This window comes from Nymphalis io, chromosome 11 (genome assembly GCF_905147045.1).
Source record: "Nymphalis io chromosome 11, ilAglIoxx1.1, whole genome shotgun sequence".
Taxonomy (NCBI): domain Eukaryota; kingdom Metazoa; phylum Arthropoda; class Insecta; order Lepidoptera; family Nymphalidae; genus Nymphalis; species Nymphalis io.
Window position 1 is genome coordinate 162832 of NC_065898.1, and position 72089 is coordinate 234920.

The 72089-nt window shown below is 35.8% G+C and overlaps 4 protein-coding genes across 7 annotated transcripts; 2 read left to right on the forward strand and 2 right to left on the reverse strand.

The window, feature by feature from the left end:
- The first annotated feature begins 3329 nt into the window (after positions 1–3329).
- Positions 3330–4792, forward strand: LOC126771683 (uncharacterized). 2 transcript variants are annotated; one of them, XM_050491699.1, is made up of 3 exons: positions 3330–3392; positions 3817–4159; positions 4483–4792. In XM_050491699.1, exons 1-3 carry the CDS (start codon positions 3371–3373, stop codon positions 4664–4666), a joined length of 549 nt encoding a protein of 182 aa, XP_050347656.1. In that variant the 5' UTR covers positions 3330–3370; the 3' UTR covers positions 4667–4792. The 2 variants fall into 2 exon arrangements, 1 of the variants encoding a protein (XP_050347656.1); XR_007669555.1 differs by lacking the exon at positions 3330–3392 and adding an exon at positions 3393–3438.
- Positions 4793–14713: 9921 nt separating this feature from the next.
- LOC126771681 (uncharacterized) lies at positions 14714–17386 on the reverse strand. 3 transcript variants are annotated; one of them, XM_050491695.1, is made up of 3 exons: positions 16939–17386; positions 15694–15853; positions 14714–15368 (listed from the first exon to the last, which is right to left on the reverse strand). In XM_050491695.1, exons 1-3 carry the CDS (start codon positions 17081–17083, stop codon positions 15083–15085), a joined length of 591 nt encoding a protein of 196 aa, XP_050347652.1. In that variant the 5' UTR covers positions 17084–17386; the 3' UTR covers positions 14714–15082. The 3 variants fall into 3 exon arrangements, with proteins under 3 accessions (XP_050347652.1, XP_050347653.1, XP_050347654.1); XM_050491696.1 differs by having other exon boundaries at positions 14714–15356; positions 16939–17383; XM_050491697.1 differs by lacking the exon at positions 16939–17386 and adding an exon at positions 16588–16789.
- Positions 17387–18534: 1148 nt separating this feature from the next.
- On the reverse strand, positions 18535–25358 carry LOC126771685 (uncharacterized). The gene is made up of 3 exons (XM_050491703.1): positions 25314–25358; positions 25030–25074; positions 18535–20527 (listed from the first exon to the last, which is right to left on the reverse strand). The coding sequence occupies exons 1-3, from the start codon at positions 25328–25330 to the stop codon at positions 20074–20076; spliced, it is 516 nt and encodes a 171-aa protein (XP_050347660.1). The 5' UTR covers positions 25331–25358; the 3' UTR covers positions 18535–20073.
- Positions 25359–25922: 564 nt separating this feature from the next.
- Positions 25923–44249, forward strand: LOC126772025 (uncharacterized). The gene is made up of 3 exons (XM_050492204.1): positions 25923–25976; positions 42487–42683; positions 43127–44249. Exons 1-3 carry the CDS (start codon positions 25923–25925, stop codon positions 43638–43640), a joined length of 765 nt encoding a protein of 254 aa, XP_050348161.1. The 3' UTR covers positions 43641–44249.
- Positions 44250–72089: the final 27840 nt, after the last annotated feature.

Genomic DNA, 72089 nt, shown 5'->3' on the forward strand with positions numbered 1-72089 from the left:
GTACATTTTTTTTAAAACAATGTTTTACAAGCTGCTATAATAATCATCTAGTAGTTCGTAAAATAATTACTAAAAATGAATCCCCTTGCTTTTATCATTTGTATAATTATCGAGACAAGATTTCGATTTTCGACCTGCCTTCTCCATGACGATGAGAACCCTCGACTTCCCGAACACGCCGAGCATTCCCAGCTAGATGACGTAAGTGATACCGATGTAGGTAATAATAGTATTTGACATAGAAAACGGTTTCAAGGTTTGTGTATAACATGCATGACTTCAGACGCAGTGTTGTCGAGGTCAGTTCACAACTCGAATCGATCTCAGTGAGTCGGCTTAGAGAAATAATAGTTTCGTTAATGCGGAAACTGTAAACATTGTTCATTATTTAATCAGCTCATAAATAACCCAAACGAATACAATTAACTACAACTACTACTTTATGAATACAGTACGAGTTTCATTGTTGTATTTCACTATTAATTTAATGCGAAATCCTGTTCGCATATCATTAAGTTAGTATACATATTACATAACTAGCTAAAGCGACGTGCCTTGCAATTACTATTTGGAAAAAATCGAACATCTTACTCTTTGCTTGCTGCTTTGAACTCTTGCATTACCTTTTTCAATGAATGGTGCACATACGATACAAAAAATGAGTTATTTGTTCAAGAATAAAATCATCTGCGCAGGAAATATTATAGTGTATTAGTGTGTGCGCAAACACCGTGCACTTTCCTTCCCTCTCGCTCATAGTCCGAGGGGACGGCCATCTGACACGACCGGACAGAGCGCAGGACTTGGTACACTAGATAATAGAATATATCTAAAGACTCATCAGTTTAGTCATACTAAAAGATTCGATTTCGGGATGAGACCGGTAACCCGGCGCAGGGGGATTTCTATCGCACCTTGTGCTCGTGCCCAAACTCGATATAATTAAAGTAAAAATTTTGCAACAAAAATAGTTCATAGCTTGTATGTATTATTTAAATGATCGTTTACATATGACAAAGCGAGTTTAAAATATTATGATTATTATTACAAAACAGAGTATTAAATATTCTTTTTTTTATTGAATAGGAAGGCGGACGAGCATATGGGCCACCTGATCGTAAGTGGCCACCAACGCCAATAGACATTGGCATTGTAAGAAATGTTAACCATCGCTTACATCGACAATGCGCCACTAACCTTGGGAGCTACGATGTTATGTCCCTTGTGCCTGTTATTACACTGGCTCACTCACCCTTCAAACCGGAACACAACAATACCAAGTACTGCTGTTTTGTGGTAGAATATCAGATGAGTGGGTTATACTTACCCAGACGAGCTTTCACAAAGTCTTATCACTAATAAGCTCTGAGCATTCCCCATCGGTAAATATTAAAAAATGCGGAACTCGGTAGTTACGAAATGTAATTCGGAATAGTTGAATAAATATTACCTCGCCCTTGAACGCGGGAAGATGTCAAAATCGCTTTAATTATTCCAGGATAGACCTCATTAACCGACCTGTTAGTCACGAGAACTGTTTAAAACTTTGAATTTCAATGTACACTCGATGTAAACAGGTTTATTTAAGTTTCTTATTTAATTTACTTAACTGAAAGGAAACTACAATTATATCGCTGATAAATATATAGTTGTTATAAATTTATCTAATAAATAAAATTATTGGATTTAAAGTGTAATGTAGTGAGTTTGTGTCTATTTGGATTTAATTGTCTTAACTTAACTGATAAGAAATCTGTTAGGCCGTAAAAATGATTTAATGTCTGTACTAAAATTTCGTATGAAAACAAATTTCTGAATCACGCTAACTGTTTACACTAATACGTATAGGATTGCCACTTGATTTTTTACATTACCAATATAAAGTTTGCATTTTTAGAACGTTTTGTTCTATGCAGACACCACGTAGTGGTAACAAGTGCCACCCGGAACTACGGAAGTGGTTTTTTGGATCTTACACCACCATGCTACTCCAAAGTCATGTGGTGGTGGTGGTGATGTCTTGTTTAACTACCGAGCGAAATGAATTATTAACACAAATTAAGAAAATAAAAACTCAGAGTAAATGGTCATGTATGGTCTAAAGATAACTTAATTATGTCTGACGCCATCAAGATGCCTATTTTGGTAAAACCACACGTTATTGAAATTGCAACGTTTATACGTCTCTACAATATATTGCGCAATTGAATATGACTCGATTAGAACGATGATTTTGTAAGGATGTACGAAATTATCTAAAATTGCGGACAGCCTTAATAGGTAGGTAGTAACATTACCGTAACAGCCTGTGAATGTCCCATTGCTGGGCTAAAGGGCTCCTCTCCCTTTTTTAAGGAGAAGGTTCATTCCAGTGCGGGTTGGTGGAATATAGAATTTCAGTGAGATTAAGCACATGCAGGTTTCCTCACGATGTTTTCCTTCACCGTAAAGCACGAGATGAATTATAATCACAAATTAAGCACATGAAAGTTCAGTGGTGCTTGCCAGAGTTTGAACCCACGATCATCGGTTAAGATTCACTCGTTCTTACCACTGGGCCACCTCGGCTCAACATAATAAATATAATAAAGATATATTAATGATATTGAAATATATAATGATTTCGAATGTGATTATTTAATGATGTACTGTTATTGTATTAATAGAACATATTTCCGGGATAAAATTGAAATCGTGGAACTTGAAAGGGCGGGCTATTCTACGGGCGAGGGTTCGTAATTTCATCCCTCAAAGGAAAAGGAAAAAAGGGCCTTACACTGAAGTACCGGAAATTTAGTTTTGGCCTCTCTCGAATTGCGAAAAATCGAATTGAGGCCGATATGCCTCGCGGCTGCTGACGGAATACATCAACATCGAGAGATTCTTCGTTTACATTTAGAAATGAAAATTGAATTGAAAAATATTTAATACGTCTTAGAAGTAACTTACAGGAGATGGAAAGAATAATATAATATTTTTGAGACGATAAAGCTCAGTGGTTAGAACATGTAAATCCAATCGACTATTGCAGATTCAAACCCGGGCAAGAAAAATATAGTAAGGACACCTGCATTTGTCAGATGAAATTCTGCTCCAAGTATCCACCGAAGGGTTGGAGAAGCGATAGACCATTGTGGACATCATTGACCAACAGTTGGACATTAGCACGCTGATACATTTATCTATAATCATTTTCTATTTGTTCATCTAATCTTGTATATATTTAAGATAAAACATTCAAAACAAATAAATGATGTAAGAATTCAATAAAAACTGCTATGCAAGATGCAAGCAAGCGGTTAATTATATAGCTCCATAAAACACGTAATTAAGCAAAGCTATAAATTTCGCAGCTGGAGAGCATTACAAAATGATATTTGCTGTCATAGCATGTGAGTGTTAACATTAAAACATTCGTACAACTAATTGACTACATCAGTATGAAAACTTTATTAAATTATGTTTGTTTAAAGTTATAAGATTTTTTTAAATATGTAATTGAGATTGATAAATTAAAAACTAAAAGTTAGGCATTCAAAAACCCTTTATCTAAGGTTTCAAATTAATGTGTTCTATCTACTCGTATCTACTGCGTCATAGAGGCCAATTTGTGTTTATACTTGTAATTCATCTGGTGCTTGAAGTTTCGCCCACAAGTGGCGGATGAAACTCTGCCCTTGTACACCCATAATAACTGTAACTCCAAACTGTCTCCGTATCTGACTGTGGCCTTTACCCACTCCCACTATTGGAATGGGAGCTTTTACGAGCTCAAACTTACTAAAGTTGTTAAGCCAAAGTATTATTCGTTTTCAGATTTACAACTTCACAATTTAGTGTCTGCATATTACAATTCCAATTCAGTTAAATCTTTGGAAAATAAAACAAGGCAGGAGAAAAACATATCTGACGATGAACTCGTTGTGAACCTACATACCTTCATCAATGATTACGGCTTAAGAAGGCGTGGACAAGTGAAACAGAGTCTCAGGAACCCCGATAGGTTTTATCCACCCTCTGAAAGGAAATTAAAACTCAAAATCATAGATTTGATGAAACAGTCGTTATACGATACGCAGAATGGTTTCAGCACTTTGGACCCAGTTCTGGAAAAGTACAAAAACGATCCCGCGTTAAGGATTGCGTTTATATTTGACAGGTTCGCTTTATTTAACAAACGTATTTATTAACCGTCTCTCTGCTGCGCAATGATGTCCACTCCTTATGATTGGAAGCTTCGGAGCCTCCCTTCACACTTATAATTTGGCAGAACTTCATCAGAAATATGCTTGTTTCCTCATGATGTCTTTTTCACCGCCGACCATAATATATGTTATATTATATGTATACGTATATAAACGTATTATTATAAACAATGACTGATGCAAAGCAAATGAAAACTCAGTGGTGGGCCCGAGCCATTGGGCCATTTTGGCGACATCATCGAGATAAACTTCTAATATAAATGTTGTGTTTAAATAGGTTGGACCAGCTCATTATTGATAACAGACGCGTGTACACGCTCGCTCTCAAGTGGCGCTGGAAGAAGCGAGTGTACGAACAAATTATATGGTACACACACTGCGTGCGTAAGTTCGTCGATGTGTTGTACGTAGTGGAGCTTTTAATTGATACTCATGCTAAATATTTAGAGTTGATATCATAAAGGAAAGGCACCTATTGTGCTAACAACACTATTCTAGAATTAGAAGAAGCATTCATAGTTATATAAAAGAGTTCTCTGTTTAAGAGCTCATAAAGCGCTGCTTAACGATATTAAACAATTTGAACCTATCCAAGTTTCAATTATTAATAAACTTCCTGACCGCCATTTTACGATGGCGCCCGCATAATTTGAAAAAAGGTTAGTCAACTACACATTCGTTATCGTACGAGCGAACAGATTCAAAGATTGGGTAATCTCGACTTGTTTTCCGAAGTATCTCTTAACTCCTGGCTGATGTTGAGTTTATCTGTACAGCACAACACAATAACATTTATTTATACTGGACTTAGGATCGAATCCGGTAATCCGGCATATTACCTAAGAAATTGAAATAGAAAAGTGTACCTACTGGGTACTGAGTTACTTCTCGACAGTTCTTCTGGATAGAATTTACATACGAACCTACTTGAATGAGGTATAATATTTTGTTTTTGAAGTATAGTTTGATTTTGTTACTAATGAACTTGTGAATGTTTGAAATGACGCAGATATTTGCTCTTAGGAGACTCACAAAAGATATTGCTTATTTTATGTAAGGTGCAAAGGACAGTAATTAAAATAAAAAAGAAATGTCCAATTAATTTTTATACATTGTAAAATAGTAAAAATAGTAAAATGTATATGTATATATACATTTTTAGCAAATACAGTAACTCTGAAGTACATCTTAATATAATTGAATCCATTAAACAAAGGTCAATAAGACAGATTGAAAAATTGCTATCCTCGGCTCTTTTTAGAATACGAAAGGTTAAACATGATTTGGGTTTCAAATACATAACCTTAATAGAAAACAATGCCACAATTACAGTTACTGTAATTGTGTACAGTAAACAATGCATTGGAGGAGGCAGAGTAATATGGACTTGAAGCCGTAACCATTTGGTTTAAAATTGAACATGTGATGTTAATATTTATTTTCTTCGCGAAAACTTGATTTACTATTAATAAATGTGTACTTCATTGTAATTAAATGAAAGTCACAGTGCTGTACATACCTATCCACTATTCATCGGTGTTAATATATCTAAGCAAACAATTGATTTTTTTAAAAAACTATTTAGTCAGTCAGAAAATTATACTTTTAAATCGTATTTATGTAGGTTAGGTGTAAGTAATACATTATATAGTGTAACTGAATGAGTTTTATATTTAAATGAAGCACATACTGTGCGTAACATTATACAACTCGACGAAATCTGGGTCTGATCTGCTAATGTCACGTGCCCGCAGCTGATATGAGAGAAGTTGCTAATATAGTAAATAGAAACCGGTTATGAAGACAAATACTTAGATGTAAATTAATGTCCTTTACAGAAACACAACTCTATGACAAAATGAAGACAAAACAAAAATTGCAATCCAAACGTTTGAACGTCGATTGTGATGCTACCTGGTAATAAAAATACACAGGCACACCAAACTACCAAACTAGAAGTAATAGAAAGATACAGCAAAGTCTGTCGTGTCAAAAGTTTCGCATTTGCTCGTCCGTCTGCGTATAACATAAAAAAAAAGTATTATGTGCCTTGTAGAAAACACAGCATCGTATTATGAAGTAGCAGTGTCGACTCACCTTTATTGTTGTACTTACTCTCGTGTGTCTTAACTCGAATCCATAGATGTTCATCCTCTACCTTATTTGAAATATCTATGGTCTATCACCGCAAGGCGGGAACCGGCCTGTCAAAGTCATTGCGTGTGTTACTCGCCGCCAAGTTGTGTACGATTTGAAATTTTTAATAAGTTTTAAGTTATAAAATGAACGAAAACGAACCGAACGTAGTGATTATAACGAAGACGGGTCGGACTCAGATTCGTCTGCAAGTTCTTCTCTGACGGAGAGTGAAAGGCCCTCTTTTAAAAGAAGAGATTCTAAAGAGGGACCCTCGCTTGGAAGCGCTTATTAATCAGGTAGGATTTTTATCTAACATCTATATGCAGAGTCTCGGCGGCTCTCATAATAACCAATCACAACAATCACAAGTGTCAAATAATCAGTGTTCAAACTTATTTTGGCTTACCAACCTGGTGTAATGTTAGATACTCTAAGTCATTACAATCTTTTGCTGCCACACCTGGCTTTACTAGCTTAGCAATAAATGATGAATTGTGCCACCTCAGTAAAACAAAGGATTATTTAGTAGGCACTGAGAATGTTATGGTTGCCCTATCAAATGCAATGTTTGAGAGTAAAGATTTACTTCGTAGTGGTTTGCAGTCAGTAGTTGGCTGGGCTTTTAAATCCCCGGAAGAATTAAAAGCATCAACCCTTTTACAGAAGATTGTCTCTGCAGTTGGTAAAGGAACAACATTTTTTAAAAAACTCTGAGGACATATTACAAATTGTATGTGGTAAGCGGGCTGAGTGTATAGAAACTAGAAGGGAGAGGCTAATTAAAGAGGTACCTAACAAGTGCACACAGAGAATTCCTTAGAATGAAGATGAAGGAGGAATATTTCTACTACTACTACTGTGTGCAACTTAGAAATATTCCTCCTTCAGAAACTTGTTTATTTGATCAAGTTAGATTAAATATTTTAATTCAGAATTATGGTGGCCCGTAGCAATGGTTAAATTCTCTTGTGTTAACAGAAAAAAATTCAACAACATCATTTTAGAGAAAAAATCCTTCTCACTCAGCCCCAAACTCATTTCCTAGCTCTGTCCCAAAGAAACCTAGATATGAGGCTCCTCGGAGGAATTTTTAAGGTAATGAGTATAAGACCAGAGGCAAAGGTAAAGGTAGAGGTAAAAAATCCTCCTTTCGTACCTTTGATCAATCGAGACAGTGACGCCAAGCAGGGGTTCCGAAAGGGGCAATTAAGAGATTTCAGGAAAAATTGGGAGGAGCTCGGAGCAACACCTTTTATTCTGAAATAATATCGGGGTCTCCGATACCCTTTGTTCAGAGACCTCCCTTAGTATACCCTACAACAGTAGTAGCACAAAGTTATGCTACAAAACCGTCTGTACAAATGACTACAAATCGAGGAGTTAAAGAGTCTTGGAATTCTAGAAAGACCAGTTTCTTTGACTTCCGGTTTCTTCTCCCGGGTATTTCTAGTAAAGAAAAGCGATGGTGGCTTCAGACCCATCTTCGACCTACGCCAGCTAAACAGATTTGTGAAAACAAAATATTTTCAACTTATCAGCCATGCCACCATACCAGAATTCCTTCAACCAGGCGATTGGTTGGTAAAAGCCGACATATCACGGGCTTACTTCCATCTACCTATTACATCCTCCCACAGACCATTTCTGCGCCTGTTTTACAAACAGGAAATGCTTCAAATGACCTCACTGCCATTCGGCCTAGCATCAGCACCCCGGTTTTTCTCAGCAGTCACTTGCTGGGAGACTCTACGCAAGAGAGGGATGCCAGTTGTGGTGTACTTAGACGATTTTCTCTTGGTACACCAGGACCCTTCCAAGTTGGCATCACAGACCGCGGAGGTTGTGGAGCTTTTGGAGTCCCTAGGATGGAAAAACAATTACACGAAGTCAACGTTGACTCCAGTGAGGTCCCTGGACTTTCTAGGCATAAATTGGGATACAGAGCGGAATATCATGTCTCTTCCGACCAAGAAGTAGACATCAATTTCTACTGCCTTAACAAACCTGTTAACCAAGAAAGCTTGCAATCTACGGCAACTGCAATGCCTGCTAGGGCAGTTGAACTTTGCATGCTTCGTGATACCGAGGGGAAGACTTCACTGTCGGCACCTACAGATCTTTTTAAGACAGTTCCCTCGCAATCTGCCAAAAACAAAGTTATTCTTCCCGCGGATGGCGATGACGGATTTACAGTGGTGGCTCGGAGCCGTTTATCTAACAACCCCCATTCACTCGATACCCGTATCCCATTTTTTGACTACCGACACTTCAGACATCGGTCGGGGTGCGGTCCTGGACAGGACAGGACAGGAGCCCATGACAGTGCCCAACTTACACAAGGTTTTGGTGGACCTGACAACAGGGCGTCCACCTCCACAGATAGACCAGCTAGTTCTGAAGGTTTGGAAAATTGGTGGTGGGCGGACACAATAGCCACATGGTCTCAGGCCGAAAAAGACCTCATTAAAAAGTGTTGGCGTCGATCTACTCTTGACACATATGAACCAGCTATTAAGAGATGGTTAGCTTGGTGTAATGCTAATAGATTAGACCCCAGATCACCCAGACCAGAAGACGTAGCTTAATTTCTTGCAGATACTTTTTTAAAGGAAGGTTTAGCATATGGTACTGTGTTGGTTCATAAATCAGCAGTGGCAACATTTTGTGGGCAAAGTAGTACTATATCTTCTGACTTTATGGTGAAACAAGTTTTGAAGGCCATCAATAATTCTTAACCACCATCATTTAAACCACCAATTTGGAATGCTAGACAAGTGATAGAATGGCTTAAAAATGACCCCAAGGCTGACTCATTATTCGATATTGCAAGAAAAACTGCAACAATTTTACTTTTAACATCAGGGCGCAGATTTCATGATTTGACATTATTAAGATTATCTAAACATCACTTCATTGACAAGGGGCAAGAGATTTGTTTTTGGCCTGTATTCGGAGCTAAAACTGATAATGGATCCAGACGCCAGTCTGGTTTGAGACTTCTACCTAATCAGGAAATTAATTTATGTCCAGTTCGATGGATACGTCTCTTAATTCAAGCAACTGAAAGTAGACGGACAGAAGATATAGATAATCTGTTTATCACAATAAGAGGTATTCCAAAACCAGCTTCTAGGACTGTGATAGGAGGATGGGTACGTTCTGTTCTAAAGGATGCAGGAATTGATGCCTCACCTGGTTCATGTCGATCAGCAGTAGCTTCTCTAGCTTGGCTAGAAAATAGACCTGTAGAAGAAATTTTAGAAAGAGGTAACTGGAAAGCTATTGATACCCTAAGAAAGCATTATTGCCGAGAGATTGATACACAGGAACGCGAATTTGACTATAATTTATTTGATAACTTTAAAATAATTTAATGTGATGACTTCATTGTGATTATATTGATCTCATAAATACTATATATTAAGAGAATAGGATTAGTTTGTTAATAATTAATATTTATAATTATTTTCAATTATTTAAGAGTTTATTAAGTTTTTTGTTATTTTGTTTATATTGTGCCTCGGAGGCGTATTATGTTATAATTTATACTTCTGTTTTTTATTTCTAATTGCAGTATAATACTCATTTATTTTATTACTTTCTGTTGCATTTTATTAAACCCATTCTGGTTTAAATATAGTGTATAAAATATTTTCTTTTATTTATATCAAATTGCAGAAGAATAGGTATATAAATAAGAACTTTTCTGCTTGGTCAATTTAATTTCAATTGCAGGAGAATGGCACTTAATTATTCATTTTTATAATAGAAGTTATGTTTACAGAATAAAGAATTTTAGACTAATCTTAAATTTTTTAAATTTTTTATTCCTAGGTCTATGGCTTAAACATATTAGTAATTTAATGTTTAAAGTCTAATTCAACATTGCGTGTGTTTATTTGTCACAAGCAGATATCAAACACGTCGTCTTCATAATGCGATGCTGTGTTTTCTACAAGGCACATAATATAAACGTTTTACATAAAAATAAAACGGTTATTATGTGCCGAAAGAAAACACAGCATCGCAGGAATGCTCTTCCTGGTGAATACTCCAATGACTATGACAGTGACAGACCATAGATATTTCAAATAAGGTAGAGGATGAACATCTATGGATTTGGGTTAAGACACACGAGAGTAAGTACAACAATAAAGGTGAGTCGACACTGCTTCTTCATAATGCGATGCTGTGTTTTCTTTCGGCACATAATAACCGTTTTATTGTTATGTAAAACGTTTATATTATGACCATACCAAGGGGTCAGGATTGAACCTACGACTTTCTTATCGCTAGCCAGCCTGTGTACCGTTTTTATTATCGTGGCTTATTTGAGAACAAGCTCATTTTTACTGGTGGTAGGGCTTTGTGCAAGCTCGTCTGGGTAAGTACCACCCACTCATCAGATATTCTACCGCAAAACAGCAGTACTTGATATAATTGTGTTCCAGTTTGAAGGGTGAATGAGCCAGTGTAATTACAGGCACAAGGGACGTAAAATCTTTGTTCCCGAGGTTGGTGGCGCATTGGATATGTAAGCGATGGTTGACATTTCTTACAATGCCAATGTCTAAGGGCGTTGGTGACCACTTACCATCAGGTGGCCCATATGCTCGTCCGCCTTACTATTCTATAAAAAAAAGTAAAATTCAATACACCAATTTCAAATAACCGCGGACAGTCCCGTGAAACGGCCTTTGTTTGTCAGTAATTACACGTCTATCTCTGTAACAGACGCTTAAATGATAGCAATTTCAATTGATTTACAACTCGCAAATTGTCCCATGAAACGAGATATTCCGTTAATTGCCTATAAATGTTATGACGTGGGTATGACAGGTCGGTGCCCGCGTGTATTCCCTGCGTAGTGGCGATAATGCTTCGGATTCGAACCGCAATTCCTGTTTTGCAGATCGAAACTAGCTGAACGAACTAAAACTATTTCAGGAATAAGTTTATGAGGTAATACGATTTTATTACACGTTTACGTGCACGCTGTGATGGATAAATGGAAACGCACTCGCAATTTATTACTCAGGTTTGTATAATTAAATTGAATAATTACACCATAAGCCAATATAAAGCTATGACATAATTTAATATAAACGCGACAACGGCATTTTTTAGAAAGTTAAAATATATGAAATTAATTGTTATTTTGCCTTTCAGTCATTTATTTTAAAAAACATTAGTCAATTAAAAAATATATAATAGGACAATTGTAAATGGGCGGTACTTATTTAAAAAAAAGATTCAATAGCGTGTAGGTTCACGAGCAATAACGAAACGCAATAGTTTAAATGCCATTAAACAAAAAGTAAGAGTGCTTCTTGTAAAGCGTTTATCGATATAATTTATGGGGTGTGTGCGTCCGCCCTTCAGGAAACTCAGTAGTGTGGCCACGCGATAAAGCGGGACAGAGGGCGCGGACGTCGCCGGAAACTGCCGATGATTCACGAGCGAGCAATAATGACGACATCGCGGCCCGATTATTTATCGTGCAATTGTTGTCTCCCTACGATATCGATATATAAGTAATAAACTGGCGATTGATAATATTTATATCTTTGTTTTTGCCGCTCGTTACGCGCGGAACGTGTCTGACTAGATGTTTATTTACTACACGGCATTATACTCGCTGCGAACGAGATATAGGGGCGAGAATGGTGTGTAGGTTCGTTGGGTATCGTAAGGTTTCGCGCGGCTGGGTACAAGGAGGCTATAACCACATAGTGACAGTTGCAATTTGTTAGCTCGGGGTCCGCCCGCTTTGTGTTACAGAAATCAATACAAATGAAACCCATTTCAGAGAACTCTGGCTTTGGGAAACGGCAAACCGGGCGGAAATCGAGTATTATGTAACTTGAAATCCCTCGCCTTCGCAAATAGCAGTCAATTTGCAAATACGATTTTCAGGGCGTTCAACCCACAGCAGCGTCACACGCTTCCTTGAAATAGCTCACAAAGGTTTCTCCTTTAGCTTCTGTATTTGCCTAACACGGCCACGAATGAGTCTTGGGATTATTTTTACAAAGAAAGTAATATAAGAAGTGTAGAAATGGCGTGCGAAGTAAAAAATTTGCATAAAATAAACACATTACTGAATACGACCATCGGCAGAACCGTGATGAGTGATGATTGAGATAGAATACATATAAGTTCCGTGTTACTTAACAGATGTAAGACGAATTAGATATAATCAATATAGGATATTAGATTTGAATATTCTATTTCCAATAATGAGATTCACTTCGACAGTCTTATTGCGTTTTGTTAAAAGTTTGTAATTTCTTTATCCGTGTCTTGTCGTGCAGGTTCGTCCGCATTCAATTTCAATTATGCATAACTTGGGACTGCTTGAAGTTTGCCAGATTGGTTGCCTGACGTTTATGGTTACTACGTCGCTCGTTAGGGTCGTAGCGTGTGGTTATATAGCCTATAAAGTTCCTCAACGAATGGGCTATCTAAAGCAAAAATCAAAAAGTCAAATCTAAATGGCAGTCTCTGACATTTACACGTTCATACATATAATCTCTCCGGGTTTATGATATTCACTGGTGGTAGAGCTTTGTGCAAGCTCGTCTGGGTCGGTACCGCCCACTCATCAGATATTCTACCGCAAAACAGCAGTACTTGGTATTGTTGTGTTCCGGTTTGAAGGGTGAGTGAGCCAGTGTAATTACAGGCACAAGGGACGTAACATCTTAGTTCCCAAGGTTGCTAACAATGTCAATGTCTATGGGCGTTGGTGACCACTTACCATCAGTTGGTCCATAAATTTTTTTATAAAAAAACGTTTTCTGTTAGTTTACCTATTTACTAATTTGCAGTAGAAGCTTTACTTGAGATCATTTATTTATAAACTAGTTAGTTTTATTTACTTCACCAAATTATCTTTCTATAATGAAAAACAAGAAGGCTATTAACTTTAAGAATATTATAAATATTTATTAAAATATAAACTTAAAGTATTCTTTCTACTTTATACAGCTTCATCTTAGGTTCAATCATCAATGCGTTTCGAGTAAAGAAGAAATTCAAATCTAATTTAAGGAGAGCTTAAAAAAATCTTATGAAACAAAGCAAGCAATAATGACTGTAAAACACATGTAATACAGCAAAAATCTATAAAAGACCAACAAAATCTAAAAAGGGACGGAAAAATGAACAAATTACCGGGATCATGTTTTAGTTGATCGGCGTCGAGCGCGCGCGTGACACCGCATAATGTTCGACGGCCTGATGCTGGCGGTACACACCCTCAGACTATTGGGTATCTGTTATGTGCATGTTTAACATAAGATTTTCACTGGTGGTAGGGCTTTGTGCAAGCTCGTCTGGGTAGGTACCACCCACTCATCAGATATTCTACTGCAAAACAGGAATACTTGATATTGTTGTGTTCCGGTTTGAAGGGTGAGTGAGCCAGTGTAATTACAGGCACAAGGGACATAAAATCTTAGTTCCCAAGGTTGGTGGCGCATTGGATATGTAAGCGATGGTTGACATTTCTTACAATGCCAATGTCTAAGAGCGTTGGTGACCACTTACCATCAGGTGGCCCATATGCTCGTCCGCCTTCCTATTCTATAAAAAAAAAAAAAGATCTCGACTTCAGGGGAACTCAATGAAGGCACAGTTTTTATTAGAATAACAGGTTTATTAGAATAACATATATGAAAATAATGTGTAATACATCTCTTTGAATTAAATTGTAAATTAGGTAGATATAAGTAACAGCTGGTAAAAGACTTACAGTTCTCTCCTCTTTAAGAAAAGGTTTGGAGCATATTCCACTACGCTGTTCCAAAACGGATTCGTTGTTAGTTACGATGTTTTCCTTCACTTTACTTCACATCTTCAAGAAAGTTCAGCGTTGCTTGGACGCACCTGATTTAAGCCTACGATCTTCGATTAGGATCCACACGTCCTATACACTGAGTTTGACTATTTTAAAATTAAGAATTTATGGATTACGTAAACAACAAACTTACATTCAGCAAGGATATTAAGATCATGACGTTAAGCTTAAATTTTTTGCACACATACTTATTACGTTAACCCCGAAATAGCAATTTACTTACCAAAATTCGGTGGAAGTAAAAAAATCTCGGTAAATAATATTAGCGCTGTAAATATTTCAATTTGGTTCGCTCGCTCGATCGAGCGCGAATTGGGTCGCGGAGTCGCGTAGGCTGTGGACGACAATATTGGAATTGATAAGGTTCCAAGGACGGGGATTCTTAGGGCTTATATTTATATCTACAAAGCCTTACTTTCAGAAGTAATAACGCTCACGGATCGCTTTTAATTGATAAGTGAAAATTGATGTTGAATTAATGAGTATTTTATGTAAGAAATTTAGATTATATAACTTTATGGATTGTGTTTGAAGGTGAAACTTTATTTAAATGGAATAACATCACACAAAAGTGTCGTGACCAAGCTGATCCTCCTGTTTTTTTTTTTTCGCTGGAAAAACGCATTTGTGAAAAAGAAAACAAAATAAAAATATGTTTTTATTGGAAATAATATTTTACTAAGTATATTGAAACAAACATTCCATCATTTTCCACAATTTTAAAATGATTACAGACAGAAGTACTTACGTCATACAGTCAAATACTCACGTCACAATTAAAAATTACACTAAACATTTATTACTGGAATAACTTATCTTAGACAAGGCGTCCCATCGGATTTCAATTTGGCGAAGCATTTAAAGATAAGATAAGCTATTATTCAGAGTTTTTGTACACTGTCATTTTGGACTCCCCCGACTCGGCTTCGACTTGCTCCTCAACCCTAAGCAGCACCTCCAGTACTTGCTTTTTGATCAGATTCTGGTATTTCTTTGGTAGCCTCTTCGTGCTTTGGCAAACGCTGGCGAAGTACAAGTCCAGGGAATCCTGGTCGCTGTTGCCCGGGTCCCACACCTCCGACTCCTGGTCTTGGTCCGATTGAGCTTCAGTATCATCTAGTTTGATGTCTCTCCTCAACGAGCGACGGTTCCTGGAAGCATCCCTTTATTAATTGATATAAACCCCGTTCTTACACCCTAATGTCAGGTACATTATTATGACAAAAAACTTTAATATGTAGAAAAAAAAAAAAATACACACTAAAGTGTTAATTGTAAACCATTAAATGATAATTGGTTTTCCATTAAAAACTAATTATCAATCAAGTTTTTACTAGTGGTAGGTAATGAAGTGTACCATGCGCTGAAAATTGTCAACACCAATGTTCAGCGCATGGTGGATACGCGTACAACACAGCGTTAAATATTCTTATAAAAGAAGTATCACATAATATTAATTTGTCTTTTTCGTTAGTAATAAATACTTACGGCCTCATCGTCATGTATGGCAAGACAAAGGACATTCTATTTTGGAAACGCCATTTCTTGCAGGGCAGCCCGGCTTTGGTCGTGACGCCCTTGTCGCTTTTCTTGAGGGATTGTCGAAGGGAGTCACGGAGGATCTTCCATTCGCGTTTTAATACTTCGCCTGTCGATGAGATTTATTCAATAGTCGATATCAAAGATTTAGAATTAAAAACGTAATTATGTACAGAATTGCTATACGTACATATATCTGTTATTCAGATATATGTACGTATATATCAGATATTCAGATTTAATTAAATCTACTAAATAGGAATTCTAGATATAAAGATACTTTTTATTCTTCCTCAGCTAAAAGTAAATATTCAAATTTAATATAAGGAATATATAATGGTTTTGTTGGTTAAGTTTTATACATTTGTTTTCAAAACAAAATATATAATATATATAAATAAATTTAAAAAAAAATCGTCTCTGCGGCAACTGCGAGTAAGCATCAACCGCCCAATTTCAAGGGGGTATTTTGTGTCTTTTGATGGAAACTACCGGTATTATCATTCTCGTATTAATAGAAAAGGTTACTTTGACCATCACGGGATGGTAATTACAGACTAGATCGCAGTGAATAGATAACGTGTGGATTCACAGTTCAATAGAAGTTTGCTGGTTCAGGCCCGGGTAAGCAGCTTGTAATTAATATGTTATACCCTTAATAGGATCTTCAAGAAATACGAAATAACAACTTTATTATAACGTAATTGACGAAAACAAAACAAAATAAAACAATAGGTGGACTTTATTGCAACATATGGTAGATAGCTTATTATTAGCTTATATAAGTTATAATCTTGCCATAAAATATGCACAGCCCTAAAAATGACTTAAAATCACGCGTACAATATTGTTGAATTATCATCCCGTTGCAAACAGAATTTTAATACTCGATAATAAATAAAACGCGACGATTAAAACATTTATTGTGAGCAGCATAATAACACTTTATAAACACGATTGCAAACATAAGCTATTGCCGTCTAATAATAATCAAAATAAAATGAAAACAATCACGAGTTTTATTATCTGTGGTGCGTGAATAGAGGCACTGACACTATATTAGACTTGCTACGCGAACGCAACACTTAACCCCGCGCCTTAAAGTCGCTTATCTCTTATAATGGCCTGGAATATAGCTTAACTTATTACAACATTCGATTATCAACCTTATTGTTAAGTCGATAGAGTACTTACAGTTAGCTCCGAGGCGCTCGGATATTTCCTGCCAACACCGGTCTCTGACATCGATATCGCGATGGTTCTCGTGGTTTGTGTCGTACAGCACGGGGTACTTTTTCACTTCATCAATTAATTTCTCTCTGTACTCTCTCGCGTTCATTATTGCGTGATCTCAACAATACATATAACCTTTTCAGATACACGATGCGTTCGAGCGCGAACGCGTCCTCCCCATGCGAGGCGCTAGCTATACTGCGCTAAGGAAAGCGATGCGCGACGTTGCCGCTTTGAATGGTGATAGATGGTCGTATCGCTCATCGCACTCGGTGTACGGCGTGGTTTACCATTGAGTGAATATAAATAGAAGTGCCATAATAAATACATATATGTAGTTTTATATTAAAAAGAGCTCAAGTTATTCATGCAATAATATAAGTAATCTCGTTTTACATTTTCACCTATATCGATTTTAATAAATAATCCCAAACTATATGTTCTTAAAAAGATAGATTCAAAATCAAGTTTAAAATTATATTCTTTTTTATAATGAGGTACGCGTTATTATCATTAAATTATCATTTTTATTACTGACTCTTTTAAGATAGTTTTAATATAAGAATGTATTTGCGCCATAAGACAATTTGTACGATCAAGAATCATTATTTATTGCTAAATTTCGAACAATCATGTTATTTGCAATTTTATTAAAATACAACGTCGGCCTTCTATATTTTAATTCATTGCCGCAGAACGGGCGGGGCGCGGCGCTGCCAACTCGCTCGCTCGGACCACAGCTCGCTTGCTCGCTAGCAACGTCGCATGTTGCTTGAATGACACTGACGCTCTACAGCGCTGTCTGCGCTTAAACACCTTCCATATCCACTGTCCCTCGCTCGAGTGACAGCAGTGCTTATTTTATAAGAGCGCTTACAGCGCTGTCAGACTAGGTTGTCCGATATGACAAATATTTCGATACCTGACGACTCAAAGCGGTATTTCGTTGTAATAACGTTATTGAACGCGATCCGATGATTGAAACGTTTTCTATTATATACGTATGGTTCTGCAGGCAATTTATTGAGATAAATAACTTATGATTGTTGCTCGGCAGCCTGACGAGTAACGACGTTTTGGTGATTGAAATTTTTTATTGGCTTATAACATTTATTAATACATTGAAATATTGATTATTTATCAATGATGTATATTTATAGAAATACAATACATATATTTCTGTTATTTATATATTAATTGAGCAGAAATGCGTACTTTGTTAAAATAAATTATGAATTATGGCCATAAGTTCATTAGCAAAAATATGAGTTTTTTAAATACCTATCAAGTACAATTATATAAATTAAACTTTACTCCCTATTGTAGTGTAAAAAACCACCTTCTGTTATATTAAATGCACATGCAATTTTAAAACATTGAAAGGTATATTATGAAGTTGTTTTACGGCGAATGCGGCTTAATAAAAGTCATCATAGCGATTGGCACTCTTTCGTTGGGGGAGGTTATAAGGGACAATAAATGACCTAAAACGTAACATAACGATTGTAATAAAACCCATTTACTTATGATATGATAATATTCTGTATTTATTCGCACTCAAAAATCGTTGCAATGTAACTGTAGTTTCTTAAGCATACGATTATAAATTTAACTAAACATAATGACTGTGACTAGTAGTAGTAGTAGTGGTGGTAGTAGTAGTAGTAGTAGTAGTAGTAGTAGTAGTAGTAGTAGTAGTAGTAGTAGTAGTAGTAGTAGTAGTAGTAGTAGGTTAACCATAATTGTATAAGATCTTGTCTAAACGTGACAACAATTTTTAAATTAAGTATCTTAATATTAATCAACTTAAGTACATACAATGAGGTTAAATATTTTAATGATAAAAAAAATAGTTTTTGTAATGTAACTCTATATGTATGTACCTTCTCTTAAACATATACTAATAAACAGGGTGATAGCGGTTTTACAAATGTATATTCAAATTGTGAAACCTGAGTTCATGTCTCTCGTGACTGTTATTACATTGGTCCATACACACTTCCAGCTGGAACACAATCATTGATGAAAACAATGTTGGGAGACGGTCGAATGATTGGAGAGGAGATGTCAAATATCATATCTATTATGCTAGTGAACAAAATGTACGGCTTTAATTACACTTTAGTTTTGGAATTAAGTATCGTTTTGATTAAATACATTTTTTAAATCAAACTGACCAGTAACTATACCACTTATAAATTATATATATATCGGTATATATACATATATATATATTGTTGTTGAGTGTTGCCTTGTGGTTGGGACGAGTTAATCTTAGCCGAAGATCGACAAGCATCACTGAGTTTTCGTGTGATTGATTTGTGTTTATAATTCATCTCGTGATCGTCAAAGTTAAACATCGTGAGGAAATCTGTATGTGTTATATATTCTGCTACATGCGTGTCTCCTCTTGAGAGCCAAATCGCATTGGTTCTCAAGAAGGTCGGTCACAGGACAGTGGGATATAAGTGGTTGTTACTTGTTATTTTGCTCAATAAAAGCACGAGACTAGCACAAAAGTGAACATTAATAACCCAATATGAATCCTTACTTTGGGCTTTGGTTTCGGTACCAACGACGTCAACTATTCTTTTTTTCAAAGTAATATTTCCTCAATTGCTAATTGTTTCTAACATTGAACTATTTTCATGTACGTTTTCGCTTTGATCGTAGTCCTAGCTGCTTTCAGAACCCTCTCCTGGTGACCACGCTCATCGTGTTTCGTTTTACAGGACAACATCTAGCAGGCAGATAATCCACATTCCCTTATAATACTTGCATTATTTTATAGTTATACTAATGGTCACTGTAAAAAATGAATTAATTTATCTATTCAATTAATTATATTATTACTTGATGATATAAGGTGTCGCGTTATTATTCATAGAACATGTCGAGCAAGATATAGAGATAAGTACTTCTTGCCTTATACAAAAAAAAACCCGAAATATACATATACATATACAAAACATACTACATTTAATTATCGCTTCTCATTACTCCCAGGGACTTGCATAACCTTGCTAGTGAATGTTTCACACAAAACTCAATATCCGTCGAATTGTATCAATATTGTATCCCGTATAATATTGGCTATCAGGTATTGGGAAGGATGTAGCCGTCTCCTACAACGGGTTTTATGTCTTTGTCATCTTTACTAACGTGGCCTGAGTTGGACAGATTCAGCACGTCGTCTTGGTGGGAATAATCCGGTATTGGACGGACGTCGTCTTCATCATCTAGCAGTTCGTGTAAGAAATTTAAGCATTCTCTCTTAAATCGTCTTTGCTTCTTCGCGGGAAGTTCTAAGTAATCGCAGTGGATGCCTCGGAAGAATTGGAAGAAAGATGTGTTTCCGTTCAGGGAGCCTGTTGAACTAGAGCTGTCTTCGTTGTGTTCCAAGCCTGGTGACTGTGACGCGGTGTTCAAAGTTAACCATGAGTTGTGTACGATCGGCTTCACGATGACCACCGCCGAACTTGTCGGCTCGTTGTGTTCCGTTTCTGTTGATGTTGGCTCAGACGATGTGGACGCACGAAGCTTAGATTTCCTGCAATTAAAAAAAACACCGTCAAAAATCATCAGAGCTGACCAGCACATGCAGAAACAATATTGCATAATTAATTTTAATAATAAAAAATACATTAAGGGCACAGTCGGACGAGAGTGTTCTGCAGTTATCCTATCGTATTTTATCCTTAACGAACGTAAAGTTGTTCTACACTGTAAATAATTGTTTAATTTGTTTTCTGCTACATCACATAATAATAGGTGTGTTTAACTTCAGTTAAATATCTAATTAATGTATATGCGTAGCTCAAAGATATTCAGATCTCTTGACAACTGAGTTAGTAATGATAATTATGTTGAATGATGAATTATGTTGCTTTACTATTTAAATTTCACATTTATGTACTTGTAAGTGGGGGTCGAAACGTGACATAAAATTGTCTGGACTAACGAAAAGAGAAAACGGCTTTTTAAAAATTATATTTATTTAAATTTAAATATCTTGCTAACACAGTAGCCAAAGTAAGTAATCAAAGACTAATTACAAAGGTAATAACATAACTAAAATAAATAAAAGTCAGCAATGTTGATGGCGGTGGATAATCCTTTCGTTTGTGTTCCGCCACGAAAAACAAGGATACATTCCTTGGACACGGCCTCGAACCGCTGCAGCGCCAAATCATCATACATCACACCTCCTGAACATCATTTTATCTTCATATAACGGTTTCTTAGTTTCCTACAAAATCCTACGAATTAAAACAATTTCGCAATACAAACTCTCAAATTTAAGTTTTCATTTGTTCGTGTAAGTATATTGTTTACTTTAACTATCCATAACAAAATTAAGTAAACTCAATGAATAATAAAGTAGAACAACTTTCGATAGGCATTAGTTCCTGACTAATGTTAGAGGGACAGCAATATTAGAGTGAGAAGGAACGCGCTACATGCCTCCTGCACCACACGTCTCAATGCCCCGACTACTGCAAGGGCACTAAAATTAACCATATATGAATCGCAATAAGTCCCGAATAAAGTTCTCATTATATTCTAGGTAATTTGACATAATTAACATCTTGATAATATAGATTTTACTTTTAATGTCTGTTTAATTAAACACATTAATATTCCATAAATTCTATGAGTTATTATTATACGCCTACTTTGGGTAGTTAAACATATCGTTTTTTGCCATACGTAGATGGTTGGATCACCTTCGTTGTTTTTTGTCCAATGCAAGCGTTTTTTATTGGAAAAATGGACTACAAACTTTTGACACGATTAGTCATGAGCACGAACAATTACAGGGATAGTTATTAAGTTATACCTCATGAGGTACGAAAATTTGAAATACAATAGTATATGTACCATGAGGTACATACGAGCCACATATACACGAGGTACATACGAGGTACATACCATGGTATGGATAATCTTTTCGTTTGTGTTTCGCCACGAAAAACAAGGATACATTCCTTGGACACGGCCTCGAACCGCTGCAGCGCCAAATCATCATACATCACACCTCCTAACCATCATTTTATCTTCATATACACATATACACGTGGTATATACGAGGTACATACCATGGTATGTTCCTCGTATATACCTCACGGCTCGTATGTACCTCATGGTACATATACTCGTATGTATATAACTCATAAGACGTTTGACGCATAAGACTCATAAAAATTCATTAGACGTTTATTCTTATTTATAACAGATATAAAAGTCCCTCTCAGATAGTCAGACCTTAGACCATTTTGTGGTGCATCTCGCCTTATTTAAGAGGCTAGTGCTTTATATCTCATATGTATAAGTATAGTTATCAAATAAGGTGAGATCTATTGCCGGCTCTTAACTTTACTGCATTAACTGTTCATTGAATAGATACACCCGTCGTGGGACGAGCCACAGGTCGCGGCTCCTGTACTGGGTTTTTTGACAATAAAGCAGATGCTAATTAAGATAACCACAAGCCATTTAGGTGTATTGCATTTATTTGTTTTGGGATATATAATAACGTGATTGTAATGACAAGAAAATATTTTTTTTTTTAAGTAATACTAATATGTTTTCTGCGAACTACTTATATTCCTATTTTCTCCTTCAGGTAAGCATAATACTATAATATGTAAGGAATGGGTACCACAATAACCCAGGGGTCAGGAATCGGTATCGAACCTGCTGCTTTCGCTGAAAAGAAGAAATCACATTAGTCCAGTTGTGTAAAATTTATAGGATGTTACTTTACTCATAATATAAATGTATGTATATACATATAAATACTTAGATTTAATACAGTCGAGGTGAGCACGAAGCCAAATGTTTGCCCAAGCTCTCTCTACCCAAGATGTAATACTATTTCTGAGACCCAACTAACAATATTTACACTACCAACATCGTTAGGAGCACCGCTATACAGTGTGGGGCTGGTGTTGACTAATGCGCAGGTCATTTCAGAGGGGCGTTTGTACCAATGTACTCTAATTTAGAAGCTAACGATTTTGTTGACATAAAAATGAATCTTAAATATATAAAAAAATAAAGCCGATTTTATAAATTCATTATTTATAAATAATACACGGTTCTTTATTTCCGTTGTGTCCTAAGTCATCCATCCGATTGAGATCACTTGGTGCTGCTATTGTTGACTCTTGCGTGTTGCGTTTGCGTGCGTGGGCTTTTCCTAACTGCCTGGAATCAGTCGGGTTACGGCGGGCTTACCTCATTACTCCGGAGTTTCCTGACTGTTAACGTCAGCTACCATTTTTTTATCATGGTCATTAGGTTTAAGGTAAATTTAGTCCCTCTAACGTGTTCACACTTGTGAATATTTATGACATTGTACTTTCAATAAAATAGGTATACCATGTGGCGGACATGGCGTAACGAATTGTTGAATTGTTCACCTTTCTTTTTATGTACCTAGCATTACTCTGTTGCTACGCACAGCTCAGTGCTCTGTTGTCGAGCGTGATCTTACGATATTGCGGTTTGATTACTAAGTTTTTGCTATAGGATTAGTTCCTGGAGAGGAAATATATTCAGGTTGGTTAATGTTTATTTATATTCCAATTGTTATCGGCTACGGCAATGGTCCAAATGGCAGGATGGTTTCCGCATTGCAAGCCGACTCATCTGTCAAGCTATTGGATGGCTGCCGAAACAAATTATTAAACTGCCTATTGTGTATTAAATTTAGTTGAAATAAAGTACGATTACGACATGTATTTTATCATTAATGTTAATTGTATATTTATTTCAATGAAATTATATTTTAAGTAGTTGTAAAGAACGCTTAAACTTTTTCATTTTAAATCTAATTTAAATAATGTTTTTTGACAGTTACAACATGACTTCATCGTTCGTGTTACGGCGTTAGTGGTCGACGGTGGCGACGTCTAAAACCTGTTCTTGTCATTTGATAGTTTTTGTTCGATGTATTACTTCCGTCGTCGGGTTTTTGTTCAGTTACATATTAAAAATATATTTATTTTGTGAGTATTTATATGGTTATATAATGAAAGTCGATCAGCTTTGACTATAATCAAGCATGTCGTACATTGAATTCGGATATCAGATGCAACATGGCAATTTTCTCATTGTATTTTACAAATAAATATTATATTAAATTATTAGAATGCTTAGCTTACTTGTCACTAGACATATCATTGAACAGACAGACACAATGTGTTAATATTATTTCGCATTAGTTTTCATCCGTTGCTTCGCTCGCGTGATTTCAGGGGGAGCAGGTTTTAGGTGCAAAAAGTAACGTATGTTCTTCCTTAAATTTTCAAGCCTGCTTCATACATATTGTATGATTACAATAAAAATTGGTTCAGCGGTTTGGCCGTGAAAGCGTAACAAACAGACAGTTACCTTCGCGTTATAAGTGTGAATTGAATTGAATCTTTTTTTTGTTACTTGTATCGAGATTTCAGTCTCATGCTTCAGTAAATAAGAAGGCAAATATTTGTCATCAAACATTCAATAATTTGTATAACGAGATAGCGCTAACATCTGTTCAAACAAACACGTTGGTTGACAAACGTTGGCCACCAACTCATTATAATAGACTGTTGCTAACGAAAAGTTATCTATAGGAAAATCTTCATCTTCATCATTGCAATATGTTATGTCCATATATGTGGTTACCTCCCAAACCTAGGTCGTATCATTTTTCCAGCTGTCCATATTATATTTAAAGTAAAATAAATGACACGGCCTACCAGACTACGCATATTGACATTTTTTAAATATCATTCAGTGTTTTAACACTCATATTTTTTTACGTAATCATCATTGTCATCAGCCAATCCGTCAAAACTTAAAAGCCGACATATGTCTGCACCAGAAGATGCACCAAAGCTCCAAATCCTTCGTCTGCCACATCCAGTGGGGCATCCCATCTTCCTCAGGTCATCGGTACATCTGGCTGGACGGTTACGTGCGCATCGTTTGAGAATTTAGCAAGCTGGTACTTTATCGCGACTAAAGCTAGGCTTAGACAAAAAGTCACTACTATGTACTAACCCGTTTTCATTCTTAGTCCCACGCGAAGATTCAATCGGACAGGACCTTGAAAATGATCATACAATTAAGATTTTGAATATTTGTAAAGCACAGACACTGCCACTGCCACTAATTACATAATTATTAATATTTTTAAAATACTAATTTATATATTCTGCATGCAAATCAACAAATAGTAACTTATCAGCTATAATATAATCTTGTATTGAATATTATTCCGTATTTATTGATGATTTTTAATGTCAGATATTAATGTAACAGCAGATATAGTTAAAAGAACTTACGAAATTTTACTAAACATAACATTTACAGCCCCAGGAATGATTTTAATGACTTTACGGAATTGCTTCAGTTCAAGTACACCGCCCGCGCATAGCAACACCGTATAAAATCCGGTGTTGTTCGCTAACGTGCATTGTACAACACGTGCACCGTTTCGCGACCACTCACCTTTGACCTAAAAAAACAAGCGTCAGCGCATCTTCACTCTCTCTCATCCACATCTCGCTCTAACAAACGAATATACTTTTAGTCACGTTTGCACATTAGTCCTTAATCTCCCTGATTGATGTTAAGAATCTTTATATTTGAATAGCGTGTTAGCTAAATGATAAGTCGATACGGTATGCGACAAAGGGAATTGATAATATAATTGGATGTTTGATAAAAATTAAGCGTTCAACCAAATAATTGACGTCGAGATTGATAAAAACCGTACAAATACATAATTAACACTTCGACTAAAGGGGCCAATTTCAATAATCCTTAATATTAGTAATTAAAATAGAAATAATGAACAGATGTTGGTTATTTTACATAACATGCGCCGTTTTGCGTAAAATTGTTGGTATTAGTAAATTATGTATTGAATAATTTGGTTGGAGGCTCATCCGATGGAAAGTGACAACTACCGCCCATGGACATCTGCGACACCGGAAGCCGTACAGGTGAGTTGCCAGCCTTTAAGGAATGTGAGCATTTTACTCAAAAATATACTAAGGCCCATTTAGGAGCAGGCCACTTGTATACCTATGTGATACTACATAGGGCATTGATACTGCTGATGACCATTTAGTATTTATTTATTATATATTTATTTATGTTAGAAGGGAAGAGCAATAAATGCGCCTCATGATGGTAATCTTGGCCCATAGGACTATAAGCAAATGCAATTAAGTTTTTTTTATGTTTTCTGTAAGCGGACGGGTATTAACAAACCCAAACCCGAACTAAGATGTGAGATGGTCCCTCGTGCCTGTGGTTACACTGGCTCACTTACCTTTCAAACCGGAACACAACAACAACCAAGTTCTGCCGTTTTGCGGTAGAATATCTGATGAGGGGTTGCCTACCCAGACGAGCTTATATAAAGAAATACCACGAAATAAAGTAGCTTATATATATATTTTATCGCAGCATCCTTGTCGACCACTTCGTTGTCACCGTATGTATCATCCGAGATGGATTTAACAATATATATATACTATATTGTATCCGTCCTAAAGTTTATTTTACTCCCCCGTGCTGGGCGCGCGCTCCTCGCCCCTCTAGCAAGCCGCGAGTACACAATCTTATTTGAATGCTGATTCTTTTTACAACGACCAATATCACAATACATACCCTTCGCTCGCTCGATACGTATCTTCACGCGCACATTTAGTGTATATTTGTGCCGTAGCGTGACATTATTACACATTATAAAACTTTGTCATTTACTGATGACATATATTTGGAGTTTTAAGCTTGTTTTCAATTTTTTGCAGAATTATATCAATATTATATTAATATATTGTGAGTGATTTTAATATGACAAGTTTCTATCTTTGTGTAAATATTAATATACGGTTTTGTGTAAATATTAATATGCAGTAAATATTTTATTTTTTACTAGTTACTCGTACGTTTTACATAAAAGGTTGTTATTGAAGGAAAATAGAAAAAACGAACACACGAACACGCAAAGGACAAACACACAACAATTAATTTTTATGTTTTAAGAAGAGGGAAACGTGCACCTCCGATAAACATAAATTAAATAGATAATTAGAAAATATTTACAATGAGCAGTGACGATGGGCTTTTTTGGGTTTGGCTTTGATTCTTAATTTTGAAAATGATACACTAATTTGAAATTAGTTTAAGAATAATCCGACTAAAAACGTAAAAAATACACCTGTTTATTTTGCATATACAATACAAATGAGCTACTTTTTTCATTTTGTGTATATTTATTTAGTAGAGTCAGAGCGTTATTAATCTAGGCGTGACCTTACACGAGACTAGATTAATAGCGCTAAATATTACACAAATGTTGTTTATGAAATGTAATATAATAGTAATAAATCTAAAACGCAGCACGTCCCCCACACTTGTGCTGTCGAACTTTCAATCATATAACTATTAGTAAAAGGATCTTAATTCGTTTGCCTCTCTTATGTCTTTACAAATTCTGCCTTTATTAGTAAATCAAAAATATTCAAGTCGTCTTTGTCTGATGAAAATAAATAAAGTACATATATAACTAACAAAACGCAGTCGTCTTACCTGTATATATTAATATATATAGTCATGGCGGCTGAACGGTATACAAGTTGATGTAACGCCATCTAGTGGCGTAATAACAAAGTGCATAGCATAAAAACCTTCCCAGTGAAAAAGTACATGTGTGCAGGGCCGAATTTAGGGGTCACGGTAAATGGGTTGTTGGTTATTTGATCTTAAACAGATCAACACTGTAGTATCTAAATAAGAAAAATTACATATTATCGATATCATCCAACACAATTACGCAAATCACAAACTTACCTACGACAATTAGCCATCAATTCAATTTTTAACTTTTTATACTCGCGCTTAGTGTATCTGTTTTTTGTTCTCTTCTTGTTGCCCATGTTTCATAACTTCATTTAAATAATATATATCTTATAAGCAGATCATACACGGCGATAATGATACACTGACTGTGTATCATTATCGTGTCCAGTCGTGCTCTCGTCGCGGCGGAGCGGCAGCGACTGGTGTGTGAACAGAGTACATCGGAGTACTCGTAATATGCGGCATACGAAAAGCTTTTTAGGGAATAAATAAAAATCGAGAGGGATTTATAAGAAACCGCTAATGTCAGCCCTAGATTAAACCTAAATAATATCAATTATCCAGTTTTTATCTTAGTTACCCATAACGTTTCGAGTTTAAATAAAAAAAATTAGAAACGAAGTAACCTCTATTATTTCATAGTATTTGTTTGTTGTTTGTTTGTTGTTTTTGATCGATGCAAAATTTGACATGACATAATATTTTAATTGTTGTTTCAGGTTTAATATTTTATTTTTTATCTGTTAAACGTAAGCATTTAAAAGTAGAACCACATAATCACTAGAACATTAATTAAAATTTAGGTAAAAAGTCTATCAAATTCTAATATGTACGTGGAAGAATAATATACAGAAAATTAATATAGAGTCATATTATAATAAACTGACTGTAAAAGTAATTAATTATTCGATACTTATTTCTATTGTACTTTATTTGTTGTTTAAATAACATAACAGAAACAATATTTCATTATATTTATCGCACGACCGATAGATAAAACTATTGTTTGCCGCTAGTAAGCAATACTACCCGACCCGACTACGTCCAGGTGGAAAATAATTATCTGTCTTAGTAGATATTTTATAGAAAAAAATTGATACATTAGTTTACATTATTGCAATTTTCGTTGGGATCTATAACTTTTCGAAAATAAAATGCAGCTGATAATAATGCTTTCCGTAAAGAAAGAAAAGGTGAAAGAATTTTCACCATTCCAAACCGTTATTTGTTATTGAATTTATCCATTAAAAACCAACATACAAAAATCAAATCTCATGTCTTTATAATATTTATCTAGATATGTTTAGTTCTCGGAAACGGTATATAAAATAGCAAATGATTACGTGTGTTAACCCTGGGGTCTGAAAAATGAGGGTTCAATAAAGTTTCTAAGCCAAAGGGATTCCATAAATAGGACCGTTCGAACTCTTTCCGGTATGTAAGGGATAGCTGCTCAACATAATATCGTCCAATTAAATAATATTATATCAATTTCTTGATGAATACAAACTTTACCGGCGACAACGATATTAATAACGCCAGAAAATAAAGCGTTTCTAAGCGTTAATAAGCGTTTCTAAAGAGAATCAGGTAACAGCTCGCCCAGTTAATTGCCAAACACCAACTCACACACACATTTCTAACAAATTCATATATAATTTATATGTATTCGCTGCCAACTGCCGGCTGAAGGCGTGAGTAATCATTTCGATACCAATATGAAGACAAGCTGATGTTTTTGCTCGAACTGCGGACGGACGGCTCGCAACAGTTTGTTAATAAGCGAAGTAGAAACGTTAAAGCATTTTTTTCGCTTTTTTTTCTGAATCCACTTCAGGTAGATATCAATCAGAATTTATAATCACGCCATAAGGTGCATTGTTCACTGGATTAAAAGCTTTATTTGCTTAGTAGAGCATGTTAAAGTAAAGGTTCCTTTGAGAAAATATATTGAATTAATTTGTGTGCGTTGGCAAGGTTTTTATGAGACTTCGAGTACAATGGTTACGAAACAAAGACATATTTGATTCGGTGACATACTTTGTACAGGATTTGAAATGAGCTTTACTTTGTTTTGTAAAATAAATATTATGTGATAAATTGTTATCCATTTTTAAGAGATTCTATAAAATGATCATATAATAATCACAAGGTCGAGTCGAGATGAGCCAGTGGATACGTTGACGTTCCTAACGGAAGGTCGCAGTTTCAAATCCGGGGAAGCACAAACGCAACTAATCTTTTAATAATTTGTGCTTATAATTGTGTTCGTGCAATACAGCAAAGCGGGGAAATAAACTCTAAGTGGAGACTTGGATTCCTCTAAGATATTAAATTATAGTCAAATCAGCAACTACAAGAAACTTTGCCAGTAATATATTCAGAAATTTTCTAGGTAGGAGTACCAAATAAAAAGTCAGTCAGCTTTTTATAAAATGTATCTTATCTGCATACAATATTATTAGCACAGAAATTTCTCGAAGTTATTCGAATTTGATAACAAACGTTAAGATGACCTAGAGAACAAACAAATAAAAAATACAAGAGAAAGTGGTACATGTATATAGTACCAATACTGCTTCGGTAACTTATATAATAGAAACGGGATATTTATATAATAAACGTAATGTTCTTAATATAATATATTATGATAAATGATATTAGGGAATAGAGGGAGAAAGTGGTGCAGATAAATCAGTCAACTCCTTTGAGAAATGATATAAAATCGAATCGGGAATGTAAATCCCGAGCGCGGTATCCGCGCGTACATACATCCACCCTAGTAATACCTAAAGGACCTAGGCAATTGATTCAGCAACTTACGTACATAGCATTTTCAAATTATTACAGCACACGATTTCATATGGTTTCCACGTTCTAGAATAATTAGTTTTCCATAACTATAAACTTGTTATTTAAGATTTTCATAGATAAAAAATGAATAACTAATAATGTTAGTACATATAGGTTATAAAAATACCATGCATATGTTAGGGTTTTAAAAGAACTTCATGTTTGATCGTTACTAATAAAATATGAGGGAGGTACTTACGACTGAATTCTTTGTACTCTCCTCTTGTAATTTATTTTCAAATTATACTTTTGACGATTTTTCTTGTTACCCATATTGAGATAGGAAGGTAAAATCGGGCAACGAATTAATTTCAAGCACAAATAAACACGCCTCCTATTTAAATTAACATAATATACATAGATTTGTCAAAAATAATACTGTGTGCTGTTGGCGGAATAGTATCACAGGTCTGCTCGACACGACGTCCCGCCCCGCACTGATTTATTGGGCGACCGAGGGGTGGAATCGCGATTTGCGCATGTCGATTACGTAGATACATATTATGGAAAATATTTTAAAAAAAATAAACCGAAGATCCCCTTGGTTATATATTGTACAATATGCTGATGTAAATAAAAATATCTTGCGATAGATAGCTTAGGAGAAAAAAGGTAACAAGTAAAATATCTGAAGGTAATTTGCATATTTATTTTGCATACTTATATTTTTCTCAAGTGAAGAGGTACCATATAATGTGATGTGATGTGAAAAGTATGTGATATATTGTAACTGAAATGAACCCACCTCAGATATAATCACGCCCTTAGAAACACGTGCTCTAACCACTGAACCGTCTCGGCTCTCTCGGCTGACTTCTACAACATTGACTGAAATTCAAAATTAGTTTAGTGCCATACTTACTTATTGAAGGTCAAAGCAAAAACCAACACCGGTCCGGAAAGTCAAGTACTTATACTTTACATGAGAACCGGCGACAGAAACTGCAGGTTTGTTATACATGCTGTGTATCCCACCTCCGCTTCGATCATTGTTATTTATATTTTTGAAATTTTCATAATCATCAAATAATATTTTTATTTTTATTTTATTAAATAGGAACCAACGCTGTATACAATTTAGTTTCTTATTCTAGACTACAATCTTAAATAACTTAAATATAAAAATTGCATACCTCACTTACAGGCCAACTTCACGTGCGTAGAAAAAAAATTGTATATTCTTTGTAATAAAACTTAAAAAAGAACTAAATTACGTAAGCAAAAAAAAGGAACTATTTATAAAAAACAAAACAAAACATGCAAAAATTATAACAATAAAGAAGAACACGTCATTACAAAAATTTACAATTAAATGTTTATTTAGTAAGAGCCTGTAAATGTTCCACTGCTGGGCTAAGGCCTCCTCTCCCTTTTTGAGGAGAAGGTTTGGAGCTTATTCCACCACGCTGCTCCAATGCGGGTTGGTGGAATACACATGTGGCAGAATTTCGATGAAATTAGACACATGCAGGTTTCCTCACGATGTTTTCCTTCACCGAAAGCACGAGATGAATTATAACAGAAATTAAGCACATGAAAATTCAGAGGTGCTTGCCCGGGTTTGAACCCACGTTCATCGGTTAAGATTCACCCGTTCTTACCACTGGGCCATCTCGACTTCGTAAATAAACAAATTTATGAACACATGACATACATATTACGAGTATTGTCTCGCATCTTAGAATTAAATAAATGAAGGCAAGGCTAAGTGGTTTGGTACTTTTTGATTTGTCTTTTAAAGCGTAAAGTAGATTGTTGTGAAATATCTAATCCAGCTTTTTGAAATATATGCGATAACCATTCTGTCAATAGTGCGCCCCGCCCGGGTTACTTTTCGCAAATCGCTGACTAATGGTTTGCTTATTTGTAATGAAACTTCACGCGTTACACCTCGGTACTGCCAATTTAACTCTGCTCAACAAATTTAGACAATCAATACCTCTGTTAACAATACCGTACAAAAAACATAAATCCATTAAGTCCTACGATTACATAGTGAAGGAGCTTTATAATGCTCATTCTGTTTGAAAACATAAGTCAGATAAAGTAATTTTTTTTTTGAAATTTTTCAATTCTATCTTGTTGAAATTGAAAGTGAGAACTCCGTGCGAATACTTAAACTATAGTCATCAAAATGATTTGAATTCCTTATTAGTAAGTACTTGAAAGTCAATCTCAAAATAAAATAATTAAAAACTGCGGTATAAAATAACTGTTCAATAATTCAAGGTCACTCGTTTTTAACTGCACCACCACGTGGTGAACGGTGTCCGTGGAAATCGCACAAGAAAAAAAACAATTTATTTTTGAGCCGAAATCAAGAAGGCGAGAAATCAATAAGTTCGCAAAAACGCCCGCATAGCACTTTGGCTGTTTTTCTAAATAACAAAAAAAATAACAAAATATAACTCGCATACTATGCGAAAACGAACTGTAGTTACTGCATAGAAGGTTGAAAATTAGATTGGCGCAAGTAGGGTTGCCAGTAAAATGGCTTCTAACCTATACCTGTTTTTTTACACAAACGTCCAAATCGCTTATATAATAAATACAAAGGGAACAGGTGGACACATATGATTTCTATCGTAGGCTTTGTAAGTTGATAATACGGGTAAAATGTTTGACTATGATCTCAGGCAGGCTCAGTGGCTTAGAACACGTTTATCCATTTCGTGCTTGGTGTCGAAGTTAAACATCGTAGAAAAGCTCCATCGAACCGCAAAGGAGTAGCGTGGTAGGATAAACTCCAAGAGGAGAGAACTGGAAGGATTTCGTCTAACTCAATTAGATTTACCGGCTTTACGTTATCTTTTTTAATTTTATGTTGCCATGAATAATCCGAGTACAATTTGGGACTAAATAAATAAACAGTAAATGAGCTTATTACGTGTATAAAGGTTAGAAATAACCTCTGTAACTGATTCTGACTATAAATAGTTATAAAATTACACTTTAAATTTAATTAAAATTCACTTCAATTGAGGTTATTCAGGTCAAACTAAATTACTCACAAATAACCTTCCGGTTAAGTTTGTTATCGCCGTAATAGTGTTTATAATAATTATGTACCGACCTTTTTAAAATATCACAGACAAATAGATTATCTTTTGTTATTTATAAAAAAGAAATGTTTAATACACAAACGTAAGGCTTAAAGTAATTATTATTGTAATCTAAAAGTATTTCGCGCAACATTAAATAATTCCAATAACGAAATACTTCGTTATATACTGATTCCTTTTTTTCTGCCATCATCGATTTGATATTCGAAAGAAAAAGACAGCATCGTTTCACTAATCGCCAATCAAAATATCAATTAAAGTTAAATAGTTGAATCATCACAATATATGAGTTATTAAAGCCCAACAAAACAACTGTAGAACACAATGTGACTATTATATAAAGTAATTAGCGTGTGCGAGCCCCGCTTCATGACCTCATCCTATACTTTTATAAGTTTTACATTTTCCATGCTAATTAATTGTTCAGCTTAAAATGGCTCCAGAGTCGTTTGAAGGACGACACGACCTAGAGCGAGGAGCTCGCTTGTCCCGCTCTATTTACCAATTACAGAGCGAGATGGAATAACGTAATTTTTGTCCGGTGTCGATGTTTTTTCTCGTTCTTTCATTTTATAAATGTATATATCTAACTCGCTTACTCAACGGCTTTGCTAGACAGTGCGACGCCACACAACGATCGGCGGTCCGTGACGCACGTTATCACAGCTTACAACAAACTAGCAACTACAGCAATATAATAAATGAGAAATATATTCACTTGATTAAATTTTAGATATTAATATTGAGAAAACAGTACGAGCTATGTTTCTACGATCGTAAAAAACCATATAAATAAGTAGGTATTAAATTTTATTATTATGTTTAAAACTTATTTTAAATTGGTTTTACGTACTAACAGTTATTTATAGAACGGATCAAACGGGAAGAATATAAAAAGCCCCGTACTTCGACTGATTACCGCGTCAACCGGAGCGCGTGAAGCCGCGTGTGCGATGTGTAGATGTGCACCGCATTAGACAGTAAAGTAATACTTGGAAATTTACTAAGTTTTTGTAACATCATATTCTGAGAATTTTTACGTTTATTCTTATCATTTATTATAATGAAGGATTTACCGCTTATTACATTAAGCCGGTTTTATACAATATAATCGATTTCTGTTAATAAATAGACGTCCTGTGATGGTGATGGAGTGTGCCGAGCGCGGAGTGTTATCACGCGACGCTGATAACAGTTGTGGACACACGAGTGTTCCGCATTTGATAACAATGCTTGTTTTAAATACAATGAAATCATCAGGATTACATTTTATGTGTTTAACGACTAGCGTTTGCGCCCGTCTTCGCTCGTGTGTAATCGAGAAATAACCGAATAAGTATAACTGTAGTCGTCAATTACTTTTCATAAAAAATGTTTAATTAAATATTTTTATCAATCAGGAAACAGCATTTACGTTTTCCATTACTTGAGGTTTATTTGGGACTGCTAGCCCATTGCCATAATATACACAATAAACAGCGTCAACATAAACCTCTGGTCTCTGTGTCTGTCAGGAACACCACGGGATAACTTACGAATATCATCTTTAGAGTCCCACTGAACTAAGTGACTCGTTAAAAACATACGTCAATGGCAATTGATGTAAAAATAGCGTATATGTAAGCACTAACTTATATTATGATAATAACGATCACGCAATCGTTGAGGATTCATAAAACGGTATCATGTCCAATATGAGTGACATCATGTATATATAATATACCGCGGACGAAGAAACGTGTTTCGAGTCGTAAATATTATATTCAAAATATAGATAAAATTCAGATGAAAATATGTAAACGCTTAAAAAAATCGTTTTAATTAGAGTCGTGTATCGAGAAATACTTGACGCGCGTACTGTGTGATGTCTGTCGGAGATAACGCGGAGAGTTGATTACTAGCGGAGCAAATCTCTCCCGTCCGAGAGGAATGATATAGATCAGAAATGGAGATGTTATTGAGATTAAGGATGATTACACACGTTATTTTCATCTCACAAAACTTTATAGGTTTTTTTATTTATTTGAAATAGGTAGGCAGGACATTTGGACACCTGATGATGAGTAGTTACCATCGTCCATAGACATTGCTACTGCAAGAGATATTAAACATTATCAATGCGCCACCAACAAGTAACTAAGATAACCCTTGTGCCTGTAGCTACACTAGCTCACTCAACCCTTAAACGGGAACACGATAATACTAAGTATTTCTGCTTGGTGGTAAAATATGTGCCGAGCGGGTTGGAATTTAATTTAATTTATTCAGAATAAAAAGAGAGTTTTACAATATATTTTTTTAAATAGACGTTTAAAAGCCACTTATAAACTCACTTAACAAATTCCTTAATTCATGATAATGTGCTAACGAGATGTACTTGCAACATTGTCTAAAACTGTCGTCTTGTTTCTAAAGCGACGTTAACGAGACGCGTACAAAAAACGCTATATATCAAATGTTTTTGTCCGTCCAGTACCAGTAGCTAAGGGTGGCCATCTCCAAATGAAAGAAACTAGGATAAAAAAGCAAAATCTTGGACATATTATAACAGCAGTGCGCTATATAATAGACATTGGAGAAGTACTAAAACAGAAACGGTGATAAGAATAGTCTAATTTAAATCACAATTCAAATCAAATCGAAATCAGATCCAAAACTCTTAAATAAATATGGTCTCAAGGCTAGAAAACTTACCTTTCTGTTTAGAATCTCTTTTAACAGCTCTTAACTGGCCAGTTGGAAAGTTTTACTTTAGGAAAGTTTTATTTACTCTATAGAATAAGCGGGACATGTCCTGAATTAACCGAACAGGCGGTTACTCTCAAGTATCTTATATTTAACTCGGCTTTTGTAATTGAATGTAGTCATTAATATTGTCTGTTTCGACACACTAGTTATTTCCAAGCAATGTCTTGAAAGATAAAAGTATTTCTTCCATGAACTAAAGACGCTAAGATTAAGAAGTTTTAAAATTTATAATTGATCAAAGATTAAGCAAATAGAATCGAAGCAATGAACATCCAACATTTTTATATTGAATATAACCAGTACCGATGTCTTAAAGCTGAAACTGTAAGCTAATGTATATCATCAACAGCTTAAACCATCTGCTTATATACTTTAACATAATATAATTTATTTATTCATTATATTATTTAACTATTTATTTTTAATTAAAATAAAATAAAAATTTTAAATTTTAACCACCTGTCTATGTATAATGTATACGTGACGTGACGAATATTGATTCATCACCTTTTTCTCTCTATAGTATCCTTTATCCCCATCGAAATATACTGAGTTTAGAAAAGCATATGAGAAAAGAAATATTATACATTACATGTAAGTTTGTTTGTCCCAACTAATCGACCGACAAATAGTCAGCTGAATAATACTCCGTGATAAAAATATTAATACCATTATTCATTGCAAATTGTCATATACCATCGGACAGTTGTGTCACCTTGAATATATTAAAACACACCGATGTCGTCTCTATTTCTTTACAAATAAAGATGAATATCGCATAATGTTTAGTTACTATGCCATTCAGTGTACAGTACAAAATGTTACTTTTATTCCGCGCAAAAATACTCGTTAATGTTTGGGCTTATGATTGAGAATTATGTGTATTTTTAGCGATGTGTGTTCGAGTGGGCGACTGTATCGTGATTGCATTTTGATTATACAGATAGCAGTAATGCAAGTCACCGCCGACTTACAGGAAAGTTTTAGTTTTTGCGCGTGCTCGTACCTCATGATTCATTTAATTCATGTACAATAGTTAGCATGATCGATTATTTATTGACATGAAGTTTATTATTAATAACAATTGATGTAGATATTTATCTGGAAAGGAATATGACAGGGAGGTTTTTGCATAAAATTTTATGTTTTATGGCGAGTATTTAAATTTTATTGAAGTCGAATCCATGAGAAATTTTATTGAAGTCGATTTATGAAAATTAAAAATATTTACGTTTTTCAAATGTTCATATAAAATCACACAAATTTTTATCTAAAATAACAAAATAACGAAAATTTAGAACAGTATAGTCCCGCGGTATTAATGACTTTTTAACTTAAATAGTAATTATCGCTCAATGTCGAGGTGGGATATCATATTTTCTATTAAAACATCAATTTGCCCTCAAGTGACCTTTTCTCCACAAAAATGCCTACGTGATCCTTTCATTCAACGTTTGATTCGGTGGGAAGTCGTTTCCCATTCGAAACAGCACTGTGTATAACCGTTTGTTACGCCGTATCGCCAATAATATTAGAAAGAGCAGACACTTTTATAGCAGCCGAGTTTCACGATGGATAATAAAATAAAATCGAGTCTAACCAATTATTATTCTCGTGTAACTGAATACATGTTTTAATCATAATCGGTTCTGTAAGAAATTACTAAAGAAACCATGATAATGGTTTTAGTATATGGACGTCGTGACGTGAGTAAATTAGTATATTAAGCATCTTCAATAAGGAGGTTAACCATCCATTAATATTACCATTTCGTAGATTTAATTGATACGTTTATGTTTAGTTTTTATATTTGTTAGACAAAGATAAGTAAGGCAATTCTGAAGATATGACTAAGATATGACACCGACTTCTAAAAACTGAGTAGGTATTTTAAACATTTAGGGAAAGTTTTGAAGTCTGTATTTATTGTTTTTTTTAATACCTTATTTATCTATTCTCGTGTTCTATTTTTGCAATCTTATCTCTAGTAATGTCTTACCTACTCTGATAGCTAACATATTCTATCTTCCTTCCGTTTGTATTATATATGAGTATGTTAAATTCGTTCTGTGGTTCTACATTTAAGCTGTGGTTAAGCATATAAAAATTTAGTTGTGGTCCAGATTTGAACCCAGCATTTTAAGCGTTCCAGCCACATGACCATTTCGGCTTTAAATAGATAGCAATACAAATAAATTTATATAATTATGTTTCCGGAGAGCAACACGCAAGGTAATTGTTATCAAAAGTATAAGTTTGACCTTTTCCGAGGCCTTCAAGATAATTGACGAGTCATTTGTAAAGTAGATACCTTTATTATTGTTTCTACCTAATTGTACGGTGACGTCATTATTGGAAGGAAAATTTCAAATTGGATTAAATTTTATAACTAATAAGTCTATAAGATTAATTTCACTACTCTTTATATTCTTTCTTTCGTCTATTATATTCTTTTCACTCTAGCGGTTTCTTATCACAAACAAAGTTCTCACTTCATGTCACTTATGTAACTTTTGTCTTGTATAACTTTCTTTTCCATTATGTTCTTCTCGTTCTAATTCCAAATTTTCATCAGCTCTGTGAGACTTTGGATTAACATTTGATATGGAATCCAGAAATCTCAACCGTTTTTATTTTAAATTAACCGCGACTTCGTAATGATGTTTGGAATAAGTCCGCCATTGTATTGTGTCAATTTAACACCTTAAAGTAGGTAGGTATAGGTTGGGCATATTAGTCTAGTTACAGTGTACAGGTCGAAGGGCACGGCAAGTCATCAGTCCCCGTTATTATCACAACTCGTCAATTGTTGATGGAAATTGTCCTAATCGATCGGCAAGTGGCGACAGTAACAGGCAGCGAGGTCGAATGAGAATCGTTCTAGATATAAACTAATAGTAACAGCTCTAGATTAAACTGGATACTGACATAATGAAAGGAAAATAATAAACGAAATTAGAAAGTTTTTTATTTATATATTTGTTTGTTAAACTCTGTGTAATTTATATAAATGCAAGAACTTTGTTTCGTAATCTAGAAATCTCTTGTCTTTGTGACTTTTAATTCAAGTACATATTTTTATTTACTAGCAAAAATTGACAGACGTAGTCCCTGTGCCAGTGCCTGTATATACGTCAACTATCATGTGATCATTAGAACGGTAGAGAATTTGAAAGGCCGCAGCGCTATCGAGTGTCAAGATTCAAAGGGTATTATAAAAAAAACCTTCTGCCATGAAAAATACATTAAAACTTTCATGGTGATCCGTGAAACATATCCGACATCCAATTTTAAATAATATGATTTAAGTTCACAATTCCAATCACAGAGAGCCTGCAGTCTCTAGAGTTAGGTATAAATATGTTAGAGAAGTGACGATATCCGTGATAGTATTACATATCGAAAGGTAAATAAAACACTTTATTTATGATCATTAGATTTATCTCACTAGATTTAAATTGCCCAATAGAACGAAACCGACACCACTAACGACTGAACTGTTGCCCAAGAACCTGTTTAAATATATGTTTAAGCAGTAATGGGACTCTTTGAAAATGTTTATACCATCAATTTAATACAAGGCGCTCGTACGTGAGTGTCGCTCGGTCATTCGAGCTCGAATATCGTTGTGATTCGTGGGTATTTTATTCTAACTTATTGTAATCATGTCTTATATATATAATTGGACTTATTACGGCAGAAGACATGTGTGAGATGTTAATGATATATTTATCATGCTCATATATTTGTTTCGTTCTAGAAATGTAATGTTTTCCATTTGATTGGTTAGTCTTCTTTTTGTCCACTTTATGGTGTCGTTTGACTAGTGACTAGCTATAAGGCCGCTGATCCCGATGGTTTGAATCCAGGGCGGATTCAAGCAATGGGTCGAGCCAAATTCCTGGGCTTATTTTTCGAAAAATTCTGAGTAATTGTGGATGAAACTTTATTTGAAAGTTAGTATTCTCGTTTTTCGAAAATAACGTAATTGAAAAATTGGTCCTGTGGTTAATCATTCTGCAGTCTTGTCTCATCGAATTATGGGAGCGAGAGAATGTTTACTTACATAGAACACATCCAATACATGCTTTACATCCACTTAAACTGAACATGTACTACCAATTACATGGACAAATCATTCCCAACCACAATAATAATTTGTACAATAATATGGAATGGTCAATGGAAATCACTGGTGGTAGGGCTTTGTGCACGCTCGTCTGGGTATGTACTATCCACTCACCAGATATTTCACCGCAAAACAGCAGTACTTGGTATTGTTGTGTTCCGGTTTGAAGGGTGAGTGAGCCAGTTTAATTACAGGCGTAAGGAACATAACATAATAACATCTTAGTTTCTAAGGTTGGTGGCGCATTGGCGATGTAAGCGATGGTTCCTAACACTTCCTACAATGCCAATGTCTATGGGCGTTTGTGACCACTTACCATCAGGTGGTCCCGTTGCTCGTCCGTAATATAGTGCACTATATATATATATATATAGAGTGCACTTGCGTTTGAACACACACATGTGCATTACAATGTCTCCACATCAAGTACACATAAGTACAATCAAGATCACAGAGTTACTTTCTATAAAAACTATTTTCCACTAATTTCCATGTAAACCACAAATTACATAACGCGACGCCATCGATAATCGATTCACCGTCATCCGACTTACTGATAACAAACTTCAACATAGTTACGACGATGTAACCGCGTCATAGACAACGCAGGGAACAGACGTGGCATACGCCCAAGTCCTTCCCAACTGTACAAGTACAGCAGACCATATTGGAGACAACACCCAATACTTCTTTAAATAAACCATCTGTATGTAAAAAGGAAAGTACCAGACTGTTGACTCACAGTTAGATAAAGGCGTCTTTTCTTTTTGACAGGAATCCATAGGAAATAGTGCTTGTTACGAACAAAGCAAAACCCAATCGACTACTACCGAGTTTCTTGCATACTACTTCATGTAGAATTTCTATTGAACCGGTGGTAATATTACATTACATATAATTTCATTTGTTTATCGCAATAACCCACGTGTTGTGTACTCGTATATTAAAATTTACAATTATTACAGGTGTAATTATATTACATGCAATTGCCAATTGTCTTAATTTTAAATCTAATCTAAAATATTACGACTATAACTAATAATAGGTTTTTTTCCGACAGAGAATGAAACGTGATACAAAATTGCTCGATGGTAGTAAGGTAGTATATCAAATGAGTGCGTCGGTTGCCGTGTCGTGACTACTCTATGAGGTTCCACAAACGGTTGACCTTAACCTTGAAGATGTCGCTGCATTTCTTCTGCTCGTCGAAGCGAGGCCAACAACGCGCGCTTACATAATGTGATAAGCGGCGATTGGTTGCTCGCTTGGAACGAATGTACTTACTTTGTTATTTTTTTCACTGAAGTGTTACTGATACACGTGGTGTGATTTGGTTAGAATATTACAAGAATATGCCTATTATATTTGACGTATGTGTAATTTAAAGTAGTTTATTAAGGTTTACTTAAAATTTTAAATAAGCTCAGGATTGTAGTGTACGATGTGATTTCGAATGGTCGTTTCAACATTTACCTTTATGTCGTAAGGTAACAAATAATAATAATAAGGTATTTAAATGTAAATTGAAATATAATCGAGTTCAACAGTACTTACTCAATTTCACAGAAACTTTATTCGATCAACACACCAGAATAATGAATGCTTGTCACAATCAGTGTCGGGATACGAAATGAAGTAAATTGTTTTCGTCCTGTATCCGAGCGGCGACGGGCGACGGGCGACGGGCGACGCCTCACGTGGCCACGTGACTGATATTACGTAACGAGATCAAAACGAGATACTCGCTTCGTTAGCGGACAATAGAATAGGCACGTTTTTGTTCAGAGGTCAACAGTGTCAGAAGAGCAGATACATCTGCACAAGTGCTCATTGTTACCTATTGTGCTAAATAACAGTTTAATGAGATTCGTGTTGTTACATAGGTATGTATCGCTGTTCGGTATGTCGCTACACAAAATATGGAAAATATTTTATGAAAAATCTTCGCAAAGGACTGTTTACTTAAAGCGAATGCGCTATGCATATAAAATATTTAAAAATTCACGTGCATAAAATCCGCAAAGCCTATTCCATATTTGCATACGTGTATTTTGAGCTGAAAGCTGAAAGCGATGCAGCCGGTGGGCGGTGGGGACGGCGCATGGGGTGGGGAGGCGCGCCCGGCCGCCGCCTCAGTCGGCCGGGAGCGACCGCCGGCGCGCGTCACGCGCCGCGATGGTCAACACGAGCTGCGCGGTCTTCCGCTGCGGCTCGACGTCGCACAGGCACAAAGGAGTCAAGTTTCATCAATTCCCGAGAGATGAAAGGTGAGCCCTTATGGTTTTAATTGGGTTACATTCCCATCATATCAAAGGTTTTTGTCGATTGAGCGCTTTCAAGCTATGTATCGCCGCTCTCTGTTCGAGGTATCGAGTGTAGATATCTAGCTTTCAAAGCTTTAAACGTATTGACGTCGCGTGCTTTATGCGCTGTGCTCTTTGTTGAGTGTTGTATACTAACTATATAATATAAAGAGAGGGGTTGATGTCGATTGACTTGTATTCTTATATAGTAGTAATAAGCTATTATATGTCTACCTCTGTCCGAATAAAGATATACACATGATTTTGTATTTATTATATGTCTACCTGTCCTTAGCCAGTCGCCTGTTTCAATGCACTGGTGTTTCACGCAATCCAGGCACTAGAATAATCTGATAAGATTGAACAGTAATAACTATTGATACCTAAGATACGAATTATTGTTTTAGGTGCCCAATGTGGATTGAAGCGTGCAAGAGGAAGGATTTAAAAGGTAAAGACGCTGAGCAGCTCAGAAATATGCACATATGCAGCTTGCATTTTGAGCAGCGTATGTATGGAAAGCAACTTTTGAAAAAATCTGCTGTTCCAACGTTGAATCTCCCCGTCACCTTGACCAGCGACATTTCCACACAAACCGAGAACTATAACTACGCACCATTGCAGGTGTGCACCAGCCAAGGCGTGCAAACGGAGGATGAAGTATTTTATGTCGTAACAGGATCAGAAACGGCGGCAGAAATCCCATCAAACCAGCACTGTTATCAGAATGACCAAGGAAATTACTACGCAAAAGATAACAATCAAGCCCAGTTGAATGTCGTGGAAGACAATTCTAACTTTATTACGATAGAGCAATTTCTGATGGGATGCGACGCATTCTTGCCGGACGGTTTGAATGCTTTGATCAAATCTCATATCACGTTATCCATCGAATATAATGATAGTAATTTACTATCGTAAAACCTTTGCACTGTATAGCTATTCTGTAACTACGAAGTCGGAACTCACCGTAGCACACGATCGTTAAATCTCAGAGATTGATACGAGTCATTGGCTATGATGATCGTAACATTTAAAGGATAAACGCATTGTAATGCGTGACAACATCGGTTACGTATTTCACGACTGCGTTCTTACAGAATGGGACTCCAAATGTTTAATGTGTAAAGAATGTTGACTTTTTGTGTCTATGTTTACCTCGTTTTAATCGCATTTATATTATTTGATTCCAAGCCAGTATTGGTCAGGATCAAGTCCAACCAACCAAATGGTTATTTCAAATTGAAATACTCGATTTTATTTGATTGTGTCGACGAATTCTCATCTATGTACCTAATTAATTACTGTTAAGTAAGAGTTACCTATTTATTTTAGATTTACTTAGAATTATTATACCTACTGTTAGTGTAATTATGATCTCGTAGTGAAGAAAAAAAAACTTTAAAACAAATACCGATATTATATAATAATAAAAGGGGTTTGAAGTTAATTTGTTCTTTATATTGAATTTTCATCCGAATTTAGTCTAAAATATCTTGTTTAAATACGGTCTTCAAATTATTTTATGATTCGTACTGAAAAATAAGTTACAAATCGAATTAGGAATAAAATTCAGTATCTTATCATCAGAAGAAGTATATAATGTTTTCTATTTTTAACAATAATTAGTAAAGTATAAATATTATTTCATTGTCTATCTGTAATATCAGTTTGGACTTTGAATTTTAATGATTTGATCTCTGTAACGTTAATGCTCAAAACTGCAATATGTGTATACTTTTAGTGATATTTTAACTAATACTTTCAAGATCAAACGAATAAAATATCTTTCAGTGGTAGTTACTTTATTTATATTTATAACTTTCTGCGCATTTTGATATTCGGGTCTTCCAGTCCAGTCACCCATCACCCCATACCATTCCTTGGACTCGTTCTACTTTACCTCAATTGAAATTTATACGCTCATTTGTCGGGGTATGAAATGGTAAAAATCATTTACAAAAAATATAAATATATTATATTTTTGACATTGTCATGAAAAAACAAGATGATATAGTATGTGCCTTCAAAATTTTATGTAAATCGCTTCTGTTCCAGATTTATAAAAAACAGGCGGACAAGCATATGACACCTGATGTTAAGTGGTCACCAACGCCCATAGACATTGGCATTGTAAGAAATGTTAACCATCGCTTACATCGCCAATGCGCCACCAACCTTGGGAACTAAGATGTTATGTCCCTTGTGCCTGTTATTACACTGGCTCACTAACCCTTCAAACCGGAACACATCAATACCAAGTACTGCTGATTTGCGCTAGAATGTCTGATCTCTACGGTTCCATAATTTTTACTATTCCTTAGTCTGTAATGTAAATGTGTCCCGTAAGGTAGCTTCGGTGGTAGGGTTTGTGCAAAACCGTCTGGGTAGGTACCGATACCACGCACTCATTGGGTATTCTACCGCCATGTAACAATACTTAGAATTGTTGAGTTCCGGTTGTAAGCAAGTGTTATCTTGTGCGTATAATGTTGCGTGTGTTACGTCTAACATCTTAGTTCTCAAGGTTGATGGCATATTATCAATGTAAGGAATGGTTTATATTTCTTACAGCGCCTATGTCAATGGTCAGAGATGACCACTTACTGATCCATTTGTTTGTGGTGATCCATTTGTTCATCCATCAACTTATTTTATATAGTTTTGAATTTTGTCATAAACAGTTTAGTGGCTTAGTCGTAATGAGGTAACTGACAGGCAGAGTTACTTTCGTATTTACAATTTTAATATAGATCTCCCACGCCGTTTTAAAATATCTCTAGTAATTATACGTTCTGAAACTGTGTGTAAGAAATACAATCCGCTTTTAACGCGGGATAAGATGTTTTTTACCGGAACATTAGTAATACAAATTATTAATATTATAACGCCTTGTGTTGCTGTTTTGTAATAGAATGTGTTTTGTAGTGAGTGTGTAACCCACCCAGACGACCTGCACAAAGCCCAACAAACCCATCAACAAGCCAATCGAATATTACACGTGTAGCCGCGTCACTAAAACTCGATGGAAGGTATGAAAACAAACATTAGAATGCACAGCCGATAAGCGCTAACTTGTAAACATTCATTGGTATTCCGCTCGGTTCAAGGCGACTTCTAACTACACATTCGGTAGTTAGCATATTAGTCGAGTTTTGAACTTAATGTAACCAACAAATGTATTATATTCTATTTTAATTTTGTTTATAAGTTCGAATTATGAGTCGAAATAATTACACGAGCCTCGGTTTGTTCTAGCCTATTGTAATCGAAGGAGAAGAAAGATAAACACCATAGATAGTTCCATAGAGATAAATACATAGATGTTACCTTAGAGCTGCTGTACACGACCCGCGGCACGCCGGGCTTGTGGTTACTTTGTTTTCAACTATTTTAAATTTCAAAGGTTTTTATTAATACGTAAATCATTCGAATTAAATTGCTTGTGACCACGGACACTGCATGTTTGAAACGTCATGAAATGATAAAAAATCTTTTCAATTTGTCGCGAAACCTAAGAAATAATTACTCAAATATTTTTTGTTTGCGACACAATGACTAACACGTGTTGGCCCGATATAGTAAGAGTTGAGTATCGCCGCCTTAAATTAACATATTCCGTACGACTCGCTAATAGCTCTGCTTTATTATGCGCTACAAACAGTTCTTGATTTATACTTATATCTTTATATATAATCAAACACTATTCAACTTGACTATTTATATATATACCTTGGAATCCGTAACTAATACCAAAGGATTATTCACATTTTGAACGTCGTTATGGCGTCATTTCAATTCAATAATAGCAAGTTAATTACTTTGTATACATAATTTTGTTTTAATTTTTTAATTATTAAAAGAAAACATCATAAGCCTGCATATAACTCAAACCTCGTTAAAACATAGATAGAATAAGCCAAAGAAAAAGGAGGCCTTTGCCCAGCAGTGAGGCTTAAGAAAATAGTTAAAACAAATAAAAACTTTTTTTAACATTCTTCATCATATCATCATTTTTTCTTTGTAGATTTCTAAAAAAATATTTATGAAGTCATGCTACAACATTCAATAAAGATTACGACCTCTGAACTATAACAAACTTCATACATATAATACTTATGGCATAAACGTTGTCTCATACAAGTTATATAAAAAAATATTAGCAACATTGTTTTTTGTCACACTGCCTATGTGACAAAAAACAATGTTGCTAGCGGACAAAAAGTCGCGATCATTAAATCATCGTTATTATAATACTACGATTTAATTACAATGACTAATTACTTTATACAATTCTAATTCTAAAGATGATCGTCATTAAGTTTTTATTCGCTTAAGCTCGTAAAAAGAAATTTTACAACTTTTTAATAGAGTGTAAAGTCGAATGACGCTTATCGCGTGGATAGTTGTGACCTTATTCTTGTATGCATAGAGTATATTTTTATGTAACTTTTTATATAATAGATGGGTTATTAATAATTATGTTTGGTTTGAAGCAACGTCTGACATAATGCGGCAAAAAACTTGGCAAGACAAGCGGGAAGACTTGACACGCAAAAACTCCGCGTAGCAACAAGTTCAATTACAATGAGATGATTTAATGAATTCATTTGGTTTTAAATTATAATTACAATATTATTCTATCGTTTGGGCCTCTAGACCCACTAATTGCGACAGTTCGCCGCGATCTTTTTTACCATTACTTATATTGTATAAACAAGTTTCCGATTCCGGAAAGGCAATGTTCTTTTATTTGCCCATAATCAAATTTAAATCTTATATTAAAAACCATGCATACATAAATTTTATTAATCTATAAAAGAATACAATATCTAAAAAGAAGTAAAGTTTGTTATGCGTTGATTTACATACAGGATATATATTTGATTTTTTATAAATACTTAAATTTGTCATTTCATTTGAAAAGAGAAACTACCAGCTTCTTAATATAATTCCCGATAGTATTTAATATTTGAACTGTAAATCTTACAATAATTTTGAACAACGAAAAAAAAACAGAGTAACTCACATAATTTCTTTAAGCATCCTACGATTCTTAAAGAAGTTAAGTGAGTGCTACATACATATAAATAATATTCGTGTTATACAGTAACAGCCTGTTAATGTCCCACTGCTGGGCTAAGGCCTCCATCCCTTTTGAGGAGAAGGTTTGGAGCTTATCCCACCAAGCTGCTCCAATGCGGGTTGTACACTTGTGGCATAATTTCAATTAAATTAGACACATGCAGGTAAATTATTTGTTGTTGTATTAAAGAGTTTTTCTACTGCTTTTCGTTTTTTTTTGTATCACGGTTTGAAAAGTAAACGTATCAAATGCTGCGATGCTTCAATATTGAACTAGCTATTCCACGCAGTTTCATCCGCCATGAACGGTGGGTCGTAGCGTGATGTTATATCGTCTACAGCTTTTGTCAATGAATATACTAACTGACGCATAAATAGTTTCAAATAAGACTGGTAGATTCTGAGATTGACGCGTGCAAACAAGCAAACTAACAAACTCTTCACCTTTACAATTATATATAAAATTTTATAACTTTCTGTGTAATATAAACCATTAAAGTATCTTCATTTTGTCCGATAAACGATACTTAAAAACAATGAGTACAATTAATTTAAACATATAAAGCGAAATTGGCTATTATGCAAATCTAAATGTACGTTTAGTAAACTCACGTGTCCACGCACGCCGCTCGCTTCCTACAAGTCAACTACACAATAAAAGCACGCTATAACTCGGTTCATATATTTTTAACAACTACGATTGGAAATGAAAATAATACTTTTGTCTGAGAAGGATCGGAGTAAGAAACTCGGTAGTCTTTTCTAGGCAACTATGTAATTGTTTAAATATTTTTAATATAACAATGAAAAAACCAGGAGGCGATCGCATCAATCCCACAGTGTACTATTATTATTATCCATGAACTCACTAATTACCTTGCACAGAAACACTTTTTTTTATTTAGCAGTAGTGGCATTTCGACAGGCACTTTTCACATCACATATGTGCAATATTCTAGGCGTCTTTGTTTAGTGGACATAAGGATTTCAACTTTATAACATAATTCTGCAAATTTGAGCGATATTTCTACATCGTGTTGCTAATTTTTGTAGATTTAAATCTTTTAATAGATTATCTTAATGACGTGTTCTATCGCAGGGTTTGAATATAAATTAGCGACTTGTTTATTAAATTTTACCTTAAATAACAAAAATGTATATGTTACACGGTTAAATATTATAGCGTGTGTGTGAATGTTTGGATAACTTATAAATGTAATTAGCAATTTATATTACAATTTCAAGACGGAAATATTATATCACACTGGCTGGAACCGGCTGTAACCGTAAACAGTGAAGTAAAAACCTAAGCCGCTTTTTCAGTTTATTGTGGCGTTGAGAGATTTTATTAATGGTAACACAAAAAATTATATTGTGGATTTAATAACGATACAAAAAGCAAAGGAAATTAAAACATTTTCGTGCAAAATTATAAATATTTCACGGTCGAATAAAAGCCTTTTAGCCTCATAAATTGGTGGATCCATGTGGCAGAATCTCATCCGGAGCATGCAGGTATCATCATGTTTTACTTTCCGCTCATCGTGATATAAATAATATACGTACCAGTGTATCTTTTTTTTGTATCAGTGCCAGAACACATTTCTTTTTGAAATATGATATCTAAGTCGGATATCATTTAACAGTACCGTGTGATGATAAGAAACTGATGAACTTTTGTGTATAAATATGAAAAATATATGATAACTTAACTTAATTAAAATTATGAGCTAATATTGGTAAAACATCTTTAACTTTAACATTATTCATAATTTAATTAATTTATTATTATAGATTATTTTAAATAGTAAACAACACGAGCAAAATTATTATTCACTTACTTTTTTTATATAATCAAACATCACAGGTGTGCGCTAAATTTCAGCTCAAATGTTGGGTAGAATTGATTTAAAATTCAGGTGCAATATTTAACCCACACCCTAACAGCTGCTATTAAATAATAATTCCTATTATAAATATAGCAAACTGATTTATAAAATAATATTTATTACAAAAAAAAAAATCCCTGTATTTTTCTCTTTGACATATATCTTTAAAGTTACATTTTATCTTACTGGTGGGCTTTGTGCAATCTCTTTTGGGTAAATATCACCCACTTATCAGATATTCTACGGCAGAACAGCAATACTTGGTATTTTTGTGTTCCGGTTTGAAGGGTGAGCCAATGTAATTACAGACATTATTATACAGACGCATTGGCGATGTCAACAATGGTTAACATTTCTTGCAATGCCTATGTCTATGGGCGTTGGTGACCACTTACCATCAGGTGGCCCATATGCTCGTCCGTCTATAAAAAAATTTTAACTTGGAATAAAACTTATCAATATAAAATCAGGTTTCTAAATAAAGGAAGATACGATTTGTCGATAAATAATCCTCAGACAAGTTGGTAAATAATAACGTAAGTGATTAACAATAATATTATTAACAATTACGGTTTATTAAATAGTAAAAACATTATCATTAAATAGATACAGCTAATAAGTAGTTCACTTATCTTATAATCTTATTAATATGTATGTTTATTTATACGATTTATTATATTTTAAAACAAGTATATAATACCGGTTGCTACTCTAAGTATAACAAAGCAATCAAATATTTAATTTCACACAACTACATTCAAAATAAGCAAATATATTTCTTATAGTCATAGCATTAGGTATCTTAATAGCTAATTCTATATGCTTTCACGGTATTTCTAAAAAATATTATTTATAGCTAAAGTGAACTTTTAACTCAAATATGTGGTTGTATTTTAACACTTTATATACGGCGATACCATTATTAGTCTTAAAAACGTCATTGTCGCTATCCATTTACGGATATGTGTGTACCCTTTCAAGCGCAATACATCGCAGGAACAAACATTAAACCAGTTCTTTAATAACGATGACAAAGTCTGAGCAAATGTTCTCGAACTATGTAACCGAGTCACTTGGAACCACAATGTGGCGACGTCATTCCGGGATGCAACTCTTTAGCGTCCCATAAAACAAAATTACAAGACATATTTAGAAAGCCATCTCCTTGTCTATTTCCATCTGCTGAACAGAGACGAATGTAGTTTAGCTTCAATTCATTTGTTTTGCAATGAACGTACATCACTGACAGCGTTGCTCTACAAAACGATAGTCGATACGATAAAAGTCGAACCTTATGTAAATGAAATAGGATTCTATTTCAATTGAAAGATTTATAATAAGTTGCAATAGTTTTGTTGTTGATTGTACCAACAAAACAGGCGACCAATAAAACATAACTGCCGCACTTGACGTTACATCGCTGTGCCCGGCCCGGCATGGTAAACAGACACACTGCCGCCACTGACAGTTAACAAAGAGCTGTAACTGTACATAATATTCAGAGAATAACAACCTTTAGCGCAAAAGATGTAGATACTGAAGTCGTGTGTTATTGTGGTGATGCTTAAGACGTAACAGGTCGAGTCAAGGCAACGAGATGTTAGATTAAGCGTAAACAAGTTTCGGATATAGACACGTGTACGAGGCGCACGGAGCGCTCGCATTTAAAAATAAAGTATTAGAAGCTGATCGAGCTGTAAAGATTCGAAGCGGCTTTAATTGCTCGTTCTATTGATTTATCTGCACTTAACAATTAGTTTTTAAATGAGCTCTTACTATTTAAAAGATTATTTTTTTACTTTTATTACGCTGTAACTCGTAATAGATTCATAAAAGATTTGTAAGGCATTCATTTTATCGTACGAGAGTACATCTAAGAAGTAATAGAGGGCGATTTAAGTGCTTCAAATTGCAAACATTTACATGTGCAAAGAAATATATTAAATTTAGTCAACATAAAATTCCCATTATGAAGTCAATAGTAGATAATACCTGCTGGTGAAAATAGATGTGAATGTACCCCGCATACCACCTTGATATTGGCGTTTAAAGAAATATTAAACATTCTTAATACATCGCTAAGGCGCCACCGACCTTGGGCACTAAGATGCTATGTACCTTGTGCCTGTTACACTAATTCACTCACCCTTCAAATGGGAACACAACAATTCTAATTGTTGCTGTTAGTACCAAACAACTCAGATAGCACTTCGTTGCACGAACCACCACCTATACCACATATGCCTATACGGTTAATTATTATAATATCATTAATATAACATATTCAATGGATGCTCATGATGTCAAATAACTAAATTGAAGTAATTAACATTCCTTTACCCATCAATTATATAATATTGTGTCCTGGCAACAATACTGGGCTGCCCTAAATATTTAAAAAAGGCGGGTGCCTTTGTGTGTTTCTTCTGTGTGAAGCGAAAACTAGTTTATTTCAGTTTCAGTCGCTATCAGTGCGTATTATACTATTACATGCGTAGTGACGTCTTCAAGCTGATTTATTGATCTACATCTGTGTATTCTACCAACCGACATTGGAGGAATCTCTAAGCCATCTCCTCAAAAGGGAGAGGAGGCCTTAGTCCAGCAGTGGAACATTAACAGGCTGTTACTGTTATATATGTGACAACATTAGGTAGGTAGGTAGTATAATACTAACGAGCCAACGGACCATACTGATACTATCTGCAAGCTTTTTTCATTCCACTCACTTTTCGATAATGTTTGTCTAATTCTGAAAATAAAAAATATACGAAGAATTTCCGTAAGCATGTAAAACAAGAACAAATAAATCACTTTTATGTACTCACTTCAATACATTATTCTTACGTTGAGCATTTTTTTTTATTTACAATTCCGTTTTTTTCTTAATTGTTTGCGTTCATTTCCCATTACAACATAAACGCCCTTCACTTACAGCAAGCGTTGGCGCAAACGGCACCAGTTGCTCGTTCGAAGTCCAGGGTGCTGATGAATCGGTTCGGCGAGTGGCGACGCGGGGCGGGCGGTAGCAAGGCGACGGTACGTAATTTAAATTCGTATAACGAAAATCTTTTTTAAAAATCTGTCTTTATTAAAAATGTATCTCATACAGCATACGTATTTTATTAAGTTGGTTCTATATGCATAGTCTCATTGGTATATACAAAGTATTTACATATACCAATGAGATATAATACTTTACGTGGGAAGTTTGCGATTTTTTTAAAATCTAAATAAAGTATCAACTACTCTATTCAGATTTTCGTTGATGTTCATCGAGGACATAGAAATTTAAATGTGTAATTTGTTAAATGAAGAGAAGTGAACAAATGAGTTTCGTATCGATTCTTCTCGAAGGAATATACATTTCATTAAACATGTGTAGGTTAACATTCATCTTGTTAATTGATTCAATTACTGATGAAGATGAATGAGAAACTGACTTGTGTGATATTTCTGTATACATAATAAATACAGAAATCTATATTATATAAATAACTAAAGCTAAAACAGTTCAACATCTTGTCTTCCGCTGTTTATCAATTAATTTCCAATTATTTTTAATTATTCAGATTATTTTTTGTTTGCTAGTTAATTAGTGCAATAGATGTGTTTAAAATAAATATAAATTTATATAAATATTTTTCAAATTTTCAATAATGATTATAGTGTATCTAACGTGGGATGTTTCTTGATCTAATAAAACATAGTATAGCAATTCCGATATTTGACTAATTATTTCACCAACAAATCTTTTGCTAGATTACTTTACTACAATATACTTTGCATCAAGAATATCTACAGAGCCTGGAAGAAGTCACAAAATATCAAAGAGTTTTCTGTGACTTATGAAAAGCCTTTCAAGCACACAACATGAAACTTTGCTCAAGAAATAATGTATTTAAAAGGGAATGAATAGGAAAAAGAGGTCCTTGAGTCTCAGTTAGCATATCCCCCATGCTCAATCCCCTCAAAAATTAATTCTTGGACTTTTTCTATTTCTCATATGAATAATAGTCTTGCCATATCTTGTAGGGAACAAACATGAGATAGTTTTGTTTGCTAATGTTACAATAGTTTTAAAATAAAAAGAAAACAGGTATTGTGACAATGTAAGCAATACTATCTCTGACAAATTGGATACACTAACTCGGTGTAAATGATCTTATGTTAAACAATAAGAAAGCGAAAGTTGTAAAATTTTGTGCACCAACTGTAAAATAATGTAAAGCTTAAGTACTATCAACGTTGAGTCTTTAGGTCTAGAAGAATTTATTTCTTGGTATTTATTTCTTACTGTTGATGCTAAGTTGCTGTTAGTCTCCCTATACAGCTCTGCAGTTTTTGCGAGCTTATAAAGTATACTTTCGACACAAATATTATGACAAGATATAGCCCAGCATAAATACAGCACGTCGCGCGTATTTATTATTTTTTTTTTATATTCGCCGGGAGGGCAAATGACTACTCCACCTGATGGTAAGTGGTAGTCCAAACGCGACGACGGCCAGTACAGACGGGAAAAACGTTCTGCACTACCCGCCTTCGCCTTGCCGGCCCGCAAGATGCCTCTTCACGCCTCGTTTGAAGGAACCCGGGTCGTAATAGGAGGGGAACACGTGAGCTGGTAAGGAATTCCATTTTTTGGAAGTGCGACAAAGAAAGGAGTTGACAAATTTCTTTGTTCGCGATGGAATTGATGTCACAGTTAAGCGGTGACATCGAGAACCAGCTCGCGTGGACTTAAGAAGGTAGGGGAAGCAGGAATTAGAGAGAATAATTCCTCAGAGCCGAAAAAAGCCGAGATGGCCCAGTGGTTAGAACGCGTGAATCTTATCCGATGATCGTGGGTTCAAACCCGGGCAAGCACCACTGAATTTCCATGTGCTTAATTTGTGATTATAATTCATCTCGTGCTTAACGGTGAAGGAAAACATCGTGAGGAAACCTGCATGTGTCTAATTTCATTGAAATTCTGCCACATGTGTATTCTACCAACCCGCATTGGAGCAGCGTGGTGGAATAAGCTCCACAACCTTCTCCTCAAAAGGGAGAGGAGGCCTTAGCCCAGCAGTGGGACATTAACAGGCTGTTACTGTACTGTACTGTAATTCCTCAGAGCACTCGCCGTGATACAGCCGATAGAAAGTTATTTAAGTTTTATCACATAGTTATATATATTATATAGTGCGAGATATATTTATAAAGAGCGAGTGCAGTTATGTCGATATAACTCTGTCGATGGTGTCCTCGTTTGTGAAGAGTCCTAAATTCAAAGCTGTGTTGAGAAATTAATGCGCTATTAAGCTTCGAACGCACGTAACTGAACAGCATAATTACGTGCGAAGCTCGTATTAAGAGCTATAAAAATTGTAAGCCTCGTCTGTCAATAGATGTTTTATTTCCTTTGTCTTGAAACGTACGCAAGTCGTGCGCATGCGTACGACAATAAACCCTGATTTTATCAAAGACATGAGAAAACGGCTCTGGATAGAAATATATATAACGGAAAAAGAGATCTAAGGTGTCTTATTATTGAATATACATAAAAAGAATAACATTATTTCTAATGTATATACTTTTTTAAGACATTTACAGTTTAAAATTACATAGGTGTTATTTTACAATGCCACGGTGGGTTACAGGAAATATTTCTTGGGAGTTACTGCGCATGCCCAAAGTATTAATAAGTAGATATGCATACAATAAATCACAATTATAAGTATTGAAATTTAATTTAATATAATAATTTAATAATTTAACGTGGACACTAACTGCGGGACTAGTCCACAAATTCAAAGTCGCTCAGCGTGCTATGGAGCGAGCTATGCTCGGAGTATCTTTGAAGGATAAGATCAGAAATGAGATTATCCGGAAAAGAACCGGAGTCACCGACATAGCTTGCAAAATTAGCAGGCTGAAGTGGCAGTGGGCTGGTCACGTATGTCGTAGGACCGATGGCCGTTGGAGCAGACGAGTCCTAGAGTGGAGACCGCGAATCGGCAAGCGCAGCGTAGGGCGCCCTCCAGCCAGGTGGACCGACGACCTTAAGAAGGTGGCGGGCACCAACTGGATGCGGAAGGCGGAGGACAGGGAGCTTTGGCGCACCTTGGGAGAGGCCTATGTTCAGCAGTGGACAACGATTGGCTGTTGATTGATTGATTGATTGAAGTATTGAAATGTGTGGCAGTTGAAGGTATTTCATTTATCAGAAATCAAAATGTGAAGCCTACCTTTAATTGAATATTTAATCAGAAGTAGCTAAATAAATATATATTCCTTGCCGTGTCTCGCTATGTGCGCGCGTGCATCGTCCTTCTACACACCTTAAATAGAGTGTAACTTGTTAATGGTCTTTCAAAACGGTCACGTTTTGCGAAGAAAAAATAAATGCGATGGTTGCATGCTAATGTTTAAATTAACAGTTTTGCAAGTCTAATACTTGCACTCGGAGTGGGTGTGACCGGCGAGCCCGGCCACTCCGCACAGTTACTCGCAAGTACTTAGTGTTATTAATTTTAATAATAATACTATTACATATTGAATTTTAAGATATAGTTATCTGATCTTTCAATTTATGTATTTTGATTCTAAATTATTTTTTTTACTTTTTTTATTTTCCGTTACGTTGTAAGTGATACGCTTCCATACTTTGTGATATAATATTTTTCGTACAACTATCTACCTAAGAAAGGGTTTGCAAAATATATCATTCATTTAAAAGTTCATAGAAGACAGTTTAAATATGATAATGTTATTAATATATACGACGTATGTGTCTTGTAAAATAGATACGGACTTCGCTATTCCAAAGACTTTTATTTTTACATAATTTGTCAAATGGTTGGAAAAAATTCAGTTTATAAATGACGACATATTTTGTCTCGTTTACCGCCATTGAACTTACGAGTATATTACAAGGGGTAACACAGTTTGTGGTATAGAAAGGACTTTCAGAGGCTGGTCGAAGTCTGTGTGTCATATGCTATGTCCATCTGCAAGTTTTGTTATTTTATTAAATTTAATCTCCTCTAAGCGTATGTCGTCTTTTTTGCTACGTAATAATAAGCGTTCATTACTTTATCAGGTCCTTCCGAGACAAGGATTCGAGTTAAGTACCCCTAGTGGGTCGCCATCAATACAAGTGTGTTCCAGTAGAAATGGTGAGTTAGCTAGTAATTATAAGCACAAACTCTCTTGACTCACTCGAGCACATGTATTTGTCTTGTTAAGAATGGTCGTCGTGGCCGAAATCGATCAGGAGGACATCAGAGGCACAAGCCACATAACATTTGATACCGCACTTGACTGCGGACGGTGTAATTGGTCTTATAATTATTTCAGGGTCAGTGGTTAAGGGCGAAGTTATCCACTTACCATAATCCTACTATAAAATGTAAATAAAAATCTTATGTCCGTACATAGATTATTTCGTATGTTTTTATCTCTTTACAAATTGTAACTAACTTTCAGTATGTATATGTTACGTTAAATGGCAGAATAAATATAATATGGTTATAGAAATATTACCTATACACGCACACAGTAGTCAGTTAGTCAAACACAAACAAGAACGCTTGTAACACGCATACATGTACATCTTGTAACGCACACTAACGCTCCGGCCAAGGTCAAACAGCACTAATAATTGCCGATAATGTCACAGCAGTGTTGTACCAACACAAATCACAAAAGAGTTTTGCAATTTTAAACCTTATTGTTTGGTTACAAGGTATGTGATGGTGTATTCGTTAATTGTCTGTAACCCCAGCCGTCTAGGAGACCTGAACAGCTGCACTTGTTATGATAATGAACTAGCAATTGCCTTCAACTGTATTTTACGATTGTAACCGCTTTATGGGCATATTGATTGGCTAAGATTTATAGATGTTTAGTGCTCGCGAACTCGCTCGCTTGAACGTTGAATATATACATTATCGTGTGAGAGAACTGATATGAAGTATGCAAATTATGCTGATAATTAGACATGATAATGGCTTCGTTACATATAATAAAAAAGGAAAGCACTTAAATTAATTGGTTGCGCCTGTTCTCACTCGGAACACAAGGGTGTGCACCCTGGTTTGAGTACACACTAATGCACTAAAATATATCCCTGCGCAGTTGGATAGTTCTTAACATTTGCGAAACCAGTTAGTAGGACATTATTATCGTAATAGTTGATGTAAATATTTCTTAGCTCCTTACAAGTAACATACCATAACATATACAAGACTAGCATTGATCGCATATTTAATCCTCGCACGATCCTCCTCTAAGGCGCTGCTATGTTACATCGGTATGTATGCTTCATACGCGCATGTAATCACGAAAACATTTAAAATTATATATGTCGCATTTTATTACATGTAAACATAATTAAACCATAAAATGATGTATGTGTGCATTTGTAACATAACGCCTAATCGTTTGATCGTACGAGATGTGCAAAAATATATAATGGACGCAAGCGATTTCATAACTTACTATTTTCGCGCATAAAATACAAAATCCTGTGTCGTATTAACCGATTGTTGTTGTTATGGATGAAGTGTATAGCGTGTCGAGTTTCTAGAGAGCCTTGAGTTGAGTCACAATGAACAAACAGACGGAGCGACGCCTCGTGTTTGCTTGTCGCTGTGTACACTAGCTACCTGTATTGAACCTAGGGTTAGCTTAGGCCTATAAATCATACTAATTATCTTGTTTGGAACTAGACTAATGACTTCGCTAACAACATATATAGCACATTGTTATATACCTACTAGGTATGTGATTTTATACTTCGTGTAAAGCATTACGCCAGAACTGATTCTTAATTTGTTTTAAATAAAACTATGATTTTTTCAATAAGGTACACTTTCTCAATAATTTTGTGTATCGTACAAAAAATAATGCAAAAACATTTTTCACAATTATATTCAATTAAAATTTATTTTGAATATCTGACAAAAATAGGCTACAGGTGTAACCGCCAATATCGGGGTCAGTATAAAACCTTGGCAGCCAGCACTGGCGCCAGTTTTTACAAGAAGCGTTATATTACATAACTATGAGAACGATTAAAAAACTATTAAACTGGAGTCAAGGTCAATGAAATATTTTAAGACTGGTCCTTTAGAGGAGTTCATGCATGAATGTAACATTTCCCTAATGACATAAGTTTCTGCAGCTGTTTAATTGTGTGTGTGTCTGTGTTTTCGATAACAAGGCAGTATATTTTAAAGATTACATTTTTCTGACTGTGTTGATGTTTGGCGCGTCTGTGTGATCGTGTAACTTCTGAATAACTTGCCCATTTAATATCATATTTATACAATATATTTGTTTTATAAAAAAGGGGGTTGATATTTCGATAGATAACTTTTGACTCGTGACTGAACAAAATTACTTATACAATATAATTAAAAAATATCTTTTGTGCCAAAAGACAATTACAAAGTCTCACCCAATATATTTGACCGTGGTTCAGTTATTACGTTGAAATGACTATTCGCAACTAATCATATCAGTGAATTCAATATAAACCTCAAGCAGATTTGAATAATTTTAATTTACACGGTTAAAACCGCGCGGCATAGCTAGTATATTTATGAAATTGTAAACCCCACAATCTGATCACGACGAAGCTCTTCTCTTAAGCCTTAAAAAACCTGTTTAAATATTTAAAGCAACAAAACATCATTACATTATGCCTCTAAAATAAAAGCTCGTATCTAAGAGATCGCGTTTTTTGTTGTACCATTGTCAGCGAACCAGTCGCTTCGCCATGATGTCATTTTAAAGCAAAAAATTAGAAGAAAAAAGTCACGCTCCTATGAATAGTTACTTTAATTATGATTTCAAAAAGCTGACACGTTCTATCGATGATTTAATGTCGATCCACCAAATAAGGAACCTCATTTGAAGTGTCCGTATAGTTTTATGATTAGGACGCAGGAATTTATTTACATTCAACGCGGCGAGATTTCGTGAGTTCTTCGAAGCTGTGCTGAGTGTATTTTTAACACGTGTGGTTCTGTGAAATGTGGTTATCTAATTTTACGTGTATAGCCGATAAAATGCAGCAGCCTGTTATGTCCATAGCTCGGCAAAAACATTTCTTTTCTTGAGGCTTGTCTTCAGTTTGGAGGTTATTCCACCGAGTAGGACACACACATATGACGGAAATCCTTCCAACACATGCGGATTTCATCACGATGCTTGCTTCTGTTATTGCAAAATTATTAACTCGAATTAATCGATAGTTATAAAATAATGTTTGTCGGTAGAATAATTGGTAAGTTTAAGTAGGCCTGTACAAAGTCCTGCCTTCTTACTTTAATCGATTATACTGGTGTTTTTTTCTGCCCATGAATATTACTTTCATTGTTCCTTCAATGAGTAATGACTAATGTATGTTTTACATTATTTTCTATTCACGCTTCAAATACTACATTTCTTAAGCATTCCCGACCTTAAAATTTACCTATACACAATATAACTGAGGATTCAGCCACAACAGCGATTTCCAAGCATGGCCAACTATGCAGGACATATTAGTACATATGTATGTGCGCAAACAAGTGCTTAGTGCATTTGAACTTTACGTGCTTTCGGAGACACGGGGTGTAAACATAATTTCCAGACTATGGGCTGAAGAACAACCATTATTGGGAATTTCTTGAAAGAAAAACGTTTGAACGAAAACGTTGAGAAAAAAAAGAACTTTTTCTTTGGCCGACCCTGAGAATGAATTCAGAACCTCCGGATTTGATGCCAATAACCGAGCCAGACCGAACCGAACTAAGTATGCTGGATAGACCAACCAGCCATCCAGCATACTTAGTTTTTTTGACATTTCATTTATTAGTTTTGAACATAAAAGAAAATCTTGTTGAGTCGGTGCAGTGACGGAGAAAGAATACATTTCACTGCCCCTCTCTTTCCCATGGGTGTCGTAAGAGGCGACTAAGGGATATCTGAGCGACCATCTGCTCATCTGGTGGTAGGATGCTAACATCCGCCTGGCTTGTTACCACCGTACGCATGGTGAAAAACTCGTGAAGTGGCTTGCAGCCGCGTTTCGAGGTCAGCCAGCGTACAGCCAGAGCCCGAGCGAGTATTGCCGCGATGGGTGTTGGTCCAATTGGAGACGGCTGTTGAACCAATGCCGGGGGAAACTGTATTGACCTGCCGGTCAGGGAGACCCGAAGAAACGGCTGTTCCGCTGGCCACCCGTGGCATAGTACAGGGGCCCGAGCGTGCCTAACCAGCTCGTGAGGCTGCCCCACCAGGTCACGCATAATCTCAGGGTGGACCGTCGTGCCGGTTAGTGACCGGTAGGTGGGGTCCCGGCGGCCACTTCCGGGGGGGTTCGGGGGCCCTTCCGTTCGGCGGGTCAGTGTATTTTTCCTTTTGGCAACCACTTGGGGAAACACGCCTCCACACTTTGCCCATCCCTATCGTGGCAATGCATCGCTCGCTCACGTCTCTTTTCCATTTCATTTTTCCCAAATGGCGCAACAAAAAAGAAATAACGGTCGTACAGCGGTGCACACCCCCACCATACCCTCGCTGTTTGAGGTCGAGTTCTCTAACATCCGAGGACTCCACACTAACCTCAACGCTGTCCACCACCATCTCGAGACAGCACGGCCAGCAATGTTGTTTCTCACGGAGACACAAATACTCCGTCCTGCCGATACCAGCTACCTTAATTATCCCGGCTACACGCTTGAAGAATCCTTCAAAGCGAAAGCCGGAGTATGCTTGTTCGTCAGGACGGATGTTTGCTGTCACCGACTGCGCTGCTTGGAGGACCCCTCCTTCTCCATGTTGGTGGTACGTGTGGACCTGGTTCGTCAGAGCCGAGTCTACGTGTGCCTCTACAGATCCCACAATGGTGACTTGGAGACAAGCCGATTATTTGACCATCTTAGTCGGGTGGCAGATGCTGCGCAAGAGCAATTTCCTAACGCGGAATTGGTGTTTTTGGGGGATTTTAATGCTCACCACGAATCCTGGTTGAAATCCCTCAAAACTGACCATGCTGGAAGGACTGCTCATGCTTTTGCTCTCACACATGACTTGACCCAACTGGTTGATCAGCCCACCAGGATCCCAGACATTGATGGGCAAGCACCTTCTCTACTGGACCTTTTGCTGACTTCTCACCCGGTGGAATATCAGGTTGTGGTTCAGGCTCCTCTTGGCTCTTCGGATCACAGCCTTATTTCTACCAGAGTGCCACAGGCCAAGCTGCCGCCACTAGCGGTATGCAAACGTCGCGTTTGGCACTATAAGTCGGCGGATTGGGACGGTATGCGCGATTACTATGCGTCGGTCCCTTGGAAGGAACGTTGCTTCAGTGGGAATGACCCGACAGCTAGTGCCGTTGCTGTTGCAGGCGAGATCATGCTGGGAATGGAATACTACATTCCTAGCTCAGATCTCGTTAGTAGGAGTACGCGTAACCGTTGGTTCACTCGTGAATGTGCCGATGCTGTATCATCTAAGCAGGCGGCATATCGCAAGTGGATCAACGGCTGTATTAGCGGGGCATCTAACATTGACTCACTGAAAGCAAACTATAATAAAAATTCCAAGTCCTGTAGAAAGGCATACACGAGAGCGGATGCACAGCGCATTGTACAGATTGGTCATGACCTTGTTTCGCATCCTAGGGGCTCCCGTAGCTTCTGGCGTCTGACCAAGTCTGTGCAAAACAATTTCTGCCAACCTTCGCTGCCACCGCTCAGAAATCCGGACGGGTCGCTAGCTTACAGTCCGCAAGAGCAAGCTGATCTCCTGGCTAAACTCTTTGCCGACAATTCCGTCATCGATGATTGTAGTGCACTGCCACCTACAATACCTGCATGTGGCCATACGATGCCTGACATTAAAATCAGGCAACGTGATGTGCGTGCGGAGCTGCAATCACTTGATGTACGGAAAGCTAGCGGTCCCGATGGAATACCAGCCATAGTGCTGAAGAAGTGCGCAGCGGAGCTGTCTCCTGTGTTAACGCGCCTGTTCCAACTTTCTCTCTCTTCGGGAAGTGTGCCGGAGGCTTGGAGAAGAGCTAATGTGCAAGCGGTTCCCAAAAAAGGGGATCGGTCTGACCCGGCAAATTATCGGCCAATAGCTATCACCTCAGTACTTTGTTAGGTGATGGAACGGATTTTAAACAACCAACTGATCCATTACCTAGAAGATCACTGTCTGATTAATGATCGTCAGTATGGGTTTCGACCAAAACGGTCCACAGGTGATCTTCTAGCGTACGTAACACACCTCTGGGGTGAAGCTATCGACAAGCATGGAGAATCGTTGGCTGTCAGCCTCGATATCTCCAAGGCTTTCGACAGGATCTGGCACAGAAGTCTTCTCTCCAAGCTACCGGCATATGGTCTGCCTGCTCAGCTATGCTCCTGGATTGCCAGCTTCCTACACAAGCGTAGCCTTCGTGTTTTAGTAGATGGTTGCGCTTCACAATTCTATGTAGTGAATGCTGGGGTCCCCCAGGGATCTGTGCTATCTCCCACACTCTTTCTTTTGCATATCAATGGTATGCTCTCCCTTGGAAACATACATTGCTATGCAGATGATAGTACAGTGCATGGTGGATACCACGGATGCGCAGTGGCTGGGCGGGCGGAAACTGAGGAGAGGCGGGAGAATCTTGTCATTGAACTCGATAGGACGTTAGAGCTCATCGCCAAATGGGGCTCTGATAATCTTGTTGAGTTTAATGCCAAGAAAACACAGGTATGCGCTCTCACGGCGAAAAAGTCAACATTTTCCCCTCTTCCCTCCCTCTGTGGTACTCCGCTGGTGATGCAAAGCAAAATCGCCATGCTGGGGATTGACGTTCGCTGCGACCTTAGTCCAAGGGATTACATCGAGGCTGTTATAAAAACAGCTTCACGGAAACTCGGAGTTCTGAACAAGGTGCGGCGCTTTTTCACGCCACAACAACTGTGCCTGCTGTACAAAACACAGGTACGGTCTTGCGTGGAATATTGCTCGCACCTTTGGGATGGCTCCGCTAAGTACCTACTTGAGGCCTTGGACCGGTTGCAGCGACGTGCCGTACGCATTATTGGCGACGTAAATGTCACAAACACCCTTGAACCTTTACAATTGCGTCGTGAGATAGCAGCACTGAGCGCTTTCTATCGACTGTATCACGGCGAGTGCTCTGAGGAATTATTCTCTCTAATTCCTGCTTCCCCCTTCCTTCTTAAGTCCACGCGAGCTGGTTCTCGATGTCACCGCCTAACTGTGACATCAATTCCATCGCGAACAAAGAAATTTGGCAACTCCTTTCTTTGTCGCACTTCCAAAAAATGGAATTCCTTACCAGCTCACGTGTTCCCCTCCTCTTACAACCCGGGTTCCTTCAAACGAGGCGTGAAGAGGCATCTTGCGGGCCGGCAAGGCGAAGGCGGCTAGTGCAGAACGTTTTTCCCGTCTGTACTGGCCGTCGTCGCGTTTGGACTCTACTACCACTTACCATCAGGTGGAGTAGAGTCATTTGCCCTCCCGGCGAATATAAAAAAAAAAAAAAGTCTGAATATAATATTATTATAAATTGAAATGCCTTGAGCTCTTATTTCTGGTGATGGTCCACAGAGAGTTCATTAACCTTTAAAACCACAATCAAAATTCGTAATTAATATTTCGAGTAATTATTATTCACGATGAATATCCAAAGAGTTACAACATAGCGAAAACTTTTCCCATTTGCTGATAGCAATTCGATAAATTCGATTGTTGTTTCATTTCGAATATTAATTACTACAGTAGCTATAAATGTTGCAACAATAACATCAAAACTTGCTATCTAATTCGATTCCCGGTAATGGATAGGCCGAAACAATAGCTCTGCCAACGAATTGACATAATGATTTCAATTTCCACGGTTCATTAGCCTATGGATAATCAAACAATGGACTTCATGATGGAAGACACTCCCTTAACTATTGTCGGCTTCAATTAACCGGACTGTCAGTCACAATGAATGATTTACGTCACTGCGTGGCCTTGTGAGCATGTCAAGTTCGTCGGTTCAACGTACGGCATCGCAAGCTTAGCCTGACCTGCGAGTGGTGGCTGGTCGGCAGGAGACAGGTGGTGCGAGAGAGCATTTTACATTTTCAGCGGGTCAGCTAAGGCTGGTGCAGTCACGGTAGATTTATTCGCAAGCCAATTAGGTGTTCCGTGGAACGATTGCGTTACATCACGCTGCTGCGATTAGAGCTCAAATTATGTTCGGTAACTTTCCACGGCTTTCATACAAACAAATTATCTGTTTAATGTTGCCGGTTTTTGTTTAACTCTGTAATTTAATTATACCGTACTGTACTATTTTATGACTCAATAATAATATTTTTGCTCAGCATTATATTTTATGTATATTTTATAAAAGCTGGTTACATTGAAGTGATTCAACAATATGAACTTGTTTAAATGATATTATCTCAAGTTTTCTCTCCATCTGCTTCTATTATCACTTTGTATTTGCACAAAACCGTAACAGCTCCCGTCCGCTGTATTAGTTTACGCTAAAACGAATGATACACGTAAATCAATCACCTTGAAAAATCTAGGTTCAAAGGCAGGATAAAGTATAGTCATCCAAAAATGCCCGAGTGGGCTAGACTTTCGACCTTCAAGGGCCCGTATCTCGGTGCAGCGAGCTCTCGACTGGAGGGCCTTTGTGTCGACAACTGCATTTCAGCTCCCTTTCAAGGGCTCGAATTTAACCTTTGGAGATTTTAAAAGGACTACACTGTCCTGTGTATGCGGGTAAAGAGCTGTCTCAAGAGAGCACTACACCATATTTCGTAGTACGTCGTTGTTGTAAGCCATTTTATACAAAAAGTGTGAGTGTGTTCGAGCGAGAGTGCGACTCTCTCCGAAATATTTATAAACAACAATCTCAGTGTGTTTGTATCTGTAAAAGTACTGTAACTGTTAGTTGTAGCCTTTAACGCTTGCAACAAAAGCTAAATGCATTCGTTTCAAAGTATAAAGAACAAATAAACACCTAACATTCAACATGGTGGAACCATTATGATATTTTATCTAAAAAAACAAATGGAACGTTGTCTAGACCACGAAACAATCTGTACTTCCTCTCGTATATAAACATCTTACGAGCGGGAATCGAACTCGCAGTTTTTCGTTGGAGTTGACCTAATCATCATGGAATATCAATCAAACAATATCCTTAACAAAAATTGAATCCGTGGTGAATTGCTTCTTTTACGGTTCCAATACAGTAATAAGGAACCCAAGTTGTGGGAATTGAATGCTTATTGTCTTAACGTATTTGCACATTTTATCGAATCTTTATTTTTAAATAAGTTTAAGGCTGAGATTATAGTACATTAATATTTTTACGGGCTTGATTTGAACCTGCGACTTTACGGTAGCCGGAATTTTACAACTCGGAGATTACTTTATTCTCGTCTCTTACGTAATCACTCACACAAATGTATGCTATTTAAAATTCTTAAAAATAAATAAAAGGAATATAATATATGTATATATGCAACACGTGGTCTTAAATTAAAACAACTATATTTTTTTGAATCCGGTATAAACAACCTTAAATTCAAGACTAGAAGGTTAAAATTCGTTTAAACTGCAAACTTTTCACATAAAAGTCTTCAATCATAGAGCAAGGGATTTGATATTTAAAGTCAAAAAAAATAAAGTATATAATTATTTGAACAGGTTTAATGTTTGCGAATAAATCGAGCTGTCACATTTAATTGTTTCGTGATGGGAATGGATCATGTGTCTACATGTGGCAACTGGTAAGAAAGAAAAAAACAAGTACTCGAATTATCTGAGATATATTTTACACACTAAAGAGGAAATAAATGATTAATTTGATGATAATATCGCGCCTTCAACATTGAGGGTACGGGCGGAAATTTATTAATTACAGTCTTATGTTGTTTGCGAAGTTCTTTTATCGATGCTGGACACAAGTCTTTGAGTATTTACTGAAAAACTTTAATTTTTAAGAATCTATGATGATAGCATTAAATTTCTCATCAAAATACTAATATTTATTTGTAGTTGATTTCATGTTATTGTATTGGTGTTAAACAACATGGCAGAAAAAGGTTTCAACCACTCTTAATTTACTCTTTTTTAATAGGATAACATTACATTCCTAAATACTGTTTATTATATACATAAATGCTATTTCCTTAAAAGTATATCTAAATTAATATAGTGAAGTAGCAGACTTTGTTTTTTGGTTAAAAGCTAATAAGCTCTGGGACAACCAGTAGGATTTGGACAAATAATTTTGTATTTTATAGCCCAGTTATCGAGGACTACGGAGACACAGTAGGAAGGTTCACCGGCGTTACATTTATGTATATAAAACATATATTGCAATTTATATAACTGCCCTACCCTCGGTAACAGGAATTTGACTTTTTTCAGCTATTTTTGAAATCAACTATCTGTAAATAAAAATAAGTATATGTTTCTAAAACTTTAGTTTCTTTAACCGTTAAAATACACGTTTTTGGTGCCGCTTTTTAAATATAATAAATCCTGAATTTAAAGTAAGCAATCATCGAAGGCCTGAAATGCTTAAAAGTATTGACACGGCCCGATATCTACGCTTTGTAATAAATTAATTTATTCATATTTTGAACGATAAAAACATTTGTTATTTAACGAAACGATTTTATAAAAAATTCAATGCTAATCTATAAAAAATAGTAAGTGAATAGTTATTTCTGAATGTTTTCCGGTCCCATATTGTTTTGTTCAATAAGGCTATTTGCATTATGTACTAATAATAAGTAACTATGTAAAATCGTATGTATGTAAAAGTAACTATATGTGTTTTAAATAAATAAATAATGAAATGAATAAGAAAAGTCGCTGTTGGAATCGCGGGTTCTAATTATGTCATAATATCTATAGTTTACGAGGCATAAAATTACTAACTGCTTTGCTTCGGCTTTGGTTAAAACTTACCATTACGTACCACCAGATAGGTACACGCAAAGACGCGGGCACAGCGCTGCTATATTTATAACCGCAAATAGGTAATGCGGGTGTGACTAAGCAACATTGAACTAAATCTTGACAATGCAAGACCTGGGTGACTCAGATACACACAACCTAATGACCTAATATGATTATACCTTTGTTACTAGTTTTTGTATGTAGAATTACTATGCGCTTTTATGTATCTTTATATTTATATTATATTTATGACGTGTAAGGCGATAGCTGATATGGCCCAATGGTAAGAACGCGTGAATCTTAACCAATGATCGTGGGTTCAAACCCGCCCCGGGTTTTCATGTGTTTAATTTTGATTATAATTCATCTCGTGTTATACGATGAAGGAAAACATCGTGAGGAAACCTGCATGTGTCTAATTTCACTGAAATTATGCCACATGTGTATGTGTAAGGCGATAGCTGATATGGCCCAATGGTAAGAACGCGTGAATCTTAACCAATGATCGTGGGTTCAAACCCGCCCCGGGTTTTCATGTGTTTAATTTTGATTATAATTCATCTCGTGTTATACGATGAAGGAAAACATCGTGAGGAAACCTGCATGTGTCTAATTTCACTGAAATTATGCCACATGTGTATTCCACCAACCCGCAATGGACCAACGTGGTGGAATAAGCTGCATACCTTTTCCTTAAAAAAGGGAGAGGAAGCCTTAGCCCGTAACAGCCTGTGAATGTCTCACTGCTGGGCTAAAGGCCTCCTCTCCTCTTTTTAAGGAGAAGGTTTAGCCCGCCCTTATTAATGTAATATATATTAAATATTTTATCAGAACTCGTACATTATTTATTATATAAATAATAAAGGAGGTGGAAATAATATTAATGCACATTTATATATTCAAGTAATATTTGAACGATGCTCGAGTTACAAAGGGTGCGAAAAAAGAGGATTTTTTAACGACCCCTAAAACTCTAATTAGATACATTATACTCGAGGCTCTTGTCTGGGCTATAACTACGGAGTGTATTCTTTTATATAATATATAAATGGGTGATGAAATATGTGTTTGAAAATAAGCGATGCACCATGAAGTTTGACAAATATATGTGTGTATTTTTTAATTTGTAACTCAAAACGTAAAAGGAAACCTATAAGTAGGCGTCCAAAATCAAAGTAAATAAAAATAATTATATAAATGATTCTAATAATACTAACATATTCGCTAGCTGGCACTGCACATCAACTTGTATATCGTTTGATCTATTGCTATGTCAACTGGTCTACATATATGTATGTATATAGCAGTTAACTCAACGTCTGTCGATTTTGGCTAGTGTCATATAATAATGTAACAGTCACAATAACACTACACGGACGAGCAAATGGGTTAACTGATGGCAAGTGGTCACCACCGCCCACAGACATTGGCATTGAAAGAAATGTTAACCATCGCTTATATCGCCAATGCGCCATTTACCTTGGGAACTGATATGTTATGGCCCTTGTGCCTGTAATTTCACTGGCTCACTACCTACCCATACGAGCTTGCACAAAGCCCTACCATCAGTAAAAATAAAACACTTACAATACTTTATTACATACAGAGATAGCAGGAGATGAGGCGGAGGTGACGGGGTCGCGGGGTCGCGGGGCTAGGAACCCAAACTGTTTTCATTTCGTGAAATTTAAAACTGGTCAAACGAATTTTGGACTCAAATGTCATACAAAATCTGATGATTGAAGATGAAACGTGAACGAATAGCTGTTCTTGTCTTATGTTAAGCTTTTCAGCTGTGAGATAGGGATTTCATATTTTATCTGCTATATATTATTGCTATTTTTTTACAGTAGAAGTGTTTTACATAGTAATATATTATATACTTACATCTTGCCCATGGTTTGCTTAAAAATAGCAAAAAAAAACATCACAGTCTTCCTATCCTACAAATGTTGAAAAACGATTTCCCAGTCAAACAATGATGTTTATTGATATCAAAAAGCGATCATGGTTGAACATATGTGTCGTTAGTTTAATCCGCTCCACATTTTTATTTCAATCGCTACAGTGCAAGTAAGCTCTAATAGTGGGGCGCATCTTCGTGCATTGAACTAAGTACATACCGTGATGTAATTAAACTATAATAAATCAATAAGATTTTTTTAAAATCAATTTTGATTGCATACTTGGAAATAACAATTTTACTAATATGTGTTATTAGTGAAATTATAACACCACGGTTTTGATAACAAACAGCTCCGACAAAGATGATAAAATATAAATAATGGCTCCATTTTCAGTGTTTTAAGGACAAAACGATGTGTATATTTGTCTGTGTGCTTATGAGACGCTTATCTCATCTGGTTCCGTATGTACAAAGTAAATATCCTCGAACTGCTATCTCTTAAAACAAAGATTTCTCAGAGATAAATTTGGTGACAGAGCTCGTAAATATACGTATTTGACAATCCTGTCATTTAAAATAGATTTGTATTAGTACCCACATAAGATTTTTTTTTAAATTAATTACTGCTACACACTTTATACAAATTGGCGACCAAATTACCATTTTCCCGACCGAGTATCGATGTTATTAAGGCGCTTGAATCGACAACCTGGGGTGGATTTCGTTGCGACCAATTATTTCAGCGGATTTAACCAATTAGCTGTCACGAGGATGGTTATTATATAACCATGAAACGACATTTCGTTTTTTTAATGGTTGAAGCGAAATGCTTTTAAGAGGTAACAGATAACATATAGAATACACGATTGACATGGCTGCTTGTTAAATAAAGTAGGGCATTGAATCCTTTATAATAAGTCGATTTTTTGGAGGTGAACTGACAAATAAATTATATTAATATAAATCGACGTGGGTGTTTTCCTCTTTAATAAGAGATATCTCGAATTTAAGAGGTAATACTCATAATCGCCTAGAGCTTTGTGTAACCTTTGAGCTTATAGCTAAAGCCTCCGAGTGGGACTCACTCACTCATCTCTCAATCAAAATAATATATTTTATTCAAACAATCTCCTTCAGGAACATCAGAATCGTCATTACTGACGATATTTATAAAGTAACGACCGGTTCAGAGTTATACTGAAAAGACATTGCAAGAAACTCAGTAGTTGCTCTGATCAGCTTTCTTATATAACTTGAGGTGAGTGCCGGACTAATGGTGAAAGAAGAAGGTACTTATTATAATCGTCTTCCTAATATTTTAAGAATAAAATAAATAAATAAACTTTAATTTGACAATAACCTAGTATTTCTTCAAATAATATAACTATATAACTATGATTAAACTATAGCACTCATCCATTATGTCAATAAACATTGCAACGTACCTTTCGCGCTGCGTGCTGGCTGTGACTGGCTGTGACTGGCTGGAAACATAATAGAGTTGGAATTAAAAAACGATGTTAATGAACTATTTCTTTAAATTCATAATTTTATAATTAAAAACATTACAATGAATAATTTACACGAAGTTTACATGTGTGAAGCGGCACAGAATAAACAAAAGATAACATATGTTTGTCCAGAGTTTGCGGTTTGTGTAACGCGGCCCTTCACTGACGCACGTTTCACGAGAAACATACGAAAGTCTATTAATGTTGCTAAGCGACAGAAAAGGCTATTCAAAGGCCCGAAAGCTAGATTACCTGAATGAAAAGAACTGAATGCAGACACGAATCTGTACTCAGTTGAATCTGTATGGCTTCGAGATAAAAATACTTGCATTTGAGACAACGTGTACTCAGGTATATTACATTTCTGACCGTATCAGACTAAAATGTTTTTATCATAACGTTGTAACAAAAGCATTATCATAAAGAATACAGAAAAACTGCTCATATGTTACTTGAATAAAGAATATTTAGATTTGATTTAATGCACAATAAATCATGGGATTTAAGATGTGTCCTCGGATAATCATACACATTCACTCTTCATTCGAAGATCAGCAACGCAAATTCATTGGAGATGAATTGATAAGTATTTAAATCGTAATTAAAAATATATGTGATAATTATATACAAAACATTATTTGAGTGTATATCTTTTTAAGTTTAACTCCATAATTATCAGAAGTATTATATACAAAATAATTATAATTCACAGATTAACATTAATCAAAAATAAACACGAAGCAAATAACAGAAACGTTGAAATATCGGAATCAGAGCCCTAAGTGTGATTTATTACGGACGATTGCTGTTAAATTATATTTATATAAATATGGAAGCGATTTATCAGCGCATCGCCGGTCCATCCGTCTCTGTCAATGTTTTCCATTTTGTTATTTTTTTTCATTTACAAATTAAAAGGAAAAATTAATTTCATTACGATATTTTTTTATAAAATAGGCGGACGTGCAAATGGGTCATCTGATGGTTATGT

Coding starts and splice junctions, on each gene's coding strand:
- LOC126771683 (XM_050491699.1), top strand. CDS start 3,371: ATGATATTTGCTGTCATAGCAT. Junction 3,393..3,816: donor GATATTTGCTGTCATAGCAT/GTGAGTGTTAAC, acceptor ATTCGTTTTCAG/ATTTACAACTTCACAATTTA. Junction 4,160..4,482: donor ATTGCGTTTATATTTGACAG/GTTCGCTTTATT, acceptor GTGTTTAAATAG/GTTGGACCAGCTCATTATTG.
- LOC126771681 (XM_050491695.1), bottom strand. CDS start 17,083: ATGAACGCGAGAGAGTACAGAGAGAAATTAATTGATGAAGTGAAAAAG. Junction 15,854..16,938: donor CGAGCGCCTCGGAGCTAACT/GTAAGTACTCTA, acceptor TCTCATCGACAG/GCGAAGTATTAAAACGCGAA. Junction 15,369..15,693: donor CCATACATGACGATGAGGCC/GTAAGTATTTAT, acceptor CAATTAATAAAG/GGATGCTTCCAGGAACCGTC.
- LOC126771685 (XM_050491703.1), bottom strand. Junction 20,528..25,029: donor GGGACTAAGAATGAAAACGG/GTTAGTACATAG, acceptor TTTTAATTGCAG/GAAATCTAAGCTTCGTGCGT.
- LOC126772025 (XM_050492204.1), top strand. CDS start 25,923: ATGGAAAGTGACAACTACCGCCCATGGACATCTGCGACACCGGAAGCC. Junction 25,977..42,486: donor CGACACCGGAAGCCGTACAG/GTGAGTTGCCAG, acceptor GAAAGCTGAAAG/CGATGCAGCCGGTGGGCGGT. Junction 42,684..43,126: donor CAATTCCCGAGAGATGAAAG/GTGAGCCCTTAT, acceptor TTATTGTTTTAG/GTGCCCAATGTGGATTGAAG.